We start from the raw sequence: 72,089 nt of genomic DNA, 5'->3' as shown, positions 1-72,089 counted from the left end.
GAAAATTAAAACATAGTAGCAGATGTACTATCAAGACAAAAAAAAAAACGTTAACTTCGGCTGCACCGAAGCTAATATACCCTTCACAGGTGCATTTCTTTTTGTAACTATGTGTCCAGTTTGCATGGAAGCTATATGCTATAGTAATCCAATCTGAACAATTTTTTCGGAAATTATGTTATTACCTTAAGCAGTAATCCGTGTCAAATTTTGTGAAGATACCACGTCAAACGCGAAAGTTTTCCATACAAGCCCTTGATTCCGATCGTTCGGTTTGGATGGCAATTATATGCTATAGAGAGCCGATCTGAACAATTTCTTCCGATATTACATTATTTCTATGAACAGTAACTCATATCAAATTTCGTGAAGATATATCGTCAAATGAGGAAGTTTCTCATGCAAACATTTGATTTCGATCATTCAGTTTGTATGGCAGTTATATGCTATAGTAAGCCGATCTGAACAATTTCTTCGTATATTACATTATTATCTTAGAAAATAACCTGTGCCAATTTTTGTGAAGATACATTGTCAAATGTGAAAGTTATCTATACAAGAACTTGATTCCGATCGTTCAGTTTGAATGGCAGTTATATGTTTTAGTGGTCCTATATCGGCAGTTCCGAAAAATGAGCAGCTTCTTGAAGAGAAAATGACGCTTACAAAATTTTAAAACGATATCTTAAAAACTGAGGGACTAGTTCGTATATATACAGACAGACGGAGAGACAGTCGGACGGACACGGCTAAATCGACTCAGCTCAACATACTGATCATTTATATATACACTTTACAGGGTCGCCAACAGCATATTCGACATCAAACGGTTCAGTTGAACCAGAGTAAAGAGATCCCCAACTCTCCTGTCACTGGAAATGTGAGAACCGCTCACCTACCGAACTTAACAGTTAACTGGATTGGGTAGGTTTTGACGTTTTGCAATTGCAATGACTGGAACGGCCAGATTGAAATTAAACCAAAATTTTATGTGAAGGGAGGAATTTGTTGCCGCCGTTCAAGATCGCTAATAAAAAATTAAAATCAAAATAAATGCGAAATTTAAATATATTTCATGAAACGTTTTGCTATTTGATGCATAGAATAATTAATTTCCAATTACAAATGATTAAAAACATTTATTAGTTGAGAACTTAAGCCTTATTAAGTAGTGAAATATCAAAAGTCAGTCCTCCAGCTTCGTTGATAGCCGCTTCGAGTCGGGGTTTAAGCGGACTTTCGAAAAGCTTTCCCGCTGTGTCAAACATACATAGTGGACGGTATGCTGATGGCGAATTGATGTCTCCTTTTCCCTTACAGATTAGCACCAGCCGTTGCTTTTTCCAGGGCTCAGGGAATATTCCGGCTTCAAGGCAGGCGTTGTACATGTTCAGAGTACTGCCGGGCACTCTGCAGCGATTATTTTGAGGATTTCTGCTGGGATCCCCTCCAGTCGGGCGATTTGTTGGCCTTGAGCTTGCCAGTAACTAGTTGCAGCTCTTCAAGGGTAAACTGGGGGATTTGCGCAGAGCTTATAATGTGTTCTGGGTCACTAGCCCTTATTTAGTGTGGGGAATAGTGCATTCACGATGTGATCTATTTTGGCAGCGGTTAAGTCAGGTGGCTTTGATCGAGCGCCGAGTTTCTTCATCACAATTTTATACCCGAGTCCTCAAGGGTTTCTGATTATATCCTCGCGTAGTTCCTCCCATTTTTTCTTTTTGCTGTCGTCGATGGCGCGCTTCAGCTCCTTTTTTGCTGCTTTGTATTAATCGGCTTCTTGAGTTGGGGCTCCTCTGCCCCTGGATCTCGTGTAGGATCTGCGAAGGCGGAGGCATGTCCGTCTGAGTTGGGCGATATTTTCAGTCTACCAGAAAACTGTTGCTTTATGTTTGCTGTGGGAGGCCTTGGGCATTACTTTTTAACAGGCTCATGTTATATTACGCATTGTGTGCTCGAAAGTTTTTCTTGAAATTATGGGGGAGTTGCTAGATGGGTTTTGGTCGTCTATTGCGGAGATTAATTTCGAAGTATCTAGTTTCGCAATGTTCCATTTTTGTGTTCCAATATTTTTTCTGTGCTGGTTAGCGTTTGTTTCAGTGTCGATCATAAATGAAATGTAGTAATGATCGCTGCCAGTGTAATCCTGCAGGACTGTCCAGTTCCTTGTTGAGCGTGCCATGCGTTCTGTTAATAGGGTAATGTCTGGTGCGATTTCCTCGCATCCCGGTCTTCTAAATGTGATTGCATTTCCCGTATTGTGCACTACTAGACCTAGCCGCGCAGCCATTTCTGGAATGCGCTTTCTCGAGTCCGTGTTTGGCAAACCCCACTCTACGGCTCTGGAATTTAGGTCTCCGGCGATAATCAATTGAACTTCTATAGACCTGGCTGTGTTCTCTATATTGTCGAGCTTTCCTTGGAATTTCTATATACTATCACTTGGCGTCAAGTAGCAGCTAATTACTGTAAAAAAGTCGCATTTGGCCCAGACGAAACCGTTGCCGTTCCCATTGTTTACAGTGATGGTGTTACTCCCTGGTGGTAACCATATAGCGGCGGTTGAGCTGCTATCTTCTATCCAGGTGCCTCTCTCTTTCTTTTTGTATTGCTTGCTTATGATGATTATCTCATAGTCGCACTCCATCACCATTTGCGAAAGTAGTGCGTCAGCAGCCTTGCATCTATGCATGTTGGCCTGTAGGATATTCATTTGCCTCAGTAATTCCTATATACAAAGCATTTTGCGGAGCCCGGGATGTGGTCGACATTTTCATGTTTGACCTTTTCGCAAAGGCAGCATGAAGGAGGCTTGTCGCATTCTTTCAATTTATGACCAGGTTGGCCTCATTTTATGCAAGCATTCTATATGACCCTTTGCAGTTCCAGGTTAAGTGCCCTGATCCAAAGCAGCGGAAGCACCTTTTGGGGGTTTCTTTCAACCGCAGCCTGCAGCTAACTCGGCCAATTTTAATGCGTGCCTGTCGCATCAGTGTATCAGCTCTATCCTGGTCCAGCGATACATATGCCCTTACCTGATCTCTTGTGTTAGGAGCTGTTATGTTAATCGCCAAGCCTTCGATGGGGTCCTGTAGCACTTCTTTGACAGCCCCTGCTACTTCCTCTTATGTTGTCAGCGAGTCGAGGTCACTGATTTCTATAATAGCCTTAGTTTTAAGGTCGGCTACAGTTGCATTCTCTTTAAGAGTGGACTTAAGTGCCTCACAGAAGCTGGCCTTGTAGACTTGCCCTTCTCTAGCTCTAGTAATAGGGCCCCGGCTCTTGGTTTGCGGATCCCTTTGATCTTGACCTTTGCTTCTTTAAGATTTACCTTACTACGGATATTCTTGAGGACTTCGGCGTAGCTATTTCCTTCTACTGGTTTTATTATAACGGCCTTTGTTTGTCGTTTAGGCCTATTATTTCCTTTCTGACTTGCAGCCATGTTGTTGACTTGTTGCTCTTGGTGCGTTTTTAGGCACTTCTTCCCTCGTTCCTTCGTTTACGTGGATCTTTCTGGCTTTTTCAGGTAAAAGTTTTTGCCACTGGCTGTCGCACATAGGAGCATTTACCCTCAAAAACCGGACAAAATTGAAAATTACAAACTTCAGCGATGGTACTCAAAATTGACTTTTTTGGTACCTAAACAACCGTTCTACAATGAACCGATTAAATGAATGACCTTCAAGCCGCTATATTGCCACACAAGTAGTCGGAACCTAGATTTCGTTCAGTACGCACGTGCTTATTCGCGAAACTCTCCATTGTTCTCGAAATTGTAAGTGGTTTTTTTTATTGCGTTAACGGAATTCTTGAAAATATTTTTTATGGATTCAGGACAACATGGTATGTTTTTAATATTAATGATATAAAAATTAAATTAGTTAATGTATTATTATGTTTTTTGTTTCGGGAAAACAATGAATCATTAAAAAAACTATTTTTTTTTTTAATTTTTCAGAAATTAGTGTTTTTGTTATAGTGTCGGGCGAGGTCGAGGTATGAATTATTTTTCCTAGTAAACTACAGGGTTTCTACTTAACATATAAGCTTAAACATTTTCCCCGTCTTTCCCCCCCTTAAAAAAAAGCGCGTTGAAAAAAGTTGGTCAGTTGCATAAAATGAGTACTGCTTTATTTATTTTTTTTAATTAAATACTGAAATCCTGCTTAATTATTCTATACGTATGGTATATAGATTGTATATGGGGGCTCTATCGGAGCCGGTATGAAAATTGGACAATGGGCGTGGCACCGCCCACTTTCTGGTGAAATCCCATATCTCGGGACCCGACTGACCGATTTCGAAATTTGGAACGTAACATTATTTTCATTTTCCTGTATCACTCTGTGAAAATGAGCAAAATCGGACTACAACCACGCCTACTTCCCATATAACACAATTTAAAATTTCATTTGATTCTTTCATAATAAAGAACGGAATAAAATTTTGCGGTAATAATTCCTTTAAAGTAAGCTACCTTTTGACCAATAATTGTCTAAATCCAACCAAAACTGTTCAAGCCCCTAGGTACCGAATATGTGAACCCGATATCAGTAGTTGACTTTTGACCGAAAATATCGTTCAATGTGTGAGATATGAAATTGAAATTCACACAGAATCCTTTTCTGACAATAGTATTTCATTGTGTCAAAATGGGTTGAATCGGGTCAATACTTTCCTGAACCCCCATATACCTAATATAAAGATTTTAGAACTTCAAGGTCACTTTTTGTTGGATATATCTGCCAATATTTAAGTCAAGTCTCAATGAAAATTGCAGAACATATTTTATTCATAACAGTGTATCTTTGCGCCAAAAATAGATACAATTTCGTGAAAACTTGACCCCTCCAACACAACCCCCCCACCTATATAACTATTACCAAGATTTTCGGACATCCACTTTACCTTGCTCCATATGATTGCTGATTCTTTGTAAGGTACCTAAATGAAACCGAGGGAAAATTTTTTTGAGTATGTGGCATATTAGTAGTATGTGAGATAAGCAAAAATAGATCAAATCCGGTCGGCACTACCCCCTTCTCAAATATTGAACAAAAAACAAGCTTTATCAAATATTTCTTACCACTGGTGGGGGAAAATAAATGATAGTCAATTGTTGTTCATTCCACGAGAACTATTTTAGTCTGATTTTATTTAGAATTTTCACGTATTTATATACAATTTTAAGAACTGTCTTAACTATCTTAATATATGTGTATGTGTGCATGTTCATATGTATTGCAGCATATTGTTTATTGCTGCTTGACATGGGGTTGTTTTTAAGTGTACAATTTATTACATGTGTATGTGTGAATGTTCATATGAATGTACCCTGCCAACCAAGAGCGGGTAAAAAACCAGATAATCAGTGGGTAAGAAAGTCGGTAATTCATAGGGTAATCATGTGTACTTTAACATAGGCCGAGCGACAATTTTACCCAGTCACGTACATATACATGTGATCATACATCTTTGTTGCGCCCATTCAGCAGTGTCATATAAAAAAGTATATCTGTCCTGCTCTAATATCCCCAATCGACGGCTGATGCAGGGTTGCATTTTCTCTTTTTAAATAACTGATGTAGGGTTGCATTTTTTGATTCCTACTTTTAAAATTTCTTAAAATTTCAAACTAAACTTTTTAATTTTCAAAATTTTTATTTTATTTTTTATATGTTTACAAAAAATTTGTCACAATTTATATAAATAAAAATATATTTAATTTAAAAAATATTTAATATCTGAAAAAAGATTAAATAAAGAAAAGAATTTTTAAAACCTGAAAATAAAAAAGTGGAAAAATATTATAAAACACAAATTCCTGTAAATAAAATAAAGGTTATTAAAACCTGAAAATAAAAGAGTGGAAAAATATTATAAAAGACAAATACAGGAAAATAAAGATTATTAATACCTGAAAATAAATAATAATTACATTGAAGAATGATTAATTGTATAAAATGATAATAATATCTGAAAAAAAGATTAATATTATCTGAAAGAATAAAATATATTAATTACAAATAGAATTTACTCTGAAAGCCAATATTAATTAAATAAAAATAGTGATAAAATCTGAAAAGAAAGAATAATTAAATAAAAATCATAATAATATCTGAAATAAAAGAATAATATTATCTGATTATTTAAAATATAAGGCAAACATTTGTTTTCACATATTTTATTGGATTGTGCAGGCTGCCTTAAACGCATAAAATACATACTTATGTACATAAGTATGTATGTAATTATTTTTGCGTATTGTGTTGAATTGCGCAATCCAATTTCAAACAACACACACCTTTTTTCACTTACTTACTTTCGCTCCTCCCAGCGCCTCAATTAAAGATTTTGAAGAATTCCTCTTGGAACTTGTTCTAGAAACCAGAGGCACAAACAAATCGCACGACTTCAATGCGTGGTCGACCGCTTGGTACGCAAAATCGTGGGCGTCTACTACTTGAATTCCTCGGCCAAACAAATCTTACGATCCTGAATAGCGGTACGCAAAATACATTTCAAAGGAAACAAAGGCTCTATAATCGATCTCATGTTCGCCAACGACGCTCTTAGTAGGCACATCAAGTGGGCGGTGTCGGACATATTTACAAATAGTGACCACATGGCTATTATTGCTGAAGTCTCATATGCCGAAGGGACGGAACGCCGCAGCAGGAGCATATGCCAAAAACGAACTTGGAAAGAAAAAGACTTTGATGCCGAACTTTTTGAGATGGTCTGGAGTTCAGAAAATATACAAGGCGAAGACGCCATGCACTTGGTATCCGCAGTTCGTCAAAAATTGTCTACAGCTTGCGACGCAACCATGCGTAGGACAGCACACCACAACAACCGAAGGTCAGTGTATTGGTGGAACGAAGAGATAGCTAAGCTCAGAAAACTCTGCAACTCAGCTAGACGCCGCTTACAACGTAATCAGAGTGAAGAAAATGAAAGCAGTCTTAGGAATTTATTTAAAAGTCAAAAGAAGCTTCTGAAGTCAGCCATTGGTCGCAGTAAAAAGAAGTGTTTTGAAAAACTCTGTGAGGAAGCAAACGAAGACCCCTGGGGAACAGCATATAAAATATGTATGTCAAAATTCAAAAACAAGGCACAACAGCCCAAAAGTGCATCCTTCATGAGAAATGTCGTCGAAACTTTGTTTCCAAAACACGACAGTATTACTTATGCTAAGCCTCGAATCGAAGTCATAGAGCCACCACTGCTGGTTAGTGAAGAAGAAATATTGGCCATAGCCGGAAAAATTAAAAGCAGCAAAGCGCCTGGATTAGATGGCATCCCAAACAGAGCCCTAAAGGAAGCCATGATTCTGAAACCTAAATTATTCGTAAAAATGTACAATGCGTGCTTAAAAGAAGGAACATTTCCCGACCCATGGAAAGTCCAGCGATTGGTTCTACTCCCTAAACCAAAAAAGCCTCCGGAGGAACCATCTTCATATCGACCTCTGTGCATGCTTGACACTATTGGCAAAGTATATGAAAGCATAGTTAGAAACCGCTTGGAGATAGCAATCCAGAAAGCCGGCGGATTATCAGAAAGACAATACGGCTTTATGAAAAAGAGGTCCACCATAGACGCACTATACGATGTCGTTGACACCGCGAAATGCGCAGTAAGTGGCAAGCGATGGAAAGGCGGAACGAAAAAATATTGTGCGCTGGTCACCCTGGATGTGAAGAATGCCTTTAACTCAGCAAAGTGGATAAACATAATTAAAGCTCTGTATGACATAAGCACTCCTCAATATCTGATGGAAATTGTCATAAGTTATTTCGAAAACAGGCGACTGTTATTTGATACAGATGAAGGCACAAAGAGCTACTCTATCTCGAGTGGAGTACCGCAAGGCTCGGTACTAGGCCCCCTTTTATGGAACATAATGTATGATGGGGTGCTAAGGAGACACCAAACGTAAGATATTAAATTAGTTGCATACGCAGACGACCTTATTGTGGTAGCAGTTGCCAAACACCTCGATGACCTCCGGAGCAAATGCAACGAGTGCATTAACGGTCTGCGCCAATGGTTCTCCTCAATGAGTTTAGAACTGGCGGAGCAAAAGACTAAAGTCTTGCTCATAAGCACAAGAAAAGTCGAGGAAAGTATATCTCTCACCATAGGGGAATGCCAGATTCATTCACAGCCACACCTAAAATATTTGGGAGTAATAGTAGACTCAAGGCTCAAATTTACGGACTACTTAGAATACACTGCAGGTAAAGCGAAAAAAATCCTGAATGCCTTATCAAGAATGATGGCAAATAAAGGCTGCGTGCGTTCCACCCGGCGTTTTTTACTAGCAAAGGTAATGAGATCGGTTGTATTATATGCGGCTCCAATATGGACCCAAGCGCTAGGCATCAAAGCATATGCCAAACAAATAAGCACAGTGCATAGGCTGTCGGCACTAAGAGTTATCAGTGCTTTCCGAACAATTTCAAGCGAGGCTGCTGAAGTAATAGCCAGTTGATGCCCATTGACATCCAGGGTGACGAATACGAGCGAGTGTACAAAGTATCAGAGCCAACTACAGAAGCCAAAAGAAGAGAGAGAGTGAAAAGCTTAACAATATGGCAGCAGCGGTGGGAAACCTCACTTAAAGGACGGTGGACCTACAGACTCATACCGAATGTCCATTCCTGGATCGACAGACGACATGGGGACCTGGATTTCCACCTAACCCAAATATTAAGTGGACATGGATGCTTTAGAAGCTATCTATACAGATTCCAGCACGACATTAGTCCGAATTGTCCGTCGTGTTCAGAGTGCTGTGAAGACTCTGAGCATGTTTTCTTTTACTGCCCGCGCTTTACAAGTGCAAGGGAAAAACTTAAAACTACACTCGGTGGTAGTTTTACGGTGGAAAATTTGACGACACTCATGTGTCAGTCCACTGAGAACTGGAGAGCTGTCAGCGAAGCGGCAGCCTCAATCATGACAAAATTGGGACATATAGACCAGAGTAGGCGTCCGTCAGTCCATGCCATAGAAGAGACTTAAATGTCTTATCACTCCCACGAAATAATACTTAATCAGGTGGTTCCGTGGGAGAGTCTGGAGTTGGGAGTAGGTTAGGTTTAGCGGATTAAAGTTCCGCACTCCGGCTTTTGATGCTTCCCCCTACTTAAAAAAAAAAAAAATACTTTCTTAACAATTTAAATTTGCTGCTTCTGATGATATTGCTGCAGCTGCTAATTCCAATGCTATAAAAACAAATGAAGTAATTATTTGCAAATTATTTAAAAAAAATCATTCACTTACCTTCTTGTTGTACGAGCCTCCTTTACGATAGTACGACAGTGGTCGGCATTTCTTAGCACAATTGTGCAAACTAACTTCACACGTACGCTTACGCTCTGTCGTTCAGTCGTTGTTGAGCCAGCAACGAATTAACATCACGCAAGACTATAGCGCAAAACCAAATATGTTCTGCGAGAAATATTTTATGATTCTAAATGCCTTTGGTGCCATGCAATGCCTTTTATGTTCCAAGTCTTTTAAAGATAATAGGGAATAATATCCTTAAAAGACATTTTGTTAATTTTCATTATACTAATAATTATTTATAAAATTTGCTTAAATTTAATTCCAATTTCTCACTGGGCTACTTTTTTTTCGTGTTCACCAACACAGTGACAGATCCTCTCATGCCGACCACTGTAGTACGATCACGAATGACATGCGTCTTTCAATCGTTTTTTTATTACTCTTTTTGGGATTTTCTTTTGTCACTATTGACAATAATATTTTCTCCTTCGCACTCATTCAAATAAATCAAGAGATGAAAGAGCCTTTTTTTCATCGCATTTAGGTAAACGAAAAATAACCTGAAAATGTGCGTTGGTGTTAGTGTATAGAGGAAAAAAATTTTAAAAGTAGGAATTAAAAAATGCAACCCTGCATCAGTTGTTTAAAATGCAACCCTGCATCAGCTATTTAAAAAGAGAAAATGCAACCCTGCATCAGCCGTCGATTGGGGATATTAGAGCAGGACAGATATACTATTTTATATGACACTGCTGAATGAGAGCAGCAAAGATGTATGATCACATGTATACGGACGTGAGTGGGTAAAATTGTCGCTCGGCCTATGGCAAAGTACACATGATTACCCTATGGACTACCCACTTTCTTACCCACTGATTATCTGGTTTTTTACCCGCTCATGGTTGGCAGGGGTAGCACATTGTTTATGCTACGTGGTATGGTGTTGTTTTCAATTGCACATGCATATTTGTATTCAATTACCTAAATGCATATCTTAGGTCAATATAATTTCTTAAGTAAATATGTTTATTTGTTAATTGTTGAGTGCATACGTATTGCATATAAATGCATAGGTGCCTCATATAAACGTATGTATCCTTATACGTTTGTTTATGTATTTGCTTTGTGCTGCCTCAGCATTGGCGAAGATAAGCCTGTTCAATATGTTTGAATAAATATATTCAATATAAAATGTTCGGTTGCACCCGAACTTAGTCCTTCTTTACTTGTTTTATTTTAATATATTGCATTAATATATTTAATCATGCATTTTTATTAATTTTTATTCATAAAAGCACTTTAAATAATTTTGTCCGGTTTTTGAGACCAAATGCTCCTATGTGCGTCGTTTTCGTGTCGTGGTCGCACTGTTTCTCGCGGCTCCAAAGGGCTTGTCGCACGCCGCTTCGAGGTTGCTGACTCGGGGGTCTTGATACGTCTGCTTAGATGTGCCCGCCTTTTCTCGGTTTCTGCAGTGAGCCAATTTCTGGGGTAGCTATTGATGACGTCGAAGAGTTCGTCTAGCTGTTCCGCTCCGTTCTTTACATACGTCCATGCTTTGCCTTCGCCAACTTCATTTTTTGCACTATACCCTTGCACTTTTCTAAGGATTCTTCTTCTATTCGTCTCATTTTGGTGATGTATTCTTGTTGTGAGTATGGGGGATCTGAGTGGATACTGCTTCTATGGAAGACCGTTCCGAATTCCTCGTCTTGTTCGTCTTTGTTTTGTTGTTTTTTTCTGTTGGGGTTTTTGTTGTTGTTGCGGTGTATTCATTATTTCTAGTGGGTCTCCGCTTCATCATCTCCGCTGTCTCCGTACGTTGTAGCAGTTGTCCTTTATGAACCCCGTGGTTATCTATGCAAGCAGGGAGGCCACGCAAGAATTGACACAAGTCCTTATGGGAGCTTAGGTTCAGAGCCAGGTTCGGGCACGAATCAAGAGTTCGTCTCAACTGAACCTGTACGGCCAAAGAAATTATGAGCGACGTGCATTGAACGTACTTGAAGACCTGCCATGGTTTTAACGAGACGGAGGTGAGAGCAGTATTAGCCTGCCAGCCATTTTGGTAAGATGTCACTCTTATCTACTGAGGTGACAGAATACTGCCCTCCCCAGCCCTTTGTCGATCTGCGAATCTTACTGGCCTCAATTCTGATGGGCTCTTGCCCAGGGTTTTTCGTCGTCTTCTGTGCACATTTGGTGCTGGTCGCTTTGTTGCCTACCTCTCGTGGGTAGGTTCTCCCTAGGTGCAGCCCAGGTGGCAGTCAGTTCATCATCTACATAGCTCTTTCTTAAACTAGTTTTGAAGAATTTATCCGAGTTGATAATGTTTGGATAGTTATAAATCCGCATCCGTTCCTTTTACACTGATCAGGCTATGCCTAAAACGGTTTCAATACCTTTAAGCTCAGCCCGGTGGGGGTTGTGGACGCTTATTTAAAGGCGGCATATTCACTCCTCTTCGCGGGAGGTTCATTGGGCGCGTGAGGCGTTTTGAGCCAAGCGTATTACTATTCGCAGCTGACCTACTTAGCGTAGGCCGTCCACTATCCGCCAGCTGTGACCCCAGTAGTAGCTTGAGCTCAGCCTTACCTATGTAATTAGAGTTAAGGATACATATGTATGTAATCATTTATAAATATCCTTTATTGAAAAAAAAATGTAAATTATTTCAAATAACATCATTAAGTTATCTACAGGCAATATATATATTAGAAAAATATATGGCTAAATGTAATATAAATAATTATACAAGAGTAAAAGAATGTAAACAATCACTAAATAATTTTATATATAAAATCAACAAGGATAATGAATGTATTTCGAAATTAGTGCAAAAAGAAAAGGCAAATTGTAAAACTATTGAAAATCAAATGCAAATATCACGATACTAGATTATGGAAATATAATATTAGATGGAAAGTATGAAATTGATAACGAAACTATCTCAGGAGTAAACTTGATCCAGTTCAATGACATCATAAAAATAAATGGACGAAAGTACACAAACATGCAGCATACAATAAAATAGATATCCCAACATGAAGGCACCATAACAATTGATGAAGTAATCAACTCCAATGAAAAAACTAAATTTACGAATATTCGGAAGTTACATAAACTACTCATTCCAATTGAAGATCACCCGATCCAAACTTTATGCTACACAATCACAACATTTGTAGTTATAGTCCTGATAATTTGGACACTACTCAAAATAATCAAACTAAGATAAGTTACTCAAGAAAGAAAGAAACTACACCAATTTCAACAACTTAAAGCCAACTTTACATTATAAAAGGGCATTTTTTATAAGAGAGAGGAAAGTTAATACCAGTATCAACGACACTTATGTACTATATATAAGCATATGAGAAACGCTGACAAAACCAGTTCCGCTCTAATCAAGTAAACAACAGTACCAAACATTAAACTTTGAACTCATATCACACCACACCCGAATGCAAGACATGCATAGGCCGCATGATAAACACTTGTTTAGAATAAATAACCAAATTAGACTTTAATCCTAAGCCATAAAACTTGAATATATTATCAGCTTAACGAATACTATACAACCTGTAGCATAATATGAAAACATGTTCATTAAAGTATGTGAATTTCTATAATAAAGTGCATAGTTCCGAAGGCAACATATATTTTTTTAAACCAATTCATAACAATACGAATTAACTCGCATAACACTTAAATAGTATTCCTTGTTGACAGTTTGGCCGGTCGGAAGGAATTCGGAGTGTACCACACCTCGACAAATTTTTTCGGCTTTGGCTCATTTTTTCAACGATATTCGGCCGATTGATCGTCTGTTTCAGCGTTGTAAGCATAAACCCGAGACTCATCGCCAGTAATAATACGTTTCATGACATCCTGGTGTCGGATAGCAATGTTTCACAGACGTTAACGCGACGTTGTTTTTCGAAAAAAAATTAGTTATTTTGAAAACGATTGCACATTCACTTTGCTTAGGCCCAAATGATCTTTCAAAATGGTTTTTGACAAACGTCCCTCAAGCGTTTTCTAACACCACCGCAATAAATGACTTAGGATCCGATTGCCTACCTGTGCAAACTCTCTTTTACACAAATTTTAGCTCATTCACAATATTTCGATACGTATTTAAGAATGCCAACTGGACAAATTTGGTAAACTTGTTAATTTACACCTAAATGGCATTGACCAAACAGCAGTCAGAAATACAGACGACATTGATAGGTTAATAAATAACTTCAAGGAAGCGATTTGTTCTGTCAAAGCAAGCCACTTTGTCAAAAAGTGTGTCTATTGTCACACAAAGTCTCTAAGGCTGATCTCGTCCTAGTTAGGTGGCTAAGTCATATTTATTCTCAGAAGTGAAAATTGGAACATCTTTTAGAGATGTTAGAGGATATTCTTCTACATTTAAGAAATTATCTAAAAAAAAGTTCTAGCATCCCAACATTAAGGCAATATTCTTGCTGTTTTTCTACAACGGTACAAAATGCGAACATTTTAGCAGATACAGTTAAAATGAATCAGTATTACTCTAAAATCTTACCGATTAGGCAACCTTATAAAAAATCGCAAATATTGTCCGCGACTTAGACTCTCAAATAATAAGTCCCGAGGAGAAATTCTCAAAAAATATTTTTGAGATATCCTCAATTATTTTAAATCTTAAGACTAAAAAATGCCTAGTTTAGATAATATAGAAAATCTATGCCTTAAGGCTCTGCCTCATAATGAACTAAAGTATCTTACAAGAATAATAAAAAATAAACGAATGTCTTCGCCTTTGCTATTTTCCGACGTGGTGCAAGTCTTTAAATGTTATACTGATATTAAAGCCCAACAAGCTTGCAGAACACCCACGGTCCTACCGCCCAATAAGTTTGTTATCAAACAATTCGGCTTCCGTAAACATAATATCATACACTTAGAATAAACAGAATTATCAAAATAAAGTTTACAAACTCCAAGACTCTGTTTAGCACAATTTACTTTATGTTAAAATTGTATAGAGTTTTTTTACTTACCGATCCTTTATAGTCCAAGTGAGTGAAGCACAGTCTTGCAAATTTGATAGATGCGGGTGTCCCCAGGCACGACCTCCATAGTTGCATACAATTTTTAGTTTTGATTTCCCGACGTAAAGGAAGTGCACAGCTTTCATTTTCACGGACGACATGGCAATACTCTGTTAGGGCTTCATTGCAGCTGATAACAAATTCACTACAAGAGGACTTCAACTACTTGTCTTTTTCTTTAACAAATGGAAAATACTGGTTAATACTGACAAAGCTCAAGCAATTTTTTTCACGAGGAAGCGCAATATATTTGAATTTAAAATTGAATTAATTTCAGTATATTTGAAATCAGAGAATCTGAAAAATTAAACTACTTATTAGATTTTATAATAATTGTATGGTATTACATAGTTCACAAAATTCAAACATAATATGGACAAGTTTAAAACGAACTGCTTTAAATGTAAATTCTATTCACCCGGTTCAAGAATACATACGTATAATTTATTTTAATATACATATGTACCTCTACAAAGCCTGGGACGTAGTGCAGGTCGCCTCTAAACTGGTGCATCCCGTGTAACGCTAAATGGCCTGCGGCCTTCACTGCCTTTCAACTTCTGAACGACATTTGGCTTTGGAACTGGTTTTTGAGTAGGAGTAGCTATTTAGGATTTGGTAGAACCCTAGGCTGGTGGCGGCGGCATTCTGAAGTATGATGAGATGACACTCAACAGAAGTGGCTAATGTCTCAACCACCCCCGTCCCATTAAAACCCTGGCAGACCTCAGCGTACGTTCCCCGGTACGTCAATCCTCGCCGACTACCTTCCCGGAGGACGGTTAGCGGTTCTGAGTAGTACCAACTTTAGTGTTCAGTTTAGTCGAAGAGACCGAAACCCATGTCGTCGTCTTCCTCGGACTCCGACTCCTCCTTTTTGGCTTCTTCCTTCTTTTCGACAGCAGCGCCAGCAGCTGGAGCCGAGGCAGCAGCAGCAACAACAAACTTGCTGGGGTCCTTTTTTGGAGGGGAGTCAGATTGGAGGCGGTGGACAAAGTGGATCTTCCACTTCACCCTAGGGCTCGCGTCTGATTGCCAGCCGAACCTTCCTCTGCGAGTAAGATTGAGGAAATTCTCAGGTATTGTAACCACTTACTACCCACGCAGGACTGGCGGGTAATAAGGCTGGAAAGTTCCGAAGCACCATATCGTCAAGCGCTAATGCTGCTAAATGCAGAGTCCATCGGTCCTCTCAGAAAAATCAAGGGAGCCATAAGTTATGGGTTCGAAAGGGTAGTCCTTAAAGTACTCTCAACGGATGACTTAGTTGATGGTGCCCAAGTTGCGGTTACGATGAATAAGGCAAACAGCGATGGTGATGGCCAAACAACCATGGATAACGAGCCGAGTCTCTCGGACGTAGCGAGTCGTAAAGGCGGCTCGTCAGTCGGCGACTGTATCTTCAACCTCGAACAACTGTTTGAGAAGGTGCGGGTCGAGCACGACATGGGCGCTGAAGTAGCACTTCTGGAGGAGAATTTAAAGGATGAAATTCCTCCAGATTAATCTCCAACACGCAAAGGCGGCCTCCGCCAATTTACTTCTAGAGCAAGATGTAGCCGATGTCGTCCTGATCCAGGAATCGTGGCTGACTAGTAACGGCATCGCTGGATTGAGGACGAAGAGCCACAAGCTACTGGCGACCAACGATGTAGGTAGAAACACCTTATATGATGGTCCGAAATGAATTAAGAGTATTTCTTTTACCTAATGACGTAGTGACGGCAAAACTGGAGTGTGACGCCGGAGATGTCTGGCTAATTTCTGTATACATGTCGCACGATGATGAGGTGAAACTGTTGAGGAAGACCTTGGCTGAAGCGTCACGAAGAGAAACCGGCATCATCATCGGTTCCGACATCAACAGGTGACATTTAATCTGGGGTAGCTCGAACAAAAATAAATAGAAGTGAGTTGCTTTTTCATTTCATTGCTTGCGAACATCTTTTCATCTGTAATGGAGGAAACTCTCCTACTTTTGTGACTGCAGGCAGGGAGGAGGTTCTTTACCTCTCCCTGACCTCATACGGGGCCCCGCTGATCTCAAACTGGAGGGTTCTTGATTCTTAAAGAGACTCCGACAAACTCTCCAACGCGCACTGGGCCCGGATGCACTGGTCACCACCGACGGGGCGGCTGGGCGGGTCGAAGTCTTCAGCTCGGCTTGCAAAATTGCTTTGGGGGGTTCCTGTCCACTGAAAACTCTCGGATATCAGGACGCCCTGCAGACGTTTATTTAACAGGGTCCGTGGGAGTGGGTCAACTGATGACTGGGCGTTCTATAAAACGGGACTTGCAATATGTGAGTCTGTGTTAAAGAAGGCACCCCGTTTTCCCGGGTTATCTCAAGAACGTAAATGGGAAGTGAGCCATGAGCAGTGAAAATAACTTCAGATGCTTACTTCCCGACCAGCAACTCCTCTGCGAGGATATCTCTCGGAGTGCTGCATGATGACTGCACGGCCTTTTTCGACCTTCTCGATAAACGATACTTGAAATAGGCGGTTAACTCTTTCAAATCGTTCAAGTCCCCGCGACCAGACGGCATTATACCTGCGAAGCTGCAATAGGCTGTTAAGGTGTCATGCAGCTGGTTGGCACTTATCTATGCGAACTGTATCAGACTGGGTTACATCCCGTGAGCCTCGAGACGAGTGAGAGTTACGTTTATCCCGAAGGCTGACAAGGACTCCTACGGCCCATCATCACATTGGAAAACCTTTTCGTGGTAGCTTTCTGAGGGTTGAATAGCGACCATCTTGGATTTTAAGCGGTAGCAACGCAGTGCTGTATATATTGAGGTACTAAATTCTAGGCAAAAACTACCAATATCGTTACTTAATATACTTGTAAATCAAAAATGATTTATTTATTTTTATTAATAGATGATTTAAACGTCATAGTGTTTCCTTAAAACATTGATTTAATGATAGTGATAGTAATGATAGTAAGTATTGAGATGTTATGTATAAAATGTATTCTTGGTGTTGATTTCTCGGTGGCGAGTTTTCTACGGCTGCATTTGTTTACATTTGACTAACAGAAAACATAAAAGCTGCTGCTTTCCTAAGCCAATCTTGTTTTTTAACTTTAAATTCGCTTATTTTATTTATATAAATTATTTGTGAAATTATATTCTTATATATAAATGCAAATTCCAACTAATTTTCTGTTGTAACAGCTAACCAATTTGTAAACGTCAAACGAAACCCAGGAGAGTATCTTTTTGCATGCAAAAGATAAGAAATTCTTAAAGCGTGTTTAACACTTGCTAAAAAAAACTTACATAACTAGCAAGAATGATAGAAACAAGATTGCGCAATGCGCATGTTTGCTTTCAGTCAGCTGTTCTTGCTGACGTCACGGTTGACTTATTATTCGCCCGCGCTTTTTAAAGTGAATTCGAATTGTGTTTTCAAGTGTTGTATTAATTGTTAAATTTTATATTTTTTAAAATGAGTTGCGCAGTGTTGGGTGCAATAATAATAATGGTAAAAATTGTGCTACGAAATGGAGATTTTTCCATTTCCCTAAAGATGAAACAGTGGTAAAACAATGTACAAAATTAATGCAACTTGCAGTTTGAAATGGGTAATTATAGCATTTTGATTACAATAATTTTACTTTTATAACCAAACACTCTTGCAGGTTTAAGTTCGCGGAATCCAACTAAGTTACTGCCTAGCGCTTTTCCCACGTTAACCACTGCTCCTGCAAAGGCTAATGAACGGCAGAAAAGGATGGAGTCTCGTTCCAAAAAAGAGATGTTAACAACAATGTTAAAGAATAACGCCCCTGTTGAAGTAATTCAAGAAGACGAGGTTGGAGAGGTACTTCAAACTGCAGGAGAGGAGGTCATCGATGAGAAAGACGAGAAAATACTGCATTTGGAAACAGAAATGTTAGTCCAAATTGATATTGATGAAGTATCGTTTTCGTTAGAATTTTGAATAAGTGCAAAAACGAGCAGTCAGCAGAAATTAAACGCCTTAGGATTTCCATTAAAACCTCGGAATTCCACAGAAATAATTTGGAGCAAAAACTTAGCTGCATTTTCATCAACGGCCAGGTAAGTGCCAAAATTCTTAAAAGTATTATAAATTATATTATAAACCTAAAACTACAGAAAACATTCTTATATAAAAATGTATTGATGTTAACAAATGCAAATATGTACTAACATATAAACTAAGTTTTTGCACTGTTTCTTATCCTAATTATAATAAAATAATCTTAACTAACAATTTATTCCATTTATTTATATGCATGTATGTATGTTTATTATATTTTTACAGGTAATATTTTTCAACGTGTGTCAGTTGATCTAAATTCCACTGACCCAATTGAAAAAAATGATGACTTGGAGATTCTCAACAACGACGGACTTGAGAATTTGCACAAACTCGGTAAAGACAACCTCGAAATTTGTGGCAATTCAGAAAATTGTTCGTCTTATACTTGGGTGGATCACCTTTCTAAAGGAGGACTCTCAAAACCAACAGATATGTTAATGGAGCATATGAGAGTTTTGCAAGCAGTATTTGACGATGTAAATGGTACTGATTTGCATATAAGTATGTACAAATTACGCGCAGAAGCACTTAGATTTAAGTAATTTTGTAAATGGTAGCTCGAAAGTAAAATAATTGTTTTTCATAGCTAGAATGTATTTTAGGATTCGTTCCTTAAATAAAAACTTAATTGAACATACATATGTATGTATAGCAAAAAAAGAAAATTAAATAAGACAATAAATTAATACTTGGTCACAAAATATTCAATCTTTTTATTTGCATAAATGTTTATGGTTGAAACAAACACAGCAAAGAGACAAAATTAAATAATACAATGAAAATACAATTAAATGAATATGTAGGTAAATGTTCACTATAAAATATTCACTTATATTGATATCTTTTATTAATACTCACTTATACTGATGTTAACTTTTAATTATATTCATGTTTTTGTATGCCTGCAATACAAAATTGCTTTTTATTGCAAAGGCTGACAAACTGAAAATCAGCTGATTGTACGTTGGTCAACTGTGACTTAGATGCGCAGAACGAACAAATTTGAACTCGTCATTGCGCAATCTTGTTTCTATTATTCTTGCATAACAAGTAACTTCTTCTTTATTTGCCAATTCGTACATTGGTGATCATATAACATTTACTAATATGTACAATATTAATAAGATTAATAATAATATAATAACACAGTACAACAGCTAATCTGGGGGTGAGAAATTCCAAGTCAGGATGATGGTAGGTCAGTATTGTAAAACCCTCAAAGGGTTTGGCGTTCGTATGTGTCAGTTTTGTTTATGACCTTTTAAATTTTTTCCTTATCTTGATGTTTTTTCGCTTAGTTGTAACATTTTGATACAGATATACATAAATAGCTTTTGCTACTGCTGTGGTCAATATGTCTCAACACATAAAAAAAGGGGAAATTTCAGTACTGATTTTGTTCAAACATACGAGATGTACTTCAACCAAAATGTTATAGTGAACGAAAATTGGATACCAAATATAGTGTGTAAAAGCTGCTACAACCGTCTAATGGATTGGAAAAATAGAAGACGTGAAAGTATGCCATTTGGTATCCCAATGACTTGGACTAATCCTGGCGAAGGTCACAATCCATTGAATTGCTATGAATTTGCCAAAATGTCCTTTGAGGGTTTTACTATACTGACCTAGTACCATCACCCTGACTTGGAATTTCTCACCCCCCAGACAATAATCCCAAAAATTTTGCACAGTGTAATGTATTGTTTACATGTTAAATATATCTATTGTACTATATATTAAAAAATCACAGGAGTTTAATTATCGCATCATATTTCTCTCTATCTGTCGCCACATCTACAAGTATAAGGTTGCCAACGTTCTGGATTCCTGTCCATTGTCGAATGTTTCGAAGCCACGAAAGTTGTTTTCGGCCAATACCCTGTTTTCCTTAAATTTTTCCTTGGATAATTGTTATATATAATAATTTTCTTTGTTTTAAAGTCTTTATCAACTCTTTATTGCGGTTCACACTACTCAAAACTTCACTGTTTGTAACTTTATCTATCCATGGGCCATATTCGTCACTACGTAAGTTAACTCGGTTTACAAGTTCTTGTAATCATATCAAGCTATCAGCTATGTTTAAGTGTAGTGTCATTTGCGTAGCGTATATTATTGTTGAAAATACCTTTCACTTTCACACCTTGATCAATACTGGTTACGGATTCTTGAAATATTACTTCCGAATATATGTTAAATAACAAGGGTGACAGAATGCATCCCTGTCTTACACTTCGTGAAATATATATTTCTTCGGTTATATCACCATTGATGCTTACATGGGCGGTTTGTTGCCAAAATAGATTTCTTATGCAACGAATCTCTTTTTTTATCTATTCTCATAGAATGAAGAATTTCCATAAGTTTATCGTGTTTAATGGTGTCGAAAGCTTTCTCATAATCAATAAAACATTTGCACCAAAACTTGTATACAGAACAATGCCTCGCGTGTTCCAAGACCTTCTCTGAAGACAAATTGCGTCTTGCTCATTGACTCTTCACATTTTCTATATATTCCGGCGTGAATGACTTTTAGAAATATCTTGAGAGCATGTGCAATTAGAGACTAATTAGACTGTATTCACTATAATGTTTCGCATTATTTTTCTTGGGTAGTGATAGGAATGTAGATTTTAACCAGTCTTTTGGATATTGGCCATTGTCATAAATGTGGTTAAAAAGCTTTACTAAGAGAGTCATATTTTTATCAACTTTAAAATTTCAGCTGGAACCTCATCCAGACCTGTTGCTTTGTAATTTTTCATTGATTGTATAGCGCTCTCTATTTCGTCTTTCGTAATATAATTGCCAGTTGGTCTGTGATGGAGGTTAAGGTTCTGGTTCAATCTACTGTCATTCGAAAAAAACGGTTTCAATATATTTCTTCCATATAGTTTTTCCATTTATGTCAAATATCACCTCATTGTTTTCATTTATAAGGATTGAGGGCGGCTTTTAACGATGAATACCTGCGACTTCTCTCAATTTTTTGTTCCTTCGGTGTACTGTCTAATGTCTTCGACGTGGTAAGGAAAAGCTTCTTGATGTTTCTAGAAAGCGGCTCCGCTACAAGCAGAAACTGCTTGGAGATGAGTTCGCTATGTTCATTATCCAGAACCATACGGGCATCACTGTGTAGGTGTTTTACCGGAACATCAAGTGGCGTCCCGTTATAGTCCGGAGAGCAGCGTTTTGTCTCGTCTGAAGCTGGTCTGCGTTTCACTGCATCCAGACGACCATATTGGTGCGGAGTAATCAATATCGTGCAATCATCGACGTAAGAGGTGATAGCAACTCTCACTGGTGGTTGGGGACGTTTCGAAATGTAGAAATTAAACAGTAACGGGGAGAGAACACCACCCTGAGGAACCTCCTGTTGAATTCTTCTCAATTTGGAATTTTGACCTCGAAACAGTCCGGATGATTGCCGACTTCTCAGGTAGTTCATAGTCCACCTCTTCAATCCTGAATCAGGGATTGTTCAATGTCCTCAAGTTGCGTTGTGTGATTGACTGTGTCAAAGGCTTTTGACAAGTTCATCGCAACGAGGATCGTCCTCTCACAAGGTGGTTTTTGGTTGAGGCCAGATAGTTTATGAAATTAAGTGCTGTGGTTGTGCTGTGCACTTTGCGGAAGAATATCGGGAGTAGCAAGGCCTCAAGTGTCTTCACTGCTGGCGAAAGGAGAGTTATCGGGTGATAAGAGTCCCCTTTGTTGGTGGGTTTCCTAGGTTTCTGTAGAGGGACCACTCTTCCGACTTCCGCGAGCGGTAGCTGCTGCGATCCCATTGACGTTCGTCAACGTTTGGAATGGGTATTGAGGTGAGTTCTCGGTCTAAATAGATTGGGAGTAATGTTTCCCGTTTAAGCTCCTAGGGAGAGTAGAGGTCCTTTGTTGGACACTTGGCTGGAAGTGGCGCAGTAATAGAGTAGTGCCTTGGGAGAATGGAGCTATGAGCAGGATTTCAGATAGCTCCATCCATTACATATGTCACAACTAACCTAAGTAGAGTTTGAATAGAGCATTCTAGCCCAAACTCAGCAAAAAAGTTCCTCCGGGCCCGGGTTGTACTCAATGCCGGTCAATAATTACAATCTTAACCTAGAACTGACTTATCAAAATAGGGTCAGATCGCCGAATTAAAAAAGCCCTTGGCTGGATAAAATCCGGGTCAATTTCAGTAAAGTACAACCGGCTGTCGTGAGAATTGTCTTGTGTCTTCCTTTTAGTCACTGTCTGATTATTTAGAAGCAAAACATAATATTAAGTTTGTAACATACCACTTTTTCTTCTAAAAATCAATATAAAAAATTTAGAATGTATTAATTCCCTTTCCATCCATAGAAAAAGACTCTTTTTTAATTGTAAGTTCACTAAGACTAACTTTATTGCTATTATTTAAAATATTACAATTTCCGTATTCATAAAAGACATTTAAAATAAAGTGAAGAAAGTGAGTGAGTTACTTATACTTATGACCATGTCTAATATCAAGGTTAGACCAATGACATCCTTAAGTATGTGACAATTAGTTAAAGGCATCTTAAGCCGAATTAGGTTAAGCATTTTGATCGCTAGTAAAAAAATTTTTACGTCTTATGTACAGCACTCTCGGCTCTCAAAAATAGTTCATTTAAAGTGATTTTCCAGAAACTTATTTTTCACCAGATATGAATCAATTTTTTTATTTATAAATATATGAAGAAGATGTGAACAAACATAAACAATATATTTAATGCCCATTCAAAGAATCTGTATGCGTTTCTAAAACAAATTTATTTGAAACGTTAGAAAACTTTTCGACATTTAGTAAAAAAATATGGTATTAAATATATCGTATATTTTTTCCACAATTAATGGTATTCTATTTTTGTTTTTAATTATTTGCATATACATACATATATGTACGTAGCTTCGCTGCGGAGAAAATTTTTACTTTTGAGAACTAGAAATTTTGGATGAATTGAATTCAAAATTAATTCGTATATAAGAAAAGAACAATAACTACATATTCCAGAATATATTTTAAGGAGTTGAACATAAAAATCAAATTATACAGTTTAGTTCACCTTAAAAAAGATGTCCCAAATATTTTAAATATATCACCATATTACTCCGCCTTATTAGACTTTGTTTCATTAACAGTCGGATTCGCTGCCAACTTTAATACATGATTTGAAAACGAGTCCACTGTAAGGCTTTTACATGTGAATTCTATTATTTGTGATCTTCCCCGTGCATAGAATCGTCTAGTATATTGAGGCGGTACTTTTGTTATCGTAGTAGCATCCGAGTTATTTATCCAAATTTCCTCGTCATTTTTTGCCGTTATGACAATATAATCACCAGTGTTTATTGCGTTTTCTAATGCATCAAAAGCTTTGCTAGGTGTTTTCAGACGTCTCAGAACTCGATGTGACGGATTTGTGTGCGATACACTACAAGCAATAAATATAAGTTCGGTTGCTTCATATTCATTCTCGCTTATTTTTGTTTTATATTGACATAATAACAGGACGCTGTTTTGACCGATTTCTAGACTAGGGTAATAAATAGAACCTAAGTTTCGACCCAGCTTCATATTAAAGTCATAGTTCATTAAAACATCACCACTACGGTGGTCCCATATCGTTAGTTGTGTATCTCCAAAGCCAAGTAGTTTATCATCTATTAATATATAAAAATATGTTTAAATATAGTACGTGGTAAAGAAAGACACCTATACCTGTGGTACATTCTAGATAACGAACACAATGTTTAATATGCTTGAAGTCACGTATGCTTGCCAAGGTATCGAGATTTGGTGTTAATGAATATTTGCAGAGACCCGATCGTGGTTTGCCCAATATATTTTGCTGTGGCCAAGACATAATAAAGTATCGGGAATCAGTTATTGTGGTGTACACGACATCCGTAGGTAAACTGTAAGCATAGTAAATTAGGAACATCAAAAATGTTTAATAATATAAGTAGAGTAAATTTATTACCCCTGAACGGCATCAAGTTGAATTGAATGTATTTTAGCAACCATATCTTCATCATTGAAATAGTATATATTAATGTACAATGAAAGAAGGTTGCAATCACGTCTCTCATGCGGTATCTCTCGGCAACGCATTTCAACATAAATGGGTATAGAGTTGTGTATGCAAATTCGATTTGCGTATGATGTTAAAATCTCCATATCTTTATGAAAAAAAGAACCATATATCATTACCATAGAAATACTATTTACGCATGTACAAAAAACTAATACTTAAGAATACATATATGTATCTGATAACCCTGCAAGAACAAATAGATTTGAAATAATTTTACAAGCAAAGTTTATGTCATGACAGTGTGCCAAAACTTATGTAAACAAACACATTAATTGAAATTGAATTTCTCTCTAAATTATCGATATATGGAATTGACTAACTATAAAAAGGCATGAGAAGTATCAGTTTAATATATATATATATAAATATTTACCGGAACAGTACATCGATCATAGCTGAAAATTGTCTATAATGGCGGAAATGAGTGTATCACAAATGAACAAATTTATTTCAGCTGTATATTTTTTAAGTAACGCAAAAATTTATGAAATAACGAAATGGCAAATTTCATTTCATTCTATGCTGGCTCCACTTAATAGTTCTCCATGTGACCAATTTCTGAATATTTCGTTATGTGAAACTTATTTAACATACATACATACAACTGTGAGCAATGAAATAGAAGGGGTTGCCATTAATTATTAGCAATTTTAAATACCACATGTTTTTAATTCTTCATCTCCTTCATTCACTAACATACTTAACAATCCGACAAACATAGATCTCTCCAATAACAAACAAATTACCCAAAGAGGAGCGCAAATCTTTTCTTCTACTCCTATTTCATCTTCACCATCTAACTCTAAAATAATACACGAACAACGATGCAATGAAAATAAAACCACCACAGTAAACTCAACAAATTCTAACTCTAAAACAAATAGCACAAATATTGAAAATGAAACAACCATAGTAAACGCAACAAATTCAACGTACTCTCTCCCAACAACAAGTGTAGTCGATGACTCATCCCCAACTCCCTTTGATTACTCTACAACAGTGGTCGGCATTTCTTAGCACAATTGTGCAAACTAACTTCACACGTACGCTTATGCTCTATCGTTCAGTCGTTGTCGAGCCAGCAACGAATTAACATCACGCGAGACTATAGCGCAAAACCAAATATGCCCTGCAAGAAATATTTTATGATTCTAAATGCCTTTGGTGCCATGCAATGCCTTTTATGTTCCAAGCCTTTTAAAGATAATAGGGAATATATCCTTAAAAGACATTTTGTTAATTTTCATTATACTATTAATTATTTAGATTAGATGCTTAATTTTAATTCCAATTTCTCACTGGGCTACTTTTTTTCGTGCTCACCAACATAGTGACAGATCCTCTCATGCCGACCACTTCTCTACAACAATCAGCGTATACGCCCCACAAATACATCGGTCATTTTCATAATTTACCACAAAACAAATCATCTAAACAAGGCATTGCCTTATTTATTAAAAAACAAATCAAACATAAAAACGATAGAAGTTAACATAGGTTTCAAATTTTCTATGATCTCATGCTATATCCCTCCGCATCTAAAGTTTGATGCAGGTGATCTTATAAATATCACAAACGCTGTTTCTCCACCCACCATAATCATCGGAGATTTCAATGCTTGGAGTCCACTATGGGGATCCTCTTCCTCTAACGTAAGAGGTCAAATATAAACATATTTCCAAAAAAGTCTCAAGCTCCGATTGGTAAAACTTTATAACAAAATTTTCAATACTGGTGTCTACCCCCAATTTTGGAAAACGTCCTGTGTTATACCAATATTTAAACCACACAAATCCTCTGATGAACTTGCTAACTATAGGCCGATTTCCCTCCTTCCATGTATGGGCAAAATTTTGGAAAAGATCGTGGTTAACCGCTTGATGTGGTATGCTCAGCGAAACAAGTTCATATCACCGAATCAAGTCGCCTACAAAAAAGGTCAAGGCACGTTAGATGATTTAATCCAACTAGACTACTTCATTACTAACGCTTAGTCCAGCAAAAACCACGTGTCCGTACTATCTCTGGACTTTCACAGAGCTTTCGACAAAATTGGAGCCCATATTATTATTCGACAACTTAGAAAATGGAAAATAGGCCAGAATATGATATGTTTTATTACTAACTTTCTCACAAACAGAAAACTCAAAGTCAACGTAAATGGTTTTCTTTCTTCAACACTCCCGCTTTCTAATGGTACGCCGCAAGGCTCACCTCTTTCAGCCCTCCTTTTTATCATTGCTTTCGATGATATTAGTAGGATGATAAAAAATTACATAGGAGTTGAGCACCAGATCTATGCTGACGATGTCCTAATCTACACAAAAGTCTCTGACGTTAATTTAGCTCAATCCTTATTTACTAATATACTCGCCAGAATTGAGACTTGGTCACTGGAGTCTGGTGCTTCACTTTCCTTAGACAAAACACATATCCTTCATGTATGTAGGAAGCAAAATTGCAACGGTATTTCACTAACCCACAACCAAGCTAACATCGAATGTAAAAACAGCTGAAAATACTAGGATTAATTTTTGACTCTAATTATAATTTTAATGCTCACTGTAAATATGTCAGAAACTCGTTAATGTCACGATTAAATATTGTTAAATATCTCTCGTCTAAGCATTCATTTATTCATCCGAACACACTAGTCAATGTTGTCAGAGCTTTGCTAACTTTAAAAATAGATTATGGGCTCCCCATCTATGGCAATTGCTCCAAAAGCAGTATCAACCTTTTAAATGCACCTTACCATTGCGCAATACGGCGAAGTCTCCGGGCCTTTCCAACCTCGCCAATAAAAACGATAATGGCTGAATCTGGTTTACCAACTATTCAAAATAAAATTATAGATTCTTCGCTTCAAATTCTTGCGAAAACGGCTGAGAACATCAACCCATTACTAAATACAACTATCACGCATGCCACGAAAAAAAGAAAAATTCCAAGAATACAATCGGCTATTTCGAGATGCTTAAGTTTCGCTGCAGAAAATAATATTTTACGTAACGCAACACGCAAATTCACCACTCGACATCCTCCCTGTCTGATCAATGATAAAATACTACAGAATAAGCTTATGTTTTTGTCCAAGCAAAACACACCAAACGAAGTCTTTCAACAAACCTTTGCTGAACTGGAATCTAATTACACAAATAATGGCTGGAAGTTATTGTTTACGGATGGCTCCAAGTCCATCGATTCCACTTCGTAAGCAGTTGTCACTGCCACAGGAGAAATTATTTGCAATTGGCTTCTTCCCTCAACGAGCTCTGTATTTACCGCTGAAGGATCTGCTATCCTTCATGCAAGTTAATTACGCAAAAAAGACTAAAGGAAAGTTCCTCATCTGTACAGACAGCAAATCGTGTATGTCTGCAATAACGTCTCCTTCCAATCGCAATCCCATAATAGAAGTTATCGGGGACGCGGTCATTGGTGTCCCTCAGAAAATCCAAGTAATGTGGATCCCTGGCAATGAGGGTATTACAGGCAACCACTTTGCAGACCTCGCTGCGAAAAATGTAGCCAGGACTCCTGCCTTAACATACTACGTCTCATCCAAGCAAGACATTCTTAACCTTATTAAGCACAAAACTACTACAAAACCACTACGCGGTCATAAACCCAGCCAGAAATCGTATAATCTACTCGTCAACAGTTCCAACTAGCGCAATGAAGACATATACTCGATTAAGGATTGGACACACTATCATAACACACGCCCACTTACTATCGGGTATAATCCCATCCATTTGCCCCCTTTGCGATGACACCGCTTCTATCAAACACTTACTCACACTCTGTCCGATGCTTCACCCAACAGCCCACAACTCTGGCAACATTGATCTCATAAAACTACTAAGTGAACCTTCAGAAAAAAACGTGATGATTGTATATAGATTCTTAAAAACCAACGATTTGTTAAAATATATTTAAGCAACTTACATCTTTACTAACCCTTAGCAAATGGATTTTTTCACCTAGTTATAATTACAAGACGGCTGAAGGCCTCGTAGCCAGTGCTGCGTTTATGTATTTATATAATAAAACTCTTTTTGTTATGTATGTATTTATATAATAAAACTCTTTTTGTTATATGAATTATTATAAATAAATAAATTAATAAATATTACTCTTTCAAATGAAGTAATTTCACAAAATTACTACAACTCATCACTGTGTTTTGAAGCAACCTTGATAGAATATCCCATTACAATTGAAGAATTTGATTTTACTATTAGCAAAATGTCTGGAAAAACACCTGGATCAGACAAAATTTTTTTACCCCCTACTTTACTCCCACACTCCTTAAAAGTCAGATTGATAACTTTATACAATAACATATTACAACAAGTCTTACTGCCTCAGGAGTGGAAAAAAGCTATTATAATCCCTATCCCCAAACCTAACAAATCAAATACCTCAATCGCTGACTTCAGACCAATTTCTTTGATTCCTTGTATGGCAAAAGTTTTGGAAAAAATCATTTCAAAAAGAATAATGTGGTATACCAAACAAAAAAATTTAATAAGCCCCAATCAGTTCGCTTTTTAAAGTGGTCTTGGTGTCATTGACCCCCTACTTTACTTTGAACATTGCGCCTCTTCAACAATATCTGCGAAAAACCATCCTAGACTTTGAAAAAGCTTTTGATAGAATCGGAGCCCCTACAGTACTACAAGAACTACAAAAATGGGACATTGGAAACAAAATGTATAATTTTATAAAGGCATTTCTTTCAAATCGTAAATTTTAAGTAAGTGTTAGCAACTTCAACTCCAATATTTTCCCCCTTCATTACGGCGTACCACAAGGATCTCCTCTCTCAGCAACGTTATTTATTATAGCCTTTAATCAACTCAGCAACTTAATAGCCTTAAACCGCAACGTTGACCACCTTATCTACGCTGACGATGTATTAATATTCTCGGCTTTAAAAAACTTGAACGAAGTTAAAATATTCTGACCGACATAATGTAATGGTCTAAGGCGACAGGAACCAAAGTTTCTGCAAGCAAAAGTTCAACATTTCACATCTGCAGAAAAAGAAATTGCACCTTTCCTAACCTTTCCCTTGAAAATACTCAAATCCCACATACTAACATCTTAAGAATACTTGGTATATTATTTGATAAAAAGCTAACATTTAAGGAACATTGTAAATATGTTAGATTAAGCTTACTCAATAGATTAAACACTGTCACATACACATCTCAACACTTGTAAATATCACAAAAGCACTGATGTTGTCAAAAATAGATTTTGGGCTCGCAATTTATGGACATTGTGCAAAAAAGCATCTCACTCTCATTGAAACCCCTTATCACATGGCGGCAAGAAGAAGCATTCGTGCATTCCCCACCTGACCAACCAAAGTAGTAATAACTGAAATAGGTCTTCCAAACATTCATCATAGAATAAAATTTAACACAATGATGCTCATACCAAAGTTCATGCAGTGTAAAAACTCGATCTTGTTTAATCTACTGAAAACAAATCCTAAAACCAACAAGCCATCTACGATCATAAAATGCTTGAATATTATCAATCGGTTTCATATGACTTCGACACCGCAACTTTTAAAAGTGAACACTCACCCGCACTGGCTAACGCTGAAACCATCTATAATAAGTACGCTAATCGAATTTCAAAAAACATCCACCAATGCAGAGCAATATATCCAGCTATTCAATGACGCAGTAGTAAAGTACAAACCGGAGTGGAAATTAATATACACCGACGGATCCAAATCAGACACCCACACTTCGTTTGCGATAACAAACGACCAAGGTCTCACCATAACCGTCGGAATTTTACCAACGTACTGCTCGATATTTACAGCTGAAGCGGCTGCGATATATGAAGCGGTTCTATTTGTCGCACAAACAGGAAAAAAATATATCATATGTACAGATAGCAAATCAACAATTAACGCTATTTTAAATGAGACAAACTCAGTGCTGATCAACAAAATAAAAGAAATTATGTATCAACACAAAAACAGAATTAAGATCATGTGGATCCCTGGGCATACTGGTATTAGAGGAAACCAACTTGCAGATGACCGTGCAAAAATGGCTGGAAAAGAACCACTACTGACGAGTCAGCATCGAGAGATTGGTCAAATTTCCAACACCATAACAAGGAACATAATCTCTCTGGTACCAAGCCAAACCACCCAACTGACAGTCATCTTTTAAACAAAACGGCTAAGCCAGGCCTGTCCAACATACGGCCCCCGGGCCACCATCCGGCCCGCATAGGCCTTTCATCCGGCCCGCCATCTCTCATAGTCTTTGGGCATCCCAGTTGTATAGGCCTGAAATACGTGATGAATAAAGTAGTGCAGACAGTTAATTTTATACGCGCAAGAGGGCTTAACCACAGACAGTTCCAGGCTTTTCTGGCTGATGTCGGTTCAGATCACGAAGACATTGTATACTTCAGTCGCGTTCGCTGGCTCAGCAGAGCAGCTGCACTAAAACGATTCTATTCCCTGCTGGACGACTTAAAGATTTTTCGTGGCAACAAAGACCAAGAAATTACTTTCCTTACTGATGAGGAGTGGTTGGCAGATCTGGCTTTCCTGGTTGATATACATAACTAAATATCTTTCTGATCTTAACTTAAAACTACAAGAGAAAGACCAACTATGCACACAGTTATACGAACACGTACTAGCTTTCACAAAAAAGCTTTTGTTGTTGGAAAAGCAGCTGGAACAAAAGCAGTTGATTCATTGGGAGACCTTATCTACAGGAAAGCAAGATACCTTGGATTTTGACAAGTACGTGTTGATGTTACAAATATTAAGGAATGAGTTTGACGACAGATTCGCAGACTTCAAATCACAATCTCCATGCATGAAAGTGTTTCAAAATCCATTTGATGTTGAAATTGAAGGCGCTGCGCTGAGTTTACAGCTGGAGTTAATAGAATTGCAAAGCAGCTCTCATCTAAAAACGGCATATTGTCTTCCAAACTTAATTTAATTTAACAAAAAGTAAATTACACCCAGTCAATACCCAAACCTTACTAAGCTGGCTATTCAACATATTTCTTTATTTGGTAGTACATACATATGTTTGCGAGCAGCTGTTTTCTCGCATGAAATTTAACAAATCAAAAACCAGATCATCTTTATTAGATAGCCATCTTAAAGGCATTTTGCGCATAGCCACTTCTAAAACTCCAGCTGACATAGATGCGCTGTGCAAACAGAAAAAATTTCAGACATCTCATTAATTAGATTTTAAGAATAAGAATATCTTTATATGCTAAGGCCATAGTTACATTAATAATATATGTGATGTTGCTTTTTATAAATAAATAAATATACCAAAACTGAACGTCATTTTATTTTTTTTTTTTGGCCCGCTACGGTTATGAAAATTCTAAACCTGGCCCTTCACAAAATTATGTTGGACGGGCCTGGGCTAAGCCAAGCTGTTCATATTGTAATCAGCCAAATATATCAGTAAATCACATCCTAAATGAATGCACCGCTTTAAATACGTCTAGGACTACTACTTTTGGTAAAACGAAACCATCAAATCTTTTAAAGACACCAAATACTGACAAAATCAGGGCAATCAACAATTTTCTAAAAATATGTAAGATATCAAACTTAATTTAATTGTAACTATGTATACCAATGTTAGATACTTATAGACACATATAATATTGTAATATAAGAGCCGAAGGCCTTAGTAGCCAGCGCTTTAACTTAGTGAATTAATTATATATAATTAGCTCTCTTGTAAATAAATAAAAAATAAAAAAAATAGTTTTGACTCCGGTTGCAAACGGTTTATTATATAAAACTTTATTTCACATTGGAATTGGCTGGCTTGTCCATAACCACAATTCCTTTGACCGGAAGTCATTTCTGTGCCCGCCTACAGGTATGTTTGGAATCATTGTTCAGCATAACATTTTGAAGTATATTCGCTTATACGTCCTGGTCCATTATGCCTTCAACTCGATGGATCAGTTAAACGCCTTTGAACAAGAAACATTCCCTTACCATTATATTCCACTCACCATGATTTAAAATTAAATTAAATTTAAATCGCCTGGGATTTCTACAGCAGACATTTTTGGTTGAGTTTTGTCGTACTTGACAATATTTTGTCCGGAAAACTGTGAAAGAATCTAGCTGCGACCTCGGTTTTCGTGTTATTTTTTATACGTTATTGCATTACGGATCATTGATGCTGAGCACTCGTTAAATTTTCTACCATGAAATACAATTTTTTACCAAATTTATTGCCAACTACATTTCATTGCTTACATCTGTTTACTTGATAGCCCATCCTTTATTCCCTGGAAACATGTTGCTCCGTTTTTAAAAATTTGGTTCACCTAACGGTTGTTTGTATCACCTAAAAGTAATTGTGATATATATAGGGGACGTATTTATGACTTCACCATAAGTGGATTCATATTAAAAATATTCTTATTGTACATCCACGCAAATTTCTGTCATAACTCAGCCTAATAACATAGATTTAATTCGCGTGACACCATCCACCTTTAGGAGAAAAGCCATACCACGAGCAATGTCAAAAGTTAATGCAATCAGTCCAGATCTCTACCCTCATTTTACCCTAATAGTGACTTTCCACATGACTGAAATGAAAACGGATGAAATATTGTAATGAATTTCGATCCTCGGGTTGACTTTTTCCACATTAACTTAATAATTTAAATTTAGCCACTTCGGTTGAGTCTTATTTGATATAATATAATTATCGTCGACACGAAGTTAAATATAATAATACAATTGAGACTATGACCTGACATATAATAAGATACCAAATACTATATGATTGCAATTCATTCAAGATTTTTTTAAATAATGAACATTTTTATACGCGACATTTTTATACTTTTGCAATCTGTTCCTACAGAGTAAAATAGTTTGCTCACCCTAAAACTCGAGTTCGTAGATGGGTGTAATCGGACCACTGCCACGCCCACAAAACGCCACTAACCGAAAACCGAAACCCATAAAGTGCCATAACTAAGCACTAAATCCAGATATTGAACTGTAATTTGGCACAGGGGATCGCAGTAGCAAGAGGCACAGGTTGGCAAATAATTTTGAAAAATATAAGACATACAGCCGTTGACAGCTAATTAGAAACGCTACGTAGTTTGGAGTAAATGATGTTATTTTCCAATTTTCTCATTTTCATGAAGTTTAACGTTAAACTCTAATAGTAAAAATTTTAATTAAAAATCCTTTTTAACAAAAATGTGTAGAATCAACGATTTGAGTGCGACAGCTAATTAGAAACGAAAATTTTTATAAGCAAAAAATGCTGTTATTAAAAAAATTGCTTACTTTCAGTTAGTATTTTGTTACTTAACCCTTTTACTTTCACCTTTCGTTCAATGACCGGAGTGAAGCAGATGTAGAAATCGTTAGTATACTAAATAAAATTTTTTTTCTGTGTAATTTGGCTACATGGCACAGGAAATAACTATAAATGGGGACATATTCCATAGTTCTCGTTGAAATAACGTGCCAAGGTCTATGGATATTTAGGTACCTATCCCCTTTCCATTTCGGACGGAAAGAAATAACGAAAGCTGAGTGCCAAGGTCTATGGATATTTAGATATCTATCCCCTTTTCATTTCGGACGGAAAGAAATAACGAAAGCTGAGTGCCAAGGTCAAGGGATATTTAGGTACCTATCCCCTTTCCATTTCGGACCGAAAGAAATAACGAAAGCTGAGTGTCAAGAACAATGGATATTTGGGTACCTAAGCCGCCCCCTTTATATTTCGCACGAAAAGAAAGAAACGTATTCAGTTGGAATTCTACAAGCCTAGTGAACAGAGTTACTAATTAGTTATTTTTGACCATAGAGTCACCCGTTCTCAAGAAAATAAAAATTTCGAGAAAACGTTCGAAGCAGAAGAATCTGATGATGACCACGTGCTGGATAGTAGTGTTGATGAATTTTTTCCACCAAACGAGGCGGTAATTAACACTTCTATTTTCTCTTGAGTATATTGATAATTATAACGTATTTTATGTAATATAAATTGTGTATTTTTTTTATAATAGATGATGAAATTGCACCCAATAATGAAGATAATGAAGAAGAAGGAGAAGATAAAGACGAAGAAGATGAAGAAGGTGAAGATGGAGAGGATAAAGATGAAGATGAACAATGTGAAATAGAAGCGACGTTGTCTGGACTAAAAGCAAAAGATGGCACTCAGTGGGCTGCGACACCACCAAATGAACATCAAGCTGAGAGACGTAATATTGTGCGAGAAAGAAGTGGACCTAATAGAAACACCAATTTGTTGTCTAATCTAGACACATTTAAATTATTTTTCACACCGGAAATGGCTAATATCATTATACGCCATACTAATAAAAAGGCAATCTCAACGTATACAGCATATAATGAAAAAAATCCAGAAAAAAAACAATTAGAAAGGAAAAATCTCGAGCTGCAGGAATTTTATGCATTTTTGGCTATTTTGATAACTTCTGGCGCAAATAATTCAAATACTGATAATGCAAAGGAAATGTGGCAGCCGTATTCATATCCATTATATCGCGCAGCAATGAGTATCAATCGCTTCTGGAATATTATTCGTTTTATTCGATTTGATACATTCCACCAGCAATGGCTGTTTCAAAAACTCGAGAAGAATTATCCACTGTGTTTGGCTTTCATGAAAAAGTAACTCTATGTAGTTATGTGCCAAAAAAAAAAAAAACAAGGTAGTAATTATGCTATCATCAATGCATCACGAAGCAAAAATTCGTGATAGTGCACAGAAAAAACCCGAAGCCCAAAGCTGGAGTAGACACGATGGATAAAATGCTTGGTAGATATACTACAAAAAGGTCAACTCAACGAAGGCCTCTAGCATTTTTTTACAATATTCTCGATATTGCCTGCCTTGCAGCATATATTCTATATTACGAGAATAATAAAATGCTTGTTAAACAAGTAAGGAAGGGTTAAGTTAGGGTGTCACCGAACATTTTATACTCTCGCATGATAAAGTGATAATCGAGATTTCATTATACGTCATTTATATATTTTTCAAATACCGTATTTTTGTATAGTTTTATTCCGCTATCATCATTGGTTCCTAATGTATACATATATTATACAGAAAAGGCATCAGATGGAATTCAAAATAGCGTTATATTGGAAGAAGGCGTGGTTGTGAACCGATTTCACCCATATTTCGTACATGTCATCAGGGTGTTAAGAAAATATTATATACCGAATTTCATTGAAATCGGTGGAGTAGTTCCTGAGATATGGTTTTTGGTCCATAAGTGGGCGAGGCCACGCCCATTTTCAATTTTTAAAAACAGCCTCTGTGCAGCTTCTTTCTGTCATTTCTTCCGTAAAATTTAGTGTTTCTGACGTTTTTTGTTAGTCGGTTAACGCACTTTTAGTGATTTTCAACATAACCTTTGTATGGGAGGTGGGCGTGGTTATTATCCGATTTCTTCCATTTTTGAACTGTATATGGAAATGCCTGAAGAAAACGACTCTGTAGAGTTTGGTTGACATAGCTATAGTAGTTTCCGAGATATGTACAAAAAACTTAGTAGGTGGCGGGGCCACGCCCACTTTTCCAAAAAAATTACGTCCAAATATGCCCCTCCCTAATGCGATCCCTTGTGCCAAATTTCACTTTAATATCTTTATTTATGGCTTAGTTATGACACTTTATAGGTTTTCGGTTTCCGCCATTTTGTGGGCGTGGCAGTGGGCCGATTTTGCCCATCTTCGAACTTAACCTTCTTATGGAGCCAAGGAATACGTGTACCAAGTTTCATCATGATATCTCAATTTTTACTCAAGTTACAGCTTGCACGGACGGACAGACAGACATGCGGATTTCGACTCTACTCGTCACCCTGATCACTTTGGTATATATAACCCTATATCTGACTCATTTAGTTTTAGGACTTACAAACAACCGTTATGTGAACAAAACTATAATACTCTCCTTAGCAACATTGTTGCGAGAGTATAAAAATCGTATGAACGACGCTTATTTTATCGGCAATTGGGCAGAGAGCTGTGTACTCCATTTGTTGAAAATCGTGCGAATAATGCACAAATTATGAGGCATTTCTCACCGAAAGTGGCGATTGAATCTCTACTTGGTCGAGCTGTCAATCTAAATATACAGCCAACATCATCTGTATCATTGAGACCTTAGAAGCAGCGCAATTCAACTGGAAGGAAAAAGATTACTGGTGTATGCTATGAATGTCTTCACAGTGAATTCAAAAAACGTCGCAAAACTAGAAAAATATGTTCAGTATGTGAGAAACCTATTTGTGATGAACACTGTATTACAACCACGACATGTGAAGGATGTACAGAATAATTTAATACACTTTAATTCTTATATAGCATTGTATCATAATAAATACAGCAATATAAATAAACAAATAGTAAGAAAATAGAAAATAATATTACTAAAATAAATAAAAACGGAGTTATTTTGTTCTTACTAACTATTTTTTTCTCAGCGGGTACCTGGTTATTGATAGGAGGGGGTATCAAGTTTGATAGCTAATAACTTTTATTAAATAATTGATTCTAAAAAATTTTGATGAAAAATGGATGTCAAATAACTTTAATTTTGGGGATCCAGGCGGCCATAAAATTTTTTTGAGGAGGAGTTAAGAAAAATTGACATGTAAATTGAAATGGATACCCGGGTACCCGGTCATGGACCGGACGGTTAATACTGCTTCACATCCACTGTGAATTGTCGTTATAAGACTCTGACAACATACCACTAGTGTTGCTTGCCATGCCGTCCTAATTTTATCAAAAAGGACATCCATATTTGTGATATTTTTGGCACCTACAGCTTTTTTGACATCAACAGAGATGTGTTCTCTTGAGGCCACTCCAAAACATTCATGGAATTTTTAACAAAAAACTTTTTTGTCAACTTTCCCGTATACTTTGGATTGTTCTTTTGTTGGAATTTCCATATAACAGGCAAATTCTTGATTAGTCCATGGCAGAATGACATTTTTTAGAATGTCGACGTATTTCTCCTTTTTTAAAATTACATCAATCGTATGGAACGGACCTACAATATTCCAGGGAAAAAATTTCCACATCATGATTGATTCTTCAGTACGTGTGAAACATAGCGAGGATCAAATTCTTGATAGATTGGTCGGCGAACATACGTTCGACCATCAGGATCTATGCGATTAATTTTGGTTACATCGCTCCAAACAACATACTGCCATTGATTTGTTGTCCAAGATCAATAAGAGTTGGAAAAGTCTACGCGTTGTTTAGTTTGAATTTTAGTCAGAAGTGGTTTCCTGCGTGAAGTCCTACCGTGGGGTCCAAATTCGGACAAACGCCGGGCAGTTGTTTCCTTGTATATTTAGCTATTATATTCGTCTTGAGTTTTATGTAGAATGTCAGTGGAACTCTTTTTTGGGCCTCTTCGGGCGATGGTAGTAATTCAGCGATTTATTTCTGTTGAAGTTTTAAGGGTTATACTTTGCGTGTAACATTGGAAATACATTAATATACTTTAAACCACTACTTTGAAACACATCCTTACCAGAAATCAATAATATTATTAATAAAAATTAACACCTTAAGGAATTTTAATTCTTTAAAGAACTGTTTCTAATTAGCTGTCGCACTTAATTTACCTTCCATATCGTAGCGTATTTAATATTTGGTAAAAAATTGACAGAACTTCAACTGCACAACTACAAAAATCAGCGAATTTAGCAGTAAATAGAGTAATGCAAACAATACAAGACTTTTAAGAATATAAATAACGGTATACAAAAACATTTAATTATTATACTCATCAGCTACCTACAATAAAGGTAGCGTTTCTAATTAGCTGTTAACGGCTGTATCTCCTAAACCACTAAAGCCACAATAACCAAATTCGCCCAGCACAAATATTATAAGAACTCCTACCGAAAGTGTGAAAATCGCAGGACAACCTCGCTTGCTCCCCATATAACCATACTGGTAAAAACTACTAAAATCGTAATAAATCAATAACTAAATATGCAGAGACATTAAATTTTACTTAAGAGATGGTTTATGGGAGCCGGTGAGAAAATTGGACTATGGGCGTGGCATTGCCCACTTTTCTGTGAAGTTTCATATTCTTATGTCACAGTGTGAAAATGGGCGAATCGAAATCAAATCGAAATATTCTTTTTTCTAACAAATCTTAAGCTGAATATGTCGGTCAATGTATGAGTTATAAATACATAAGTACGTTTTACATCTTAAGGTATTTCCCTGGCTTCGATTCGTGCAAGATTCAAGAGTATAAAATGTTCGGTAGCACCCGAACTTAGTCCTTCCTTACTTGTTTAATATAAATTTTTGTCAACACCTCACAATCCTTCCCCCTTTTGAGCCCTATAAAATACGACAGTGTATATGTTCGGTTACACCCGAACTTTGCGTTTCCTTATCTTTGTATGTTTGTCTTTTAATATAAAACACAAGAGAGTATATTTGGAAAACGTGCAACACTTTGAAGTTCTCGCAAAGAATAAAGAGCAATTCTTCTCTTTTAAAAATATGGTATACAAAATTTGCTTTTGGGCTACGTGATAAGTGTTTCTATTTCACACCTTATCATAAATATTGACTATAATTTTGTTGTTCATTTCACTGTTATTGCTGACAGTACCAAAGAATTTAGTGATTTTACCCTTGCATAACAAAAGCTATAGTTATCTTTCTAAGTCGTAGGTTTTTTTACCAATCCCATCGACGGTTAATTGATCAGTCAACTGGATGCCAAGACTGTGTTTACACTTTGTTGTAACATTTGAGTATATACGTATACCATAAACTTACAAGGATTACGATTTTTCTATTCTAGCCACGTCTACAAAATTCTGTTAATCGATTTGTCAAAGCTGAGTTAAGCAACGACAATCAAGTTTTGTACAAATAATCACCGCAAGGAGAGACATGCGTGGTTTAGAAATTTTTAGAGTGTTCGCCGGCTCAGTCTCTACTAGGTTTATTTTACAGAAACACCTAACGTTATATTTGCAAAACTTTCTAAAGGCAAGTCTATTTAACTCCTGCCCATTTACTGGCAAAATGGGTGTAATCAGGACGATGCCTACTCCTCATATAAGGGTTATGTTCAAAACTAGTGAAAGTACGGCAAAGTACACAGAAATAAGCCATGCGGTCTTATACTAAGCAGCACCTTTTTGGTGTATGGATGCAGTAAGCTACAGACTTCTTGGAAGGAATTCCATATATCAATATCAGGATACATATCGATGTCTTCCATCGAACTTTTTCACAGTGAAACCCGTATAATTATGGTTAAAGAACATAATGAATTTTTGGGCACCCCGAGAACTATGCAGCTATAATTTGTATTGATTATTGAATTCTCGAGAAACCATTGTAATATAAAGTTTTGCTAATGCCCAAGAGTATTTCCTCAGCTTTGATCGGTTATATTCGAACTTAGGACTTCCGTACATCTTTCATGTTAAGATTTGATACCCGTGGAAAATATTCCAGGAAATCTATCGCCGTCTGTGAGTCTTGCCAAGTGCGAGATTTATATTTTATTTAATCATAATAAACTTACCGGCAGAAAGGCGTCGACACTCTCCTAAAGGCAGCCATTGAGGTGAGGTATCATCCATATCTGAAGAATAGGGTGGTCCATACATGTCTTCATTATTTATTCGATGAGAATATTTTTCGCAATTTTGTGATTTGGCTAAGACGTTAATAAGTTTAAAAGACTTCCAAAAGCTAACGGTTCTTTCTTGAACTATAATGAGCACATCCATTTCATAATATATATAATCAATTGCACCATTTACGGTTTTCACAGGATTATTTAATTGGTGACTGGGTGCACTGAGAAAATGAATACCCAAGGGAAAAACACTTTGGGTACTACTATCTTTGGTTCGAATAACACAGGACGTATCATTTTGATCCGATTTAAGCTCGTGTGATATTTGACTAGGACTATCAACTTTATTTAATTTCAGTAACGTCGCCTCGTCATAGCTATTGGTTGTTGATGAAACAACAACGGTCTCATTATCAAGGTTGCATATTGGGGGATTTATTTTGGTATTATCTTTCCTGCTGTTAGCTAAATCTACTGTTGAAAGCATTGGAAACGATTTTGATCTAAGTCGACGTCGTCCTGTTGATGTAGTTTGGACTTTTTGTATCGGCGATGAAATGCAATTCAATTCAGGACTTTCAGTAGACGTGTCGGGTGGAGATTGTGTGCTTTTATCTGTTAGCTTACCTTTATGAAAACGTTTGTATTTTTTTTTATAACCTCGATTCTTTACTTTTTCTGATGTGGTACCCTTTGTTTTAGATAGATTGCTTTTGGATGTTGAAATTATACTACAATGCTCAGGTTTTACAATACTAACACTTGGTTTTGCACTCTTTTGAATTTTATTAGGTGCTGTTTTTATTCTTTTTACCAACAATATTTTACGGTTTCGAAGTTGGCGATGACTTTTTATCTTATGCCAAGGTGTAGCGACCGCCAATAATTTTCGAAGGCGATCCTTTTTCTTTTGCTTTGAGAGTAATGGCATTTCTTGTTTCTGTGCATCCAATGATTCGATATTATTTATTTTAGCATTTTTAGCAATTTTTTCAATGCATTCAACATCTGTTTCATTTGAAAGTTCATTATTTGCCGTTTTTTTCTCAGCCATACGATTATTTTCATGTTGGAAACCTTGCCGCGGGTCAGGATTATGTAAAGTGTCTACGATGTAAATACTTGGCTTCATTTTACGCGACGCTTCTAAATATTTTTTGAACTTGTTATGTAACTGTCGTTTAATAGAATTCTGATGTTCTATACTATTCGAAGTCAAGGTATTTTTAAATGATGAGCACGCACTGTTTTGTGTTGGTGAAGGTCTATATTCAGTGTCTAATACATTTTTGTTTCTTTGTGATTCATTTAGTGTGGGATTGCTGTTAATCTCATAGTCGTAAATAATATCACTAACCGATGAGCGGGGACATGTTGAAGTACCATTTGAATTTGTTGTATTATGTTTCAAATGGCGTAGCAGCGTTTTATGCATAGTATCCTCTTCTACGTATTTCTTTTGGGCTTTGCAGGATACATTGCAAATGATCTTTTCTTGTTCCTTAATATTTTTTACATTTCCTTCTGCTAAGGTACACAAGCATTTCTGATTCGGTGAAGGCTGAGACTCTTTAATCCTGAAAGTATAAAGTAAACATATTTTCATCCCAACTGGTAAATATGCTCATATTCACAAATATACATTTGCATAAATGCACCGGCAGCAGTACAGTAAGGGTGCCCGCAGAGCGGGATCTCAAGGCCGAGCTGAACGTAAATTCGCGTGTTGGGTAAATAGGAAAATGCGCTCGACTCGGCTTTAAGGGTGGATTCTGGTATAGAAATTTAAAAAAATCAAAATTTTTTTTTATATATTTAAAGTTTAACTATTCAATAAAATGTGTACAAGAGGATTTTTCAAAATTCGAATTATTTTCGGAGATATAGGCATTTTTCTGACCCGACATCCAAACTGGTTCGGCCGGAACTAATCGAACAAAAGACTTTACGCGAAACTTTAAACGCGTTTTTCTCAAAACTGACTTTTTCGGAACGATACCCACGATTTCTCAGGTTCTACTGGACCGATTTACTTGAAATTTTTATAGAGTCTTCTTTATAGGCTTGTCTATGGTTGAAACTAGCCCCATCCCCAAATTTTTATTTTTATTATTTTTAAAAAATTCGAAATAGTCAGAAAAAGTGATCCAAAAAAACTTTTTTTCAGGCAGTCGCCATTTTGTGAAAAAAATTTTTTCCCACTTTTCCGTAGTTCCGGCCATTGCGACATTATTCTAGATTAATAATCTTTTTTTTTTGGTTTCAGATAACTAGGAGGGTTGAAATCATGGGTATGGTCACGTGGAAATTTTTAGAGACCCCCACTTCGTCAGCTCATAATTTTTGAAATTTTTTACTTTTTTAGTTTTTAATTTTTTTTCTGTACTCTTCTAAAATTAACAAATAACTAATAAAAAATGGATAGTAAAAATATTAATTGCCTTTTTTTACGACACTTTAAAAATTACCTGGAATTCATGCTTCTAGACCGGAATACCCCCTTAAGGGGTCAGTAGGGTAATCTTTTTTCAAAAAAAAAAAATTTCTTTTTTACATTTTCTGTTCCCTTATGACCTTAGAATTAATGTAGAAACCCACTTTACTATTGGAAGGTTTCGAAAAAGGCCCAAAAAAAGAATACCGCTCGACGTTCGGAGCGCTCGGAGTGCACACCTCAAACTTTAAACGCGTTTTTCTCAAAACACACTTTTTTAAACTGGCGGACATGATTGCGGTCGAACTACTTAACCGATATTATGAATCTAGCAGGGACGATAACCATTCACGTACTTTTTAAGAATAAATTAGGGTTTTGTGTTTCAGATGATCCAAACATGAGAAATCGTGTCCGCCAGTGAAAAACGCATCTCATTTATTTCTCCGACAGGTATCATAAAAAAATTCCGAAAAAAATTGTTTATACACTCCACGATATACATACCTCTATTCTAGAATCTATTGTAGAATAAAAATTTCTATGAAAAAATATGAAAAACAGGCCAAATTACCCTACTGACCCCTTAAGCGTCCACTCTGCGGCCACCCTACGACCTCGCTTTGCATCGTTGCGCTTTGTTTTTTTTTTTTTGAAGTGACGTCGTTAATTGAACAAAGTGTGCCTGAAGAGTGGATCCTGAAAGCCGAGTCGAGAGAAAAGCTGACAAATGCATCTGGCAAAACTGTGCGCGCACACTTTCATGTGAAATCGCACAGGCAGCGCCAAGTGGACGCGGACCACAGCCAATTTTGAAGATTTTTTTGTTGTGTTGCATAGTTAATTTGTATATTGGTCTCATATTTTGTTCATAAGGGATTACCATATTGTGTTAGAACAATATTTACAATACCCACTATTAATATTTTCAAGGGAACACTCATGGCGGGAATTCCCTTATCCATTAGAATTAATTAAATCTTCTTCTTCTTTATTAGCGTAGACACCGCTTACGCGATTATAGCCGAGTAAGCTCGAAAACTCGCAACGTCGACGGGAATTATGAGTGACTTATAGAGTTTGGTTTTTGTTTGTCGAGAGAGGACTTTGCTTCTCAATTGCCTACTCAGTCCGAAGTAGCACCTGTTGGCAAGAGTTATCCTGCGTTGGATTTCCAGGCTGACATTGTTGGTGGTGTTTACGCTGGTTCCAAGATAGACGAAATTATCTACGACTTCAAAGTTATGACTGATGATATCAATATCATCGGCATACGCCAGCAGCTGTACACTCTTATAAAAGACTGTACCTGCTCAATTAAGTTCTGCAGCTCGAATTATTTTCTCCAGCAGCAGGTTGAAGAAGTCGCACGATAGGGAGTCGCCTTGTCTGAAACCTCGTTTGTTATCGAACGGCTCGGAGAGGTCCTTCCCGATTCTGACGGAGCTTTTGGTGTTGCTCAACGTCAGTTTACACAGACGTATTAGTTTTGCGGGGATACCAAATTCGCGGCATAAAGGCAGCTCCTCTTCGTGCTGTCGAAAGCAACTTTGAAATCGACGAAGAGGTGGTGTGTGTCGATTCTCCTTTCACGGGTCTTTCCCAAGATTTGGCGCATGGTGAATATCTGGTCGGTTGTTAATTTGCCAGGTCTAAAGCCACACGGTGGGCTTTAATCTTTCGCACAATACGCTCGATAGAACCTTATACGCTATGTTGAGGAGGCTTATCCCACGGTAGTTGGCGCAGATTGTGGGGTCTCCCTTTTTATGGATTGGGCATAGCACCCTTAAATTCTAATTGTTGGGCATGCTTTCGTCCGACCATATTTTACAAAGACGCTGATGCATGCTTCTTATCAGTTCTTCGCCGCCGTGTTTGAATAGCTCAGCCGGCAATCCATCGGCCCCCGCCGCTTTGTTGTTCTTCAGGCGGGTAATTGCTATTCGAACTTCTTCATGGTCGGGCAATGGAACGTCTGCTCCATCGTCATCGATTGGGGAATCAGGTTCGCCTTCTCCTGGTGTTGTACGTTCACTGCCATTCAGCAGGCTGGAGAAGTGTTCCCTCCATAATTTAAGTATGCTCTGGGCATCGGTGACTAGATCACCTTTGGGGGTTCTACAATAGTATGCGCCGGTCTTGAAACCTTCTGTAAGCCGCCGCTTTTTTTCATAGAATTTTCGAGCAGTACCCCTGTCGGCCAGCTTATCAAGCTCTTCATACTCACGCATTTAGGCCTCTTTCTTTTTCTGTCTGCAAATGCGTCTCGCTTCCCTCTTCAACTCTCGGTATCTATCCCATCCCGCACGTGTAGTGGTCGATCGTAACATTGCGAGGTAGGCAGTCTGTTTTCTCTCCGCTGCGACACGGCACTCCTCGTCGTACCACCTGTTCTTTTGCATTTTCCGAAAACCAATGGTTTCGGTAGCAGCTGTACGTAAGGAGTTTGAAATGCCGTCCCACAGTTCCCTTATACCGAGTTGTTGACGAGTGCTCTCACAGAGCAGGAGTGCAAGCCGAGTAGAAAATCGCTCAGCTGTCTGTTGTGATTACAGCCAGGTAGCTTGATGTATTTTCTTCTGCTGGAATCTAGTACTACAGATAACCATATTTCGGGCCCCGGAGAAGTCGATCAGCCTCAACCCATTTGGGGATGTTTCGTCGTGGAGGCTGAACTTACCGACCGTAGTGTCAAAGATACCTTCTTTGCCCACCCTGGAGTTAAAGTCGTCAAGCACGATTTGGGCAGCTCTCATAGGTGCGCTCCAAGCGCTCATAGAAGGCATCTTTGGTCACATCGTCCTTCTCTTCCGTCGGGGCGTGGGCGCAAATAAGCGCTATGTTGAAGAACCTCGCTTTGATGCGAATTGTGGCTAGTCGTTCATTCACCGGAGTGAATAATAGTACTCGGCGACGGAGTCTCTCTCCCACCACGAATCCCACACCAAACTTGCGCTCCTTTATATGACCACTGTAGTAAATGCCACAAGGACCTAGTCGTTTCTGTCCTTGTTCCGTCCATTGCATTTCTTGGACGGCGGTGATGGCAGCCTTTATTTTCACGAGGACATCAACCAGCTGGGCAGCGGCACCTTCCCAATTAAGGGACCGGACATTGCAGGTGCATGCCCTTAATTCGTAGTCCTTATTTCGTTCGCCATGGTCGTCATCACAAGGGGGGTCTCTCATCCGAGGCTTGATGCATCCTTTCATTGGGAGTGTTTTTTTACGTGGCGGGTCCCAAACTCAACTCACAACCCTGCGGAGGGGATGTTTCGCCTTCTCTCTACCCAGAGGATACTTGGTCAAAGACCGGAAGTCGTGAGCTGCTTGAGTCATAAGTAAAAGAATCGTTCCTGGCCACTCCCAAGTGAATGGTGATAAGAGAACTTTCCTCACTTGCGTGAACTTCTACACATGACTCCATCCCGCTATAAATATATTCAAGGCCAAATTTATGAATTTCAAGGGCTATTTCCTAACCTATCGGGAAAGTAGGAAATACCTGTATTTATACGCCCAATTTTTCTTTTCTTTACTTATCACAAAACATTCATTAATTAATTTCTTGTTTTAAATAAAATGATATTCGAACTTCGAATATTCGAACAAAACAGTATGACAGCAAAGAACGCGCGGAATTCGCCGCTAAATTTTGCATCCACTCTGCAGTACCTAGAATGGATAGTACTGATATGCTCAAAAAAGCTTCTCATATCCAAGAAACGGGCGACGACAGTGTAAGTCAATTTGCTTGCTTTACTCATTTTGTGTAATCAAATTAAAAACGGGAACTACAAATTGTAAACAATTTTCTTCTTCCGTTTATGAATTCTTGTCCTTGTCTTTATCAGAGATGAGCAGATCCATTTGCCATTCCACTTGTCCTAATATAGACGCTGAGATGTAAACATCGAACTTTTAATATTATTTAAATTGAACTCTGCACACGACCCCTTCGGGAGGAAGGTGGCAAGTGAGTCTTGCTGCACTTTATTTCACGATACATCGTACATTATGTAGCAGCATAGCTGTTGTTGTTGCTGTATCCAGACCCTGCTTAGGAGAAAGCAATTAGTTAATTGTAATGAAATTCACTTAACGGTGGGCCCAGGGAACGAGTTCAAAGCATAGAGGGAATGGGGAGTTAACTGAGTTGATTTCATTGGGCATGCAAAGTGGTGATTAGTGTCATGCGCCTACTCATTCAATGAAGTACATGCAGTGATGTGTGGTAAAATAAAGCCGACAATATTACTTAATTTAAAATCAGGGAAAGAAAATAAAAGTCATTGCATTGATGTAGTAATAGAAAATTTTTGTTTTTTGAAGACTACATAAGTATGTCAAAAACTTGATTTTTTTTATCTTCACAAAATAATCGTTGTATCTTGATTTTTATTTTCGTTTACTAATAAGAGTGATTTCAAATGTAGTTATAAGGTAAATTTTTATTTTTGCCATTGCGATTTGAAAGTAATTATTTATTATTATTTGTCAATACATAAAATATAAACAATCAAATCAAATATTCTGAGAAGCTAAACAATTTTTGCATGATAACATTTTACACAAAAAATGAGTAAAAGATTTTAATTAAGTATATTAAAAGTTAACAAATTGGTTTAAATTCATTGTTCGACGAAATCGTCAACCGATGAAAGTCATCGACTCACTTAGCTTTATGACTATATTTTGAGCATTTCTCAAGCTCATAAAATTGAAAAATATACAATTTATTGAAAATAATTAAAAACCATCGCAGAAGGATCAGCTATCAACACTGCCCTAAAAAATAGATTAAAGGGTAAGTCTACAAAAAGTTCCAGCCTTACAAAAGCTAATCGATGCGGTAAAAGAAACGGATGTTCCAGTTATTTCACCAATCTTACATTATTTTGGGCGTCGTCAAATATAAAAAAGAAAGCACACCACCTAACGATTATTTAGAACTCTTTTTGGAAATTTTAAGCAATTACATTAATTGGAAAACTCTCTACACTGATGATTCTAAACACAACAAAATCGTTGCCTTCAGCGTTGTTAATAACTATGCAACAATTATGTCTGCTATACTATTATACTTTTTATAGCAGAAGCAACAGCCATCCTTCACGCTTGCCAGATATCAATAAAGAGTAGAGACAAGCATATAATCTTGAGTGACTCCTTATCGGCGCTCAAAGCTATCCTCAACGTAAATTTTTCTTACCAAATCAGATATATACTTATCGCCAATATAGGAAAAGTTGGGGGGGTGCGATAAGGCCATGCGAGATAAGACCTTAAGACCATAATGGCCTTATCTCTCATCCAAATGAGAGATAAAGCCATATGGTCTAATTTCCATTTAAATGTGAGATGAAACCATATATGTATTTTTTTTTTGATTTGCAAATGAGAGGTAATGCCATATTTTTTCTTTTAAAGTAAATGGAAATAAAGCTATTAAGGCTTTATTGCACTTTTGAAAATGGTTTTCTAGAAAAACTAAGAAAACTTTTCGCAAGGGGGAGGGGGCGGGCCGGCACGCGAACCGCGCGGCGCGGCGGGACGCGAAGGAGAGTAATCACAGAACCGCCAAACCATTCTGATATACATACATATATACTTACAATTTTTCTTTTTTAAGCAACCATGTTTTATTATTGTATTAGCAATTTTGCAGTTCTTTAACAGGAAAAAAAACAACAAAAAAATTTAATTCTTTAACAAAAAAAAAAAACAAAAAAGTTATATTATCTATGTTAACAAAAAATTGGTTGAGCATCTATAATAATCGCTCTGCAAATTGGACATAATGTTTTTATGCCTACCGAATCATTTCTATTTTTCATGTGATTATAACAATCTTTACAAACTTTGTAATGTTTGCACGGGTTGAAAAGAAGCTGCCTTTCCCTTTCGCAACATATTATACATAAGATGCTTAGTTGTGTTTGCGCATAATTATTTAAGCTTCCTTCTCCACTTTCTTCGAATGTGGTAGGTTGTTTGGGATATTTTTCGTGTTTTATTTCAAACAAATGTCTACGCATTGAACCAAACTCCACTAAATGTGCAGATGATCTATACTTTTTGCACTGATCGTCAAATATTTCACGAACACTAGTTCTTTTTAAGTGGCATTTTTGACCTCACTTCTGATCGCATTTATTATTTTCAATTTATCAAACAATATATTTTGTTTTTCATGATCATGGACTGAATTTTAGTTTTTAATTTTACGACAATGAATCAGGAGGTTGTTGAAATCAACTACAACACCAACTTTACAGTTCTTATTGTAACAATAATAGTATTTAATATTTCTACTTGTATATTTATATTTATAGATTTGTTCTTCCTTTCCAATATACATACAAAAGTTTACTATTTTTTCTAAACCCTGGTATAATAGTGTACTCAAAAACTATGTTCACACTTTCCATTTTGTTAAGAATTTCGCGAAATTGAAAACACGTGCACGGCAATAAAAATATGACATTAAATAATTGTCATTGTCAAATGCACTTTTTATCAACACAGGGTGACTTCTAATAAAACAATACATTGCCAATTGCACTTCTTGTCAAAACAGGGTGAGGATTTCCCATTTTTGTTATCTTGTAAAAGGGTAACACTTTACTAATCTTTCATAAATTGCAAAATATTAAAAACGTTAAAAAAAATCAAAAATGATTTTTCTTTAAAATGTATTTGAGATATAAGGCCATATTGAATTATGTGCTATTGTGAGATAAGGCCATGATGGCTTTATCTCAAATTCAAAAGCGAGATAAAGCCATATCGTTTTTTCAAAATAATATGGCTTAATCTCCCATTCAGATGTGAGTTAATGCATGACCTTAACTCACATGGCCTTATCGCACCTCCCCCGGAAAAGTTAAACTCTCAATGACACTCAGTCATATCGGCATACAAGGGAACACTCTAGCAGACTACGAAAGCAAAATTAGCAACTACATCTCCCTGAAAACTTGTAAATAGCATTAACTAAAATGGCATCAGAAATGCAGCCAAAAAATTTTATTCACACATATTCACACTTATACAAAAACATAAATCCCTATCGATGTCCTCCAGTCTTTCCTACAACAATATCCAGGAGACAGTGCATTATATATACTCGCTTTCGACTGGGTCACAAACATTTATTGGAAAAACCCTACAGCCAATCTGCCCATACTGAAACTTGGAGAATCTCACAGTTCAACATTTAATAGAAAATTGTCAATCATTAGAGTACCTCAGGCTAGTACTAAATAACCTTAACTTACGCGAATTGTTAACAAATGTAACACATTCTAACATTACAGATTTATATATAAATTAAACATATAATATATTTTGAAGTGTGATAATGTAATACAACAAGATTAGTAGATTTATTTAATAAGTTATGTAGCTAATGGCCATAGTCGCTAATGCTGATACTTTTTGTATTGTTAAAGTTTAGTTTTATTATTATTTTCATTAATAATAATAATAATAATAATATTATTATTACTATATTTTCATTGGAGACAGAGAAATGGAAGGGCTACTTGGGTAGTGTTGAGCATATAACATAAGTATAAACATAGTATATATATGAATTAAATCCAGCTGGATGCTTCAAAATCAATTATTTGGTGGCTAAGGTAAGTTTTTGCTCGATTTTATCCATATTCGTTACAAAGATATACTGTTCTTAGAAAAAAACGCTCTTTTGGTTATTGACTTATTGTGCTTTAAGTAGTTTTTAGCTAAACCGTTATGTGGGGAGAGGACGGGGCTATAATCCGATTCTATCCATTCTCACACTATCATATGTATGTGTTTTTATAAGATTTTTCTTCAGTAAATGTGGTTATTGTAGCTATGGTGGTTTCAGAGATACATATGTTCATTAGACCCATTAGAGGGCGTAGCCACGCCCTCTGTTTAAAAAACTTTAGTCGAAATCACAGTTCTATACCTTAATTTATTGCCAGTTAATGGCGTTTTGTGGGCGTGGCAGTGGTCCTATTACGCCCATATATGAACTCATCCTCACTTTTTAGTCAAGAAACACGTGCACCAAAATTAAGATATCTTAATTTTTACTCAAGTTACAGCTTATATAGAAAGAGACATACAGACGGACGGCCAGACAACTACTCGGAATTCAATTCGTCTCATCATCCTGGCCTTTTACATATACATATATATATATATAACTCCACACCCCCCCATCTATGAACGAGTCGGCATTTTCGCATTGACGCATTATTGCTGATTGAAAGCACATCAGCGTCATTCCAACAAATGAATGACGATTCACAAATTAACGCATTGTAGCGAGTTCAGTTGCATTTGCTGAAAAGTGTCAGATCAACCCTGAAAATGACTTTTCGAAACACCACAGAACACGCCGTGCTCCGAAGAAATATGACGATAATCCAGCAACTGCTTGTAATTTTGATTTCCAGACATTTTATAGAAAAGAATTCAAAATTGTCCTCGAAAATTTCACAAATTGTATTCAAGATAATTTGCAAGAAACTATGTCAACCTTCAAACCCATTCAAGAGATGTTCAGGATTCCAGCTAACAGAAGTAATATTACAATAGAATCTATACAATTTGTTGTGCAATTGGAACCTAAGTTCTTCAGTGAAGATCTAGATTGTATTTTTGCTGAAACACAAATTCTTTTTGATTCATGTAAAGAGTGTAAATCTTTCGATGACATTTCTATAGTAGCGTACAAATTGAGAAAGGTCATTCCTTCTGCGCACAAAATTGTTCATTACATAATGACTGCTCCTGTCACGTCAGCTTCATGTGAACGTTCTTTTAGTAAATTGAAATTTGTTTTCAACGATTTGCGTACAACAATGGGAGATGAACGTTTGAATTCTTTGATGCTGCTTTCAAAGGATAAAGTAGACGAAATCGATCTGCGCGATGTTGTTGGAAAATGGTCAATGTTGAAACATCGCAGAGTGAAAATATAACTCAGAAATTTATATTTTTTGCAATTCAATTTCTTAAGAAAATCTTGTTTTTTCCGCGTAACACGTCGCTGAACAATGTACATGTATGTATGTATTTTATATTAAGGGAAACATATTAAATGATGATTATACTAATATGTACAATACTTATTTGAGAATAAAATAATGAATTATGCTATTATGTTGTCAAACTTCTCCGTAATACTTTATCAGAAATGAAGATATCCTAATTTTATATATATTTATAAACATATACATTAAATCGGCAAATTCTTGAAATGAGTCGTCATTTCAAAGGGACTCACCCCCCCATGATCTGGATCCTCGCGACGCCCATGCTTCAACCGTTCCAAAACTCTTTATCAAAAACAAGTTGAAGGCTTAAGTTCCTCGGAAGGTACTAGTCTGACCACAGTCAACGTCTTTGGTAAGAAGAAACCAAATTAAATTTATTTAACTCTCAATATCAATTTATTCCCACAACATTCTATAAAAACGATACAATTTCAATTTGGCGACGGGAGTATAATGATCGAGGGTACAATGGATACCTTATAATATACCAGGATTTTAAGTACTGGCTATATTTCATCGCACATCACAGTAGGTTTTGCATGTCAGGGTCTTTTCTGGATAAATAGGAAACCGAAACTGCTTGGGGAGAAATTTATTATTATTCTTTACAGGGAGAATGCGGGCCTTACTATACTGCTATAGTTCGGAGTGCGGTGCTCTGACATGTCTGTATCTTCTCCATCTGCGTCCTGCTCATCCAGGAAAGTTCTTTGATTGCTATTCACTTCGGAGTGGCCAGAAACGATTCTTTTACATATGACTCAACCAACTCACGACTTTCGGTGTTTGACCAAGTATCCTCTGGGTAGCCAGAAAAAATTCTACGAAAAGATACGGTGGCTAACAGAAGGTTTCAAAACCGAATCATACTCTTATATAACCCCCAAAGGTGATTTAGCGACCGATGCCTAAAGCATACCAAAATTATGGAGGGAACACTTCTCCAGCCTGCTGAATGGCAGTAAATGTACAACGCCAGGAGAAGGCGAAGCTGATTCCCCAATCGATGACGATGGAGCAGATGTTCCATTGCCCGACCATTAAGAAGTTCGAATAGCAATTGCCTGTCTGAAGAACAACAAAGCGGCGGGGCCGATGGATTGTCGGCCGAGCAATTCAAAAACGATGGCGAAGAACTGATAAGGAGCATGCATCAGCTTCTTTGTAAAATATGCTCGGTCGAAAGCATGCACAACGTTTGTAATTTAAGTGTGCTCTGCTCAATCCACGATGGTCGCGATGTTTAAATTTGGTATCTCCGCAAAACTAATACGTCTGTGTAAACTGACGTTGAGCCACACAAAAAGCTCCGTCAGGATCGGGAAGGACCTCTCCCAGCCGTTCGATACCAAACGAGGTTTCAGACAAGGCTTCTCCCTTTCGTGTGACGTCTTCAATCTACTGCTGGAGAAAATAATCAATTTAATCGAGCAGGTACAATCTTTTATAAGAGTGTACAGCTACCGTCGTATGCCTCAACACACGCGCCGTTACTTCTGCTTTTTCCAAACTGGATAAGGAAGCGAAGCAAATGGGTTTGCCAGTGAACTAGGGCAAGACGAAATATCCCCTGTCATCAAACAAACAGTCGTCGCATTTGCAACTAGGCTCCCACGTCACTATTGAGAGTGATAACTTCGAAGTTGTAGATAATTTCGTCTAATTTGGAACCAGCATTAACAGCAACAACAATGTCTGGATAGAAATCCAACGCAGAATAACTCTTGCCAATAGGTACTACTTTGGAATGAGTAGGCAATTGAGAAGTAAAGTCTTTTCTCGACGAATAAAAACAAAACTCTATAAGCCACCCATTATTCCCGTCCTGCTATATGGTGCATAGGCACGGACGATGACAACATCTGATGAGTCGACATTACGTGTTTTTTAGAGAAAGTTCTGCGGAAGATTTAGTTTCCTTTGCGCGTTTTTACGAAAATACTCCAGCACTGAAATTTGGCACATCTTGCGAAAAGAAGAAACGACTGGCGCTGTTGTTAACTCGGCTAAAATCGCGTAAGCGGTGTCTACGCCAGTGAAGAAGAAGTAGTTAATGATCAGGCCGATTACCTTGTATGTTGTCAACAACGTATCTTTGTCCTTAAGGATCTTGTTTCGGTTCTATACTTTTGTTAAAATCGCGTCGTGTGCGGACAGAGGGAGTGCAGACTGTCGAATGTGACAACTAAAATTTTAGCTCTGCTTATCGTCGGAGTTTTGATATCATCAACTGATATTCGGAGATCCAGTCTGGACTCCTTCGTCCACATTGTAAATAGAATGGTCGTGGATTTGGCAGGAAAAGGGGAGTTTTGGAACTCTGACTGGGAAGAAGCGAAAAGTTCTAAGAGATAGGCGTTCACTTTTGAACACATGTTTACTTTACGGAATTCGTGCTGGTTTTCAGTTAGGCTCAGGTCAGGAGTAGCAAAGCCTCAAATGTTTTCACTATTAGAGAAAAGAGAGTTATTAGGCGATAAGACTCCCTTAGGTTGGCACCCTTCCGATTTTCCACAGGTCGGGTTTGTGAAGGGTGGTCAGTCACAAGTTGAGGACGTTGTTGTGTAAGGAGTCACTTTCTCTTATTTGCTAAGACTGCTACTTCAGCTTGAAAATTTGGTCGTAGATTTTTAATCCTACGAACGGGAATGAAGCGAGCAGTAGCAGCAGCGATTACATTGCGGAATTATCGTTCAGCATCAAATTCGCCAATGGGAATGAGTAGTGCGGTTAAGGTGCTCTCAGTAAATTCTGTGAAGACGACCTAGTTAGCGTAAGTTAACGTAGGTGCGGTTATTCACAGAAATAAAGTCGGGAGATCTGGATCGAGATTATGTGCAGATGGTCTTGTGCGATAGTTAGCATAGGTCATAGCCATTCATTGTGAAGAACGTCGAAGGAGTGCTAAAGATAGAGCTAAACGTTAAAGCCGCCTAGTACCAATCGGTTCTCACCACGAAGCGCATCATTGTCGGCTGATATCCTGTTGAGTAACAAGTAACTAGGTGGAAGTATATATATTTGGAGCTCGCAATCTTTATGTAGCACGCTGAAATCTGTACATCTCAGAAGATCTGTTTAGCGCAGATATCAATATGCCTTCTCGACTCATAATATCAACTATCTCTTCTATCTTGTTCGATAGTCCGTTGCTGTTCAACTGTAAAAGTCGGTATTGATCAAATTGGGAGTTATGCTGCCTAGTTGAGCTCTGTGGGATTATACAGGTTTCTTGTTGGCCAATCTGATGGAGAGGCTATTACGCAGTATGGGGCAACATGAACCACTCCCTATGTGTCTTAAGGTCTGAACAGGTGCAAGTGTTGCATTTAACCAACGTAAAGTTATAGTAGAAAATTCCTCTGTTTTCGGTTTGGACTCAATGCCAGCGCGGATCAGGAGAATACGGAGCAAGCCTGCGGTTAGGTGTTGCTATAAAAGTGATGATAGATCAACTTACTACTTATGGCACCGATCCAAACAGGGTTAGATCCTCGAAATATATGTAACCCGGCCGAGCGGGTCGCCACTTACCATGAGACTTTTTTCTAATGCTAACATTTTTTTATTTTTTGATATCTTTCGAATGGAATTTTCGAATCGAATAATTCAAAAAGTTATATATACACTCGTGGCCACACAAACCATACCACTATACTTTCTTTAACGTTTTTTCGGTCTTTTTCGTTCGTTCGGGATTTTTTTCAGTTTGGCTTTTTTATGTTTTTAGTAAGCAGAAGTAAACTAAATTATATTATCTAATTATAATTGTAGTTTTTAATTTATTACGTTTAATGAGTGAGACACAAATTAGCTTTTCTGTGCTTATAAAAAATCAGCCGATTTTATTGTTTTTAAAGTTATACACCGCCTAAACTTCGTGTTTCAATAAAAAAATGAAATATGTAAAATATTAATTTCAATTATGGTGTAAATGAAATTAAATTAAAAAATAAAAAATATTATTTTTTCATTGCATGTTATTGCATACACTATTTGATTTATAAATAAAAAAATAATTACTTGTATTGAAATAATTTTTTGCACATATAAATATTTATAAGGAAACTATTATCAGGGGTATTCAGACCAGCTTTGGCTCGAATTCGTTAGTCGTTACTCGGTAGTTCATGAGGTGCGTCTTGTTTTTGTAAAATTTACAGATTACCGTTTTATTGAGTATCGAAGTACCAGACTGGCGACCATGGTAACATCATTCGGCTGTTTAGTTTGTGTTTAAGTGTATATCCAATATATTGTGGAGTACACACCACTGCTTAATTACAATAAAAACCGCTTTACACACTTTGGCTTGTTAACAATTTTATTTATAAAATAAATTTATATTTTATAAAGTTATAAATATCGACGGATGGAGAGACTTCAATTCAGAAATGATTTGCGGGAGCTGGCGATCGGGGTTCCGCAGATCGAGGTCGAATCGGCTAATCGTAGATCAGAGAGATGTTGAAGCCGCGCAGGGTATATCTTTGTAGACGAAGTAAATTAGCGTGGAGTGCTAACGCGGCGCAGTGCACAAGCGAATGTTGATGTGCGATGAGTTTTTTAGCGAATTGTGTTCGCTATCCCTTTTCCCATCCTTTTTGTTGAGTGTGTTGATTGTTTGGTGAGTTGTGTTGTGTGGTGATGTATGGATATGGTGTCATTGGACGTGGTGAGTTCAGCTGTTCTATTAGGATGCGCCAGTTTTACCGTGTATAGGGGGTAGATGCTTAACTCATTTAAACATCCTGGACCCCCTAGGCGAATATTTTGCCTAGTTTTCCACGAATATGTTGTGTTGTATGTGTATTTTGGCGTACTGCTGGTGGAGTAGCCGGGGCGCAGAATACATTCTGAGAACAGAAGTATTTGATGATGGAGTTGTAATATACTCACATTTATTCCGGTGTGCAGAGAACGGATTTTGATTTAAACATGACACAGGTATTTTGTATGCATTTTAATTTGCGTGCAGGTATTTAAGAGAAGCAACTTTTTTTTTATTTGATATTTTGTTTATTTTATTTTACTTTTTTGAGGAGTCATTATTACGGTTTACAAGTGTGTGAGTTGTTTATCTTTTATTCATTTCATCGGCGGTTATTTAACATTTCTTATTTTATCGGTATGGAATATCGTTTGTTTATTATTTGCCTTTTCTATGTTACCGGCTTATAAAGGATAGTAACTCCACGCCTGGCTCAGATGTGGCCAGAATGGGTACACTTAGCCCCAGATTTAGGACTATGAAATTTGAGGGATCTTGCGAGAGAGTAGGCGGTAATTGCGAACGGCTTCATTTAGAATTATAATTTTTTAAGTGGGATGTTCAAGTTGTACAACAGATTCCCATCCACTAACCATATGTGGAGCGCTTATGTAGGGACGATAAGATCGACCTCTGCTTTTGTTAGTTTTTTTTTTTTTTTTTTTTTGCTTTATTCCATTTGAGAATTTAGGAAACTACGTATTAAGCAATATTTTATGAGAAATGTCGATTTTCTATCCCTTTGGAACAATTTTGTTATATATTGTGTTTAAGTGCGTATGCACTAATTTGGTTTTTAGTAGCCCGCCACCGCTAAAGGATATATTCAGGATTGTGTTTTTTCCATTATTGGCGAAAGCCATCCTGCGGGCTCGAAAAGTAACATATATGTGAGTTTTTAATATTGTTAGACCGAAATCTTACTTTGTTTTTTACTACCAATATGTGAGGTATTGGAAAATTGTGGCTCTAGTGGTAGTCGTGCGACGTTTTATTATTTGATCGAGTAGTTGTAGCTTTAGAGAAGTCTTCACAATACTGATCTTTTATAGTTTGAAATTTCCTTAATTGTGAATTAAGGTATTTATTTGTATTGTACTCAACTTGAGTTGGGATGGTTGTAACTAGTTCGGTAACTAGTCCACTTTGTGTTTCGCTGTGCAGCGTTTGAACTTTTTGTGCCTTTGAGCAACATGGTGTCTCTTGGCAATTTTTAGTAAATTGGCTTTCGGGATTTACTTTTGTAATTAAATCCGTGGTTCTTGATTTATAAGCACTTTTATATTATGAGAGGGGAAATCTGCTGTAATGAAGCATTGAGTTGTGTCTTTTGTGACAATATGAGCAATTAAATTTGCTTTTGCAATGATTAAGATTGTGTGAGTGGGACAAGCAGTTTGAACAGAGTCTTTTTGATCTGACAAAGTTGTTCCTTTCATTGACATTCAATTTTTTAAACTTCTCGCAAGTTTTAAGCTTATGCCCCCTTGTGCATAGTTCGCATGACATATGTTTTCGTTGTTCAGATGTGAACGATTGCGTTTTGTGAAAGTTTTTGTTTAAATTGTTTTTGTTACTAACTTGGGGTCTATTGAAGCTTCTATTTTGGTCGTGTTTAGTGTTCTTAGTTTTGATTATTTTTTCTTCTAACCTTTCCGCAATTTCATATTGGGTGGTGAGAAAATCTTTCATTTGTTGCCACGTTGGGCACTTTTTTCGTGATGAGAGCGATTGCTCCCATAGAAGTAACGACTTTTCTGGTAATGCGACGGTGCAAATGTTTAGCAGAATTGGGTCCCAGCTGTCTGTGGGAATATTTAGTGTCGATAGAATCGACAAACAATTTGAAACAGTGGATTCTAGTTTGATGAATTCTACACTTGTTCCTTTCTTGACTTTTGGCAAGTTCATTAGTGTCGTTACTTGCTTATCGACCAGTATTCTGTCGTTTTCATATCTAGCTTTTAGAGCTTCCCAAGCCAAATTGAAATTTTCGTCATTTAATGCGAACTGTTTGACTATTTCGCCTGCTTGACCTTTAGTTTTGTATCTGAGGTGATACAATTTTTGCGCATGTGATAATTGAGGATGGTTTATGTACACGGCCGTGAACATGTCCGGGAAGGACGGCCATTCTTCATAACCTCCGTAAATGGTTTCTGTGTCACATGCGGGCACCTCGAGGTGGATGCCTGAACTTGCCTCTTGATATTGTTGCATTTGTGGCAGGTCTACTCTACTGTGGGGAGTAGGTGCAATTGCTTTTATTAGCTTTAATTGATCGGAGATCATAGCTTTCGTTTCTTCATATTGGTCTAAGCAGTTTTCGTAAATATCGTAAGCCGATGATTTAAAATTTTGTGGTAGATCTGAATTGTCAGAATCTACTATGGCATCATGAGCCGCTTGGAGGCGAGTTCACAAATTTTTGAAATTTTGGCTTTTTATTTCTAATAACGATTCCGAGTTTTCGTGAATCGGTGAAGAGGCAAATCTAGTGCAGTATCTTGTTAAACTGTCACTTTCTGAAATGAATTTAATAGCCTGTTTTGAGCGTATAGCTGCTGCAGGTGTATTACGATTTTTTCCGTTATTAACCATTTTTATTATATTGTGTATTAAAATTTTTCTCAGAGTAAACTGATTTATAGCATCTATATGAAGCGATAAAGTATAGAAAATGAAATACTCTTTTATGTAAATAAGAGTTTGTTATTTCGGATAATATTAGCAAAACGTATTTTTATTAATATCCCCGTAGAAACCCGTACTTTTTATTAATTAAAATATTTTATGTCCGAATATTTGTATTTAGGTACACCCTAATACTTGGACTTATATGTATGTTTGTATGTGCGTATGAAGTTGCTTATGCTTTGTGCAATTGAGAGCTCGTCCAAGAGATCAATATGCTTTGTACATAAGTATGCACGAATTGTTTGTTATGATTTGTTCGTAAGCAATTGAGAGCTCGTTAGAGAGATCAATTAGATTTTTGTCCACAATCCTGCTTGTTTTTGTTTGCCAAAGAACAAGAGGTATTGCCGGATAATTGCAAATGTGGACTTTGAACTTTTATGTTTTAATATAAGATGTATGTTTGCATATACGGTGGTACATGTATATATGTATTTTCGTACGAAGTTGCTTATGTTTTGTGCAATTGAGAGCTCGTTAGAGAGATCAATTCGCTTTTTTGATTAGTATGCACAAATTGTTTGTGCTAATGTACATATATGAGCAAACAATATACTGTAATGCTTGTGTAATTTTGCTTTTTTTGTTTGGCAATATATTTGCACGACGAAAAGAGAGCGGGGAAAACGGATTCGGTAGAACAGATTTCCGTATGCACTATTATATATGTACATACAGATGCGTGCAACTAATTAACAACGCTGGTAGGAAAAATTGAAATTGGTTGATATTTTGATTTTCGAGAAAAATATTTTAACTATATGTTTTAAGAATAAATTAAATAATACAAGAAATATAAAAAATGTATTTTTTTTTATTATAAGAGGGCTTTTATAAAATAAGGGCATTTTACGACCTCAAAGTCAAAAATAGGTCGTGCAACTAATTAACAACGCTTTCTTGTGTTTTGGAAAAATTATTTTTATTTCGGTTTTAAAGTTAATATTTGGTTGCAAACCCATTATTGTCAATCACGGCTTGACATCTGCGAGGCATTGACTCCACTAAACTTTTGCAGATGTCCTTTGGAATATGATTCCATTCTTGTTGAACCTTTTCGTATAATTCCTGGAAATTTCCAACTTTATGGGAACGAACTCTTTTCTTTAAATGTGTCCAAAGATTTTCGATTGGATTTAGATCGGGGCTGCATGAAGGCCAGTCTAATAGAGTCACCATGTTTTTCTGAAACCATTGCTTTGTAGCACGCGCAGTATGTTTCGGGTCGTTATCCTGCTGGTAAATCCACGTTACAGGCATATTATCATCAGCATATGGTAACATTACGTTGTCCAAGATTGATATGTATTTAAACTGGTCCATACGCCCATCGATTTTATAAATAGGCCCAACACCTCGCCACGATATGGCACCCCAAATCATTATACAGCCACCACCATGCTTTAAAGTTGGCCTGGTGTATTTGTGGTCCAACTCCTTGCATCGAGGCCTGCGGACATAGCTTTCCCATTTATCTTACTTTCATCAGAAAATAAAACTCTTTTCCAATCTTTTGCTGTCCAATGGCGATATTTTTTTGCAAACTCTAAGCGGCTCCTCCGATTGAGTTCAGAGAGTAATGGCTTCTTCCTTGAAACTCTTCCAAAGAGTCCTTCCTCGCGTAATCGTCTTTTTACGGTATCTACAGATGGTGCGTTTGGATTTTCTCCAAAAACCGCAACTCGAATTTGATTTGCCGTCTTGTGGGGATCCTTTTTTGACTCGCGGATAATTAATTCGTCCTCCCGAAGAGTCGATTCCCGACCTCTTTTCTTTCTAAGCACTTGGTTTGTGGTTTTATTTTTGTTGTAATACCTTAAAAGCCATACGTTTGGAAATATTTAGAGTCCTTGCAATATCTCCGTAAGATTTCCTATCCTTGTGCATCTGTCCTATCCTTATTCATCACAAGACTTGCGCATGCCGATTTTTTTTTTTCACTAAAATTATTTATTTCCTTAATAGTAACTTATTTTAATAAAAATATAAATACCTATTTAGTTACCTGTACACAACTAATTTATAAGAAATCTTAAGAATTCAACACGCGTTGTTAATTATATGCACGACCGTTTTACTCACTTCTGGATAAAAGACTGAACTGTTTCAGAATAACGGGATTTTATCAAGATTTTTTTACAGCTAAATTTGACCATACTTTCACAGAAGAGAACTAAAAAAAATATATATTTTTACGCTTAAAAATTTTACAGAAATTGCTATTTAATTTATAAGGGCAAGTCGTTGTTAATTGGTTGCACGCATCTGTATACATATGTACGTATGTATGTAACTAATCATATGTTCTAATATAATATTTCTGATTTTATAAGTATGTAATTTGTATGTTAAGGTTTCTGTGTATATTTTTTGTGGTATGTATGTATATTAAGAATATATGAGGAAAAATATATCTCCTCTAGGTATATATGCGAATATGTATTTTTTTTTCAATTCTTGCTTTGTTTTTTCTGTTACAATTTTTGATTATTGTAGGTGCCTTTGCTTACTTAATTTATGCACTCCTGCTTGTTGTTGTTAAACATAAGAGGTATGCCGGAAAATATGAGAAGTAAATTGATATTTTTTTTTATTTGTTAATATGTGTATTTGAATACACAAAGGTAAGCTAGTACCTCGGCAATACAGTAATATTATTTATAAACATATATTGATATATAATCTTTATACCAAACTGTGTTCGGTTTTTCCCGCAAAATAAACTCGAAACTGGTATATGTAGTTTGGCAACCGTTTTTTCGCTGTTAAAACGGATTTCGAAATACGGATTTTATATCAAACGTATTTTTTACATACATATGCGCATTAAATAGATTTAAGGAAATGAAATAAATACGCTCACTTCGATTTTCCTCAAGGGGGCGTTTTATGCGCTGTAGGTGTTTACAAGCCTGGGCGTTTTGTTCCAATTCCTTTTCCACTCCTGAAGTCTGCTGGATACGAGAACGGCTGGTAGTTTTTGTTGTGTTGTAATTAGTAGATAATTTGTGTTCGCGCCCGAATATTTGTTTTACCTTGTTTGTATTTATGTTTTGCTATAAGTTTTCGCGCCCGATTGTCTTAAGTGGTGAACACATAGAGCGCGACAGACTGCAGCAGCACGACAGTGAACTGAAAACGTCGTTGTTCATCTTACTACATGTACATTTTGAGAAGCAACAACAACACAATGGCCGGCATGTACACAAAACAACGCAGTTGTCCATTTTGTATGTACACAATTTCGTTGTGGCCATACTAATTCCTTTCACGTCAATGAAATTTTAATATTTTGTTCAAAATGAAATTTTTTATGCAAAAAATAAGTAAATAGGTAAATATTTTTGCTTTAAATTATCAATTTTTATTACAAATGATATAATAGAGGTATAATATAGCTATTTTATGCTTTTATTTGTAAAATAATGTCAAGTTTGTTAGAGCTGTGAATAATTTTACATTTTACATATTAGTGGCATCACCACTCTACCTCCTCTTTCTATCTTCCATTCTACTGTCAACTCTACAGTCGTCCTACTGTCGTTGGCAAAAATAGGAGGATATTGAAGTTAGCGAGAACGACAACTGTCGGCCTGCAGTCGTGTAGTCGTGTAGCTGTCAAAATAACACTGCCCATAAGAACGTGTGTATTTTAATATTTGACAGATGTAGTTTGCAGTCTGTCGCGCTCTATGTGTTCACCACATTAGTCTTTTGTGGTTTTTATTGTTTTTCATTTGTTGAAATTGTTTATTATACTTTGTTTTAAATTCGCGCACAATGTTTTTGTTTTTGTTTTCTTCTACACTTTGTGTCAGTGCACTTTTTTACCGAACTTGGTTTGGTTTTTGCCACCAAATCCACTTATTATTGTTATTAAGCCAATTTATGTGAATTATTATTGTTTTTAATTTGACTGTGACAAGCCGAAGGTGCCTTTCGTTAAGGCTCGAAGGACCTTGTTTAAGTGTATATCCAATATATTGTGGAGTACACACTACTGCTTAATTAAAATAAAAACCGCTTTACACACTTTGGCTTGTTAACAATTTTATTTATAAAATAAATTTATATTTTATAAAGTTATAAATATCGACGGATGGAGAGACTTCAATTCAGAAATGATTTGCCGGAGCTGCCGATCGGGGTTCCGCGGATCGAGGTCGAATCGGCTAATCGTAGATCAGAGAGATGTTGAAGCCGCGCAGGGTATATCTTTGTAGACGAAGTAAATTAGCGTAGAGTGCTAACGCGGCGCAGTGCACAAGCGAATGTTGATGTGCGATGAGTTTTTTAGCGAATTGTGTTCGCTATCCCTTTTCCCATCCTTTTTGTTAAGTGTGTTGATTGTTTGGTGAGTTGTGTTGTGTGGTGATGTATGGATATGGTGTCATCGGACGTGGTGAGTTCAGCTGTTCTATTAGGATGCGCCAGTTTTACCGTGTATAGGGGGTAGATGCTTAACTCATTTAAATGGTTTGCGTTGGTGCCTCAAAAGTTAACTTGATTCATTGGGAAAAAATACATTTGCTGTCCACTACAAAATATTTTTTGACAAATTTTTCAGTTCTTTTAATAATAAAAGCCAAGAAAAAATCCACATTCTTTTATTGTTATTTCTGATTATTTGGCCGGGCTATGTAAGTAATTTTTTAGGTAATTTTTTTACATCTTGGATTATATTATTGGTGTTTTGGTAAAGATCCCTAACTTTTTTGAAAATATAACATAGCGGAGAGAGTGTAGCGTCCCAAAAGCGAACGGATTTCTTCAAATCCGTCAAGTAACGGGTTTTTCAATGAGAACGCTACGAGAGTTTTTTTTTAATATAACAAAAACATCCCAACCCGTTTTTGTTATATTAAAAAAAAACAATGAAATTATTTATTCCTGTGAAAGTACATTCGATGCCATTAAGTATGGAGCTCGATTTCTTTTGCAATCGTCGCCGGCTTGTTGGTATAGACCATAGACCAGACGTAGCCCCACAGTCTACTTGTAATTTTTTTTCTAACGACGCCAAATCGCGCCACCAAGGCGGCCAATTGACTGGTCTATTTCGTGTGATAACACGTTCACCAAACTTGGTTTTCAATAAATAGATTGCGACATTTGCAGTGTGGCTTGTGGCACCGTTCTGTCGGAACCACATATTGTCCAAGTCCATATAACCCAATTCGGGTCAAAAATATTCGGTTATCATTGAGCGGTAGCGATTATCACGGAAGAAGTACGCACCAAACCGCAATTTTTTCAGGATACAATGGTGATGTAGAACGTACGAATGAACTTTCACAGAAATTAATAAATTCATTGATATCCCAGTTTCTCAAGCTCATATAAAATTTCAAAAATTCTATAATTTCTTAAAAATATATTATTGCAAAGAAATATAAATTTAATTTAAATTGTATATTGAGAGTCGTTATTTGAAACGAAAGAATATATGGACCAACAAAACTTCCCTAGCTTAAGTAATGGGTTACCTAAATTAAATTCCACTAACAATGAGGCAAGTGACAACACTAAGCAGACTTATTCTAATGTACTAAAAAGTAATACGAAAAATGAACAAAATGCGATGATAAATAAATTGAACAGCTGCTAGAAAAACAAATAGAATTAACAAACACTCTACTTAACATGATGTCTCTACTTCTTAACAAGCTATGCAAGTGAACTTAAAATTAGCAAAATGGAATGCCAATGGCATATCCCGTCATACTCAAGAAATTTAAATATTTTTAAATCAAAATTTATTGACATTATGTTAGTGTCAGAAACCCACTTCACGAATAAAACATTCTTACAAATAAAAAATTATGATATAGTCGCCTCTAATCATCCAAATAACAGGGCTCATGCTGGCTGTGCAATCTAAATTAAGTCTTGTATCAAATATGACGCACTTGAACCAATTTAATCGCCGTCTATACAAGCTGCCGGAATAAAAATAAAGTCTAACGATAATGATTTACACATTTATGCTTTGTACCCACCACCAAGGCATAGTATAACAACCACGGAATATCACAGTTTCTTCAGCTCTCTCGGTCAAAGATTTTTTGTAGGAGGTGATTACAATGCTAAGCATCCCTGGTGGGGCTCACGTACTACAAATCCAAAGGGTAGAGGCTTTATAAATGCATTATAAAGAATAATTTACGAACTCTGTCAAGCGATGAGCCGACCTCGATTTTGCTGTATACAAAGGTATTCCAACTCAACTGTTAGATGCTGTTAGCTCTGATGAACTAAGCTCTGATCACTCGCCTATCATAGTGAGATACAACACTTCAGTTAATGTTAAGCAAAGAAAATATTTTGCTTTAAGCAATAAAAGTGAAATTGGACTTTTTCAAGTTTGGATTTCGCAAAATATAATACTTAACACTTAAATCTCAAGTTGAACTGGATGATGCAGTCGAAGGTTTTAAAAACCTAATTCACAAAGCATCTTTTCCTGCCACTTCCCAAAAAAGGAATGAATTTACATCTCATAAACTGATTCATGTATCTGCAGAGATTAAATCATTAATTCAGAGTAAAGGACGTTTCAAAACTACTCTAAATAAAGCCACAAAAGAGCTAAAAGAAAAATTAAAAGACTTCAATCAAAATTAATCGATTTCTGATTATATTGATATATTGAGAGTTTAATTATAGAAATAATGAAGATCATAAGATTTGGAATGATACAAAAGATCAAGACAAAAGACTTTAGACTTGACGTAGCCCCACAAAAAATAGTCTAAAGGCGTTAAATCGCATGAGCAATAAGCCAGCAACTATTCCAGCTTTGGAAGACAACATTTCCGAAGAAATTCGGGCTATTCCGGCCGAAATGCTCGAAAAAGTTGCCCAAAATTGGACTTTCGGAATGGACCACCTAAGACGCATCCGCGGTCAACATTTAAATGAAATTATCTTCAAAAAGTAAATGTCATGAACCAATCTAACGTTTCAAATAAAGAACCGATGAGATTTTGCAAATTTTATGCGTTTTTTTTTAAAAAAAGTTATCAAGCTCTTAAAAAATCACCCGATATAAGCACTAGAAATAAGAACATTTGATATGAATATTGTATATTATTATTGATATCACTGGACATCAATATCATAAGTCAGATTATGATTTTGTTATCTCATTTGCTTATTATTTTTAAAATACATAGATTGCAAATAAAACACATTTCTCCGAATTTCGAAATATATTTCCATGATGAAATGGCAAGCCTTACTGAAAAGAAATGTCAAAAAAGAGTCTCTATCGGTGTACTTTTGTAGCATCCCTATTGAAAACCCCGTTTGTTTCGGAGTCTTTTAATTCGAACAAACAAATAATCAAATCCTTCCTCTAAATTGGTTTTGTAAGCTTAAGAGGCTGTCCGTGTTTGGAAATTTCACTGTGTTTCGAACACGAAAAAACAAAGAATAATATTAATAACTAAGTTGATACCAAATCTGATTAATAATACCTTAGTAAAGAAATTATACTTATGTGCATACATATTTTGTATTGTAACTCTCGCTAGTCTCTTGTTTTTATAGCAGATTGTTATTATAAAGTATTTCGTCGAATATAGAAGAAAATAAAAATCTAGTCAATATTTTCGGATTCTGAAATCATATCTCGCAAGTGTTTAGATATATTGACCTTACTTTTTTTCTAAATCATAGAGGAAATGTAAAATAATATACACTACTTAAAAGACAGGACAAAATTTTGATTAATAAGTGCCCATTTTCAAAGTCAATGTTGAGACATTTGAAAAACCAGAAAATGATTCACAATTTCAACATCCGCACTATTTCACAATTGCATTTTCACTTGCATCTACTTCGTAAAACAGTTGATTTTGATCGACACATGGCGAACAACCGATCAACAGGTTGTCACATACAAGTATTTTAAATTTCAGGTGCGCTTAGAACCCTTATTATCCCATTGGGTATTTTATAACCCATCGCATACATATGTCAGGTATGCCCCATAAATTTTCGAAAAAATCGTACGGCGAGATATATAGGCTGGCAGTAATGGGTTAAGTTTGCGTGAATGTGATATGAAAATAATATGAATTTGCACAGTACCAAACCGCCATAGAACTACAATTAGTAATTTGCGAAAAATCCTACTCAAGCTAGAAAACCAAAAATATACGCTCAAAGCCAACTATTCTTTCTATGGTACTACAAATTCTCGGCGCACTTGTCTCCGACGAGTACATGGTTGTGGGCTGCCTTGTTATAAAGGAAAAACTCTAATATGCTACATAACGACAAATACATATGTATGCCCCAATGTATTTTGATTTGCTCGATAGTAAATAGATAGAATTTGTAAGGCATTTTTACCAGTAAGAAAATGGTCAGGAAAAAGAACGGATATAATCCTTATCGAAGATCTGTGGGGACTATTATCTGATAGAGCTTTAAAAAATGGATCTCAGTTTAAGGGGTCAGTAGGGTAATCTTTTTTCAATTTTTTTTTTGTTTTTGCACTTTCTGTTACCTTATACCCTTAGAATTAATGCAGAAATTGATTTTACCATTGAAAGGTTTCGAAAAAGGCCCAAAAATAATAATACCGCTTGACGTTTTTTCAACGTTTATGTCTATCTTTGTATGCTTTTTCAGTACCTCCAACTTTAAACGCGTTTTTCTTAAAACACACTTTTTTAAACTGGCGAACATGATTCCGGTCGAACTACTCAATGTTCACAAAACGCCTGGCTATCGTTCCTACAAGATTCATAATTTTTTATAATTTATTGACAATGTTATGATAAAATGTATGTAAAAAAACATGGGGAAAAATGAAAACGTTAATTACTTTTTAATTTATCAACATTTTTTCATGATTCTAGTAGGGACGATAACCATTCGCCAGTGAAAAACAGCGTCTCATTCACCCAGCCATTTCTCCGACAGATGTCATCAAAAAATTCCGAAAAAATTGTTTATACACTCCACGATTTACCTCATGATAAAGTAAAAAAAGTTCTATTGTAGAATAAAAATTTCTATGAAAAAAATAATGTCAAAAGAACAGCCCAGATTACCCTACGACCTTTTAATACAAAAGTATTTAAAAAGGCAATGCAGCGGAAATGGGCTTCAATCGCCATGTTAAAGCTAAAACCTTTGATTGAAACAATGCCATCTCAACTTAACCAAGTCAAAATTAATAAGAGAGAGCATATTCATTACAATCAATGACAATTTTTTAACATGTACATATAAATATTTTCTTTTTAACATCTATTTGCTTTCTAATTGTGTTAAATGTGTAAAAACCAAAACTTTGTAAACGCTCTTTATATTAAAAATTGAATAGCCTGAAGTCGTGCTCATATAATTTCTTTACTAAGGTAATAGGTATTTTTTGAAATATTTGTTCACACAAATTTTCCCAAGAAGTTTTGTCGGAACCGCCGATTTCAGACCCTATAGCTTATAGCTGCCATATAAACTGAACGCTCAAAATTCTGTTCTTGTACGTGAAACTTTTTTTTATTAAACAAGATATCTTCCATAGACTTGAATTAGTTCTTGAATAAGTAAATATAAATGTATATTAGCACTGCATTTTTTTATAGCAATAACCACAATTCACTTACCGTAAATTTGCTGACATCTCCGTAGTTTCCTTCTTTTCAACAATTTCGGCTGCACTTAACCTTTCGCCTATTGTTGTTTCTACATACTTATCGTCTAATATAATGTCTTTTGAATTTGTAATTTTTTGGTTATTTTCACTTTTCTCTTGTTGCTTCAACCGGCGCACACGCAAAGAACGTCTAGTTAAATTACACTTGGCCAATTCAGCTACTGCATTTGCTACTGCATTAGCAGTGGACATGCCGGTCAATCCCAAATAATTGCAAAACTCTTGTTGTTGATGACATGCACTGGTAGATATAAGGTTTTTTCGAAACTGGGGAAAGTGTAGAATAGGACTGATCAGCTTCATGTGGCGATGTAGATATTATTTCTGTTTGTAACTCATTGTCTTCTGATTGGTGAAGCGGACATTCTGTGTTTTTATCCATATCACTAGGATTAAAGCTATGCGTGTTCTTTGACATTAATATCGAAACGTTTAAGGCAGCTGAGTTCGGCATCGGTAACTGAGTGGGAACGGGTAGCGGCAGGTGTTTTTGTGGCAATGTAGGCGTTTTAAACAATTGACTCCTTCTTTCATAAAGTTGTTGACTTTTATTTTGTATTGCAAAATCCAAACGCATTTGAATAAGACCTCGAGAATTTGTCTCATTCTTTTCATTGAATTTATCAATTTCCCTATTCAGGCGGCGTAACTTAAAAACCGATTCCTCATCTGCAGATGGCCGAAATTGACGAGATACAAGCGACGGATATCCGCCTATTGCCATTTGGGAATGGCGACACATGTTATCTTTTGATTCTAAAATATCACACGAAGACTTTCCATTCAGAACTTGATTACCATGCTCCGAATTTCTAGGGCGTAGCTTTTGTTGATTGCTGTTGAATTTTTGTTTGGAAGTAAGACATAAAAGTAAATCATTTTCAGAAGAGGATGTAAATGTAGGGGTAGTATTCCTTCCTCTTAACAAATGTTGTTGTTGACGTTTTTTGCACTCAAATTCAAGAGCTGCTCGCATACGACGTTGTGCCGAAAATGTACCAGTGGCAGAAGGTTTAGTTTTTTCATCTTTTTCTATTAAAGTAGACGTTGTTGTAAGCCTAGGCAGGATATCATTTCGAAATACGTTAAAATCATACTGTGTGCTGTTGAAAGCGCCATTCCTATTGCCTTGTATAACTCCTTTTTGTAATTCCTCATGTTCTCTGAAAAGATCATCAAAACTATCCACATCTTCGACCTCACTGAAATCAATATCACATTTCCAAGCGTTAATTTTTTCGTCCAAAGACATTTGCGGTTTTTGCGTTGTTAATAATGCCAGGTTACGCTCAAAAACGTCTCCTGACAATGTATTTTTTTGCAGAGCAGTCCGTTTTCGTGGATTCGAAGGAGAACTAACTGGAAAATCGCTGGTGGTTTCAGTAGAACACTTGTTTTTGTTGCTGTTGCTATTCACAGTTTGTTGATTTAAACGTAAACGCAATTGAAGGTTGGAATTAATTTTCTGTCTCTTATATGCCTCCGAACTAGTTGTCGACTTTGAGCAGATTTCAACAATTTCATTCACAGGGTTTTGTACGTGATCATCTAAAAAAATACATATACAAATGTTGATAAATTATACGTTAAAATATATTATAGTGTTTGCTACATTTATACATTTATGAATTATGTACCAAAACGTAACAACTGAGGGGATGCATATGACGCCACCCTTTTTATTAATTAGAAAAATTATATTTTCTTTGTTAAACGGTCAAAACTGCTTGCTGCACTCGGGTCTCAAAACATATTGATGTATTACATTAAAAAGATAGCAACAATATTAAGATTTAGTTCGATTTAATGGTCGATGATTTATCTATTATAAAGATAATTTTCTTTTAACTTTGATGTTTAAAACATTACACTGGTCAACAAGTTTGTAATTTTTTTTTGTCACATGAAAATTTATATCAAATTTTGAATATACTAGGGCCACCAAATAATAATTTATCAATGAAAAAAATGTACACATCATGTTTTCTTTTGACATCAAAACATATATTTTCGTACAAAGTACAAAATTCAGCCTCACTTACAGAATTATTTTTTAATATCTAATAGATACTTATGATTTTCTTGAATATTTGGCTTCCGGTAGGTCCCTTTTAAGTCTCCATTAAGGAAATGTCTCGATGGAACCTCTCACCTTGTTCGTCACTTACAGCACCCAAATTTGACGGAAAGAAATCCAGATGAGAGTCCAGCATACGTATTTTCAAGGACAGATTACATCCCAAAGCTTTAAATGATATCATAAGTTCATTTATTAAATCTTTGTAATTTCCCACTTTATGGTTACCCAGAAAATTTTGAACAACATTCACAAAACATTTCCAGGCGAGTTTTTCCTGATCATTCAGTTTTTCTTCAAAGCTCTTATCCTTCATCAATTGCCGTATTTGTGGGCCTACAAATATTCCCTCTTTGATTTTCGCCTCGCTGAGTTTAGGGAATTTCTCTTTTAGATATAAAAATCCATCTCCATCTTTATGCTTAGCTTTTACAAATTTTTTTATCAGGTCAAGCTTTATGTGCAACGGTGGTAAAAGTATGTCATCAAGGTTCCCTAGAGGATCATTTTTAACATTTTTATGACCTGGAGTTAGTGATTCTAGTGGTACTGATACCTTTTGTTTGAGTCAAACAAAAATAACAATCACTTACATGATCCTTTGGTTCCGTCCAAATCATTGGTATAGCAAATGACAAATGCCTAGGTTCTTGTCATTTATGTGGAACCCAGGATTTGTCTTGATTCCTCACAGGAAAACCAAAATAGTCTAATACACTGGTCTTTAAAGGAGCTTTATCGAAATAAATTAAATTAAGTTCATCGAAGCACTGTTAATGAGTTAATCCACGTTCTGGCTAGTACAACATAAAAAATGACAAACTCTATGATAAACTTGTAAGTTGCCAGCATGGCTAAGCGACTTAGCTCTTCCCGTGGATCATTGATATACCATATAATTTTACAAATTCTTTTAAAACGGTATTGGGTATTGCCCGAATTCCCATATAGCTAGCATACGGCTAGTCAGAGAAACTTTTTAACACATTTTAATTGAACAGATCAATTGAAACTTTCACGGCCTGTCACACAGATGGCGCTGCTAGAATTATATCCATATTATTTTTATTTAGCTCTAACCTTTAAAAGTCACGTGTAAAAATTTGTCGG

At 36.5% G+C, this 72,089-nt stretch overlaps 1 protein-coding gene across 1 annotated transcript; it reads right to left on the bottom strand.

Annotated features, from left to right (window-relative positions):
- Nucleotides 1–23,468: 23,468 nt before the first annotated feature.
- LOC126752994 (uncharacterized) lies at nucleotides 23,469–70,524 on the bottom strand. Its single transcript, XM_050464089.1, is given in 7 exon segments — nucleotides 23,469–24,130; nucleotides 24,189–24,385; nucleotides 24,451–24,649; nucleotides 40,212–41,845; nucleotides 68,853–69,163; nucleotides 69,165–70,450; nucleotides 70,515–70,524. Coding segments are annotated over 7 exon segments (4,194 nt in total). The 3' UTR covers nucleotides 23,469–23,573.
- Between the last annotated feature and the right edge of the window lie 1,565 nt (nucleotides 70,525–72,089).

The sequence above is a fragment of the Bactrocera neohumeralis genome, chromosome 3 (genome assembly GCF_024586455.1).
Source record: "Bactrocera neohumeralis isolate Rockhampton chromosome 3, APGP_CSIRO_Bneo_wtdbg2-racon-allhic-juicebox.fasta_v2, whole genome shotgun sequence".
Classification (NCBI taxonomy): domain Eukaryota; kingdom Metazoa; phylum Arthropoda; class Insecta; order Diptera; family Tephritidae; genus Bactrocera; species Bactrocera neohumeralis.
The sequence above is the reverse complement of the archived record's forward strand: the minus strand, read 5'-3'. Positions and strand labels throughout refer to the sequence as shown.